Below are 72,089 nucleotides of genomic sequence, written 5' to 3'. Positions count from 1 at the left end.
ATGTCAAGGGCACGAGGGTCCTATCCTATCATGCAGACAAAGGAATAGAACCCAAAAAGAGGATGGCCTTGTTTTCTTCCATGTCTTGGGAGAGACAAGCTAAGAATGCCCCAGCTGAAGGTCACTAGTTATTAATGAAATTAACTCTGCAGAATCAGAATAGAAAATACACAATAATACTGCAAGCAGAAAGAGCAGACAAAAACTGAAGCAATCACAATCTATGCGCTTGTCTTTTCGTGCTTGGTGCTTTTCCCCCTTTTCTTTTCTCACCGCTCAAACTTGCTTGCAACTTGCTTGCATCTACAGCTCCTCCCTGCCAACCCACGAGAGCTCGAGCCTCAAGGCAAGTTCCAAAGGTCTTTCTAGATGAAGTTCTGTCCCACAGGTGTCTCTAGGTCAAGTTATTCTGGAGTAATCAATATAAAGTTTTGAATGAATAGACGGTCGGCACTTGCGTTTAACGATGACAAAAATACCAGCTCAACACATGCATGAATGATGACGAAATCAAGACTGTAAGAAATTATTATTGGGCGTTCAAAGCATCTGCACAGCCCCTGCCATGCATTGAAGTCCTGAGACAAAGAAAAGACTTGATAAATTTGAGGTACGGATATTCTAAAGAAGAAAACAAAATCAAGAAGAGAGAATATCTTAAATTATATGTTCTTTTGTTCAAGACAGTTGAAGGCATAATTTACCATTAAGTGTCATTCTACCTTGGAATTTTTGAAACTATTTTGCCGTTCCATCAAGGATAAATCAACCGGTCAGTCCAATATAATATATCCTAGTCATGGCTAATCTGTGCACAAATAGCTTTAAAATGCATACATTATATTAGTTTGAGATAGTGTGAAACTTATCTACCTTCACATCAACGTAAGCACAAGCGAAAGGGACTACAGACATTTCTAGCATTTCATGTTCCAACTCCGGCTCCAATCCCATTATAGGTAGCTCCACTCAAGTATGTGCCAATTCTACAAAACATAGCACACTAATTGAGATCGTGACAGAGGTTTATCGACGAATTCAATAACCTCGGCATGTGCGTCTGGGATTCAAGACAAATTCGATGCCCAGCATCCCATTTTGACTCCGATACAACCATAGGCAAGCCTACTCAAGCCTCCCGCACCAATATACCTGAGCTCTAATGGTAGCTCGATTATGCCAACGCAGCTATAAAAATGTTTTACACTAGTTTGAGGTTGTTTGAGACTTATGTACAAGTAAAACGTTGTAGATATTGGTGATTGGAACAATAATAGCAATGTGACTCCCAACATATGCCCACTAAGCTTTAGGGTCACTATAAATTTCAAACTATATAAATGGTTTTTTTATCTGGGTGGTACGTGAGATAAGGACAAGTAGAAATATTATTTATTCGTTAAAGAGCGATTAAATCGAGGGAAAAGTTCACATAACTTCTATAAATTTTGGGGTAGTACGCGTTAATCCTGAAAACTAATGTTTTGTTCTAATCGTTGCACTTTCTATCAGTTTCTTTGTCAATATGTGCGGTGCATTTTTTTAAAAATTTTATATACAGAAAATAAAAATGAGGAAATTACGCAAAACCCTTTGAAAGGATATACATTGCCCTTCAACTTTAAAATATTACAAGCACCTCTCGAGCTTCGTGTAATAATTTATGTTCCTTTATAAATATAGTCGGACAAATTGAAAAGGAATAACATAATCACATGAGCGCGCAATGCACATAGAGATTAGTGTAACTTGGCTAAAAGCAACGCTTCAAGAGAAGTGGGCATTTAGATATGCGGATTAATGGTTATACTCATCCCATACACTTTCTCACTATAGTTGCGCTTGTGTTCACCGGAGAATAAATAGCGTAATATCCTAAAAAATGCCTAACTTTAGGTCCACTCTTAATTTTATCATAATTTTTTTCTCATAAAAACTACCAACTTTAGGATTGGACTCAATTATATCCTAATTTTTTTTTTGTCTTATAAAAAATTATCAACTTTTATTTGAGTTCCATATTTGCCCATATCAACCCTTTGTCCGAAATTTTCTTTTGACAACTGAGAGATGGAAAGTTCTCGGGTGCAAGCTATTTGAACTCTCCAACTGCAAAATGAAGAACTCCTGAGCACGAGAATTGAATGCTATCATCGAGCAAGATAGAAGGAAAACTTTCTTAGAAGTAAGAGCAATTAAAAAAAGTCAATCCTAATTTTATTTTTTTATAGATGTTATTTTGGCTAATGTGGAAATTCATCTCAAAAAAATGTCTTCTTATATCTGAAATTTGAGAAAAAAAAAACTAGAGCAATTATGTGGAAATTTCACATTACTAAGGACAACTATGGATGAAATGTTATGGAACTTAAGTAAAAGTAAGAGATTTTTTTTTGCGATTCAAAAATTTTTTAGGGTAGAATTGTAATCTGATCTAAAGTTGATAATTTTTTATGAGATAACAAAAGTTTAGGATATAATTGAAATTGGACCAAAAATAAGGGTTTTTTATGAGACCAAAAACAAGTTAAGGTAGAATTGGAACTCACTATTCAAAATTAATGATTTTTTATGGTATTAGGGCGAGAATAAAGTCCTGCAGAACACGTTTTTCGGGGCAAGGACAGCTTCTTCTTATGTTTTTTTTTATCAGAATAGGACAGCTTTGACGTGTGAGCGCGTCGAAACAAGCGAGCGAACGCAAAAATGTAAATGTCGTCAAAACTGGGGGTCTTAAGGGTCTCGTTTAAGCCCGCCGATCGAGGACGCGGGAGCGATTGCTGATGGAAATCGCTGGACATAAATGTCATTAACTTTGCTGTTCTGGGGCTCTGCGCACGCTAAATTCTGCCAAAAAAGTCACAGCAGCAGACGAGCGGACCGGGAGTGACATGGTGCAGAAAAGGACATTGGCCGAAAGGGAGATGTGACAAGAAGAGAGCAATGGATGGGACTGAATTTCTGAGACTGTGGGACTCACCACGTTCCGCACCGCACGTTTTGGGTGCTTTCAAGCAAAGGTTCCATTTTCTTGAATTTTTTAAAGGAATAATAAGATAAATTATTATCAAAGGATTAATACCATAAAAAACTCTGTAACAAATTTACCATAAATCATTTTTTTGACCACCAAAAACTCCAAACCGGTATACATTTGACAAATTTACCATAAATTAGTACACTTGTGACAAATTTACCATATGTTAATTTTCATTGAATTTTATTATCAAATTATTAAGTTAAATGACACGTGACAGTTGACTCTTATATCAATTTGGAATTTTACGCTTCGTTTGTCATGGTTTACAGTTTTTGTGATTTTTTTGTACTATTAATCCAATTTAGCATATGGTATATTTATGACAAATTTACCAATTTTGAATTTTTTGCGGTCAAATAAATTAGTTTGGAATAAATTTGTCATAAATATACCACTTCAGGGTTTTTTTATGGTCAATCGGGATAAATTTGTCACAAAGTGTACCAATTTGGGGTTTTTATGGTCAAAAAAATAGTTTGGGGTAAATTTGTCGAAATGTATCGGTTTGGGGTTTTCAGATATTAACCTTTATCGAAAACTACCTTCGCGTGTATTATGATCCATAAACTGTTGATTTATTTGATATAATCCTTAAACTTATATTCAACAAGACACACGGATTAACCTCTATAAACGCTTAATAAACTTTTAAGATGTTACCATCCAACACACAATATAACAACATTTACATATTTATATGGACCGATCGTTTCACCGTGTGAAAATAAAACTAATCAAATATAAGGACACCAAACATATAGCAATGGCTTAAAAATTTTATTAGTTATAATGCTAAAATGTACTTAGTTTTGTTAGAGATTCATAAATGCTGAAAATGTATGTAATCGTGTTACGATGACTCTCTTACAACGCTAACTTAAATCTGTTAATTAGTATTTAAATAGTTATAAGACAAATCTGATATGCCAATCTAAACCTATTTTCACTTGATGTTTCGCCAATTAAATGAAATCCATTGATATGGCAAAAAGAGGAAAAAGAAAAACATAAATCTATCGTTTTATTCATATACCTACGCATCATGAATTTCTTAAGCTTCTATTTGTCGACTGGAAATTAGCCAAAATGGGATCATTTCATCCTATCTCGATTTGATGATGTCTCTAATCGGGATATCTCTAGATATAAGATCAAATGTATTTTTGATAAACTTGTTGCACGTAACAGGGTGGATGTGAGCTTAGATAGAATTGCACCTATTAAGATTTTTTTTTGTTTTTTGAAAAATATATATTCTTAAAAAGTTAGTAACATCAAAGAGAGTTCATAGATGGGAGGAGATCGAGCAGCAACAACCACTTGCAATGCCGATTGTTGTGAGCAACGAACCGACCCCCTACCGGGGTGGTCGTCCTTTTTAGGCAATCACACTGCGAAAATATCAAATTCTTAGGTGTTTGTTGTCATTAGATCTCTCCCTCGCCCCCCCTTTCCCCCGCAGATAGATCCTCATCAAATATCTTGATATATCCTAACAGTCTCCCACAACCGTGTTTTCGCAATTGTTGAAATATTGAATAATAATGTTTAATAAATTCTTTTAGGAAAACGATACAAATAATTCATAAAATTTAGCTCGATGTGTAATGTAATCTCTAAACTTTTAATTTGTTTAATATAATGCCTAAATTATTAATAAATAGTCAATGTAGTTATATGGGTATGCAGACTCTGATTGGGTCGGCTGTTTTGAGACTCGGAGGTCAACAATTGGGTTTTGCACTTTTTTGGGATCAAATATTATTTCATGGTCCGTAAAAAGGCAAGCGGCAGTGTCAAGATCATATTTTGCTGATTTCAAACGAATGTATGATGAGCTTAATTCTCTACTGCCCATTACTTCTAATGTCAAGGAAATGCAGGAGCAACGGGAGCAATTGGTTGTTATGGGTTTTTTGGGAGGATTAGGGCAAGAGTATGATGCTGTTCATTCCCAAATACTTGGAGGAGATAAGGTGAGTTCACTCACTGAGACATTTGCTTGTGTTCTAAGGGTCTCACGTGAACCACCTAAGGATGCATTTTCTATAGGTGAGAACTCAGCTTTAGCAGCCCAAGGAAATCGTGGTCGTAGTCGTGGTCGTGGTGGTGGTCAAAGTGGTGGTGCCAACCGTAGTTTTGGTAAAGGCCAACCACGCTCTGCTAGCAATACTTATAGTGACATAAGGGGTAATACCGGTTTGGTTCGAACTTGTCATTACCTTGGTTTACCAGGACATATTCAAAGATTCTATTATAAGCTTCATGGAAGGCCCTCTCAACAGGCTATAGCTAATGTAGCTAATGCAGCAGAATCTAGTACCTCTTCACAATCCGCTACGGGAGGAAAGTTGATCAGAATGTCGAAAGAGGAATTTGCTAGATATAATCAACTCCAGATTTCCCAGTCGGTTTCATAGTCCTCCTCCACAGCTACGTTTGTTCAGATAGGTAATGCAAAAGCATGTATTTCTTCTGCCTCCCGCCCCTAGGTCATTGACTCAGGTGCTACCGATCATATGACTGGAGTCTTAGGTATCTTTTCTAACTTTTATGAGTCTATGTTTAATGTTACATTAGCTAATGGTTCTCTATCCACAGTGAAGGGGATAGGCACAATTCCCCTAACATCCTCTATATCTTTATCTTTAGTCATGTATCTCCCTAGTTTTTCGTTCAACCTTATGTCTGTCAGTCAGCTTACTAAAGCATATAATTGTTCCGTAACTTTCTATCCCGATTTCTGTGTTTTTCAGGACTTGAAGACAAGGAAGACGATTGGTAAAGGACATGTGTCAGGAGGGCTATACTTGTTCCGCAGCTTCCCCACATCAAATACATTGTCGTTTGGGCCACCCATCCTTGGAAAGTTTAAAGAAGTTAGATCCCCAGTTTCAGTCTTTATCTAGTCTTGAGTGTAAGTCATGTCAGTTTTGGAAATTGCACCGTATTAGTTATCGTCCAAGAGTCAATAAACAGGCTCTCAGCCGTTTGTGTTAGTTCAATCTGATATATGGGGTCCTTATCATACTCTTTCTAAGTTGGGTTTCAAGTACTTTGTTACTTTTGTCGATGACTATTCAAGAGCCACTTGGCTATATCTAATGAAAAGTTGTTCTAAGTTATTTTCTATATTTTGTGCATTTGTTAACGAAGTACATACTCAATTTTCAGCTTCTATTCGTATTCTTCGAAGTGATAATGCTAAAGAATATTTTTCTAATCATTTTTCTGAATTCATGGCCCAACGGGGCATCCTTCATTAATCTTCTTGTTCGGATACACCACAGCAAAATGGTGTCGCCGAACGGAAGAACCGCCACTTACTAGAAGTTGCTCGATCATTGATATTTGAAATGAAGGTAGACAAATCTTTTTGGGCTGATGCTATCATAACCGCATGCTATCTTATCAATCGCATGCCGTCCTTTGTTCTTAAGGGTGCGACACCGCACTCTCTTATTTTTCCTTCGAAACCCTTGTTTCATTTACCACCTCGTATATTTGGTTGTGTCTGCTATATTTGTGACCATCGTCCAAGACTTTCCAAACTAGACCCTCGGTCTCTCAAATGTATTTTTGTGGGGTATTCTCGTACACAAAAGGGATATCGTTGTTATTGTCCTTCGTTGCATAAGTATTTCACTACTGCAGATGTTTCCTTTTTTGAGTCGACTACTTATTCTGATGAACCAATGGAGCCTCCTACAGTGGATGATGATTCCTTTACATATGTCATTATGAAACCCACTTCGGATTCTGCTCCAATCCCTCCACCAATTCAGCATGTATACAGTAGATATCATCATCAGCATGTGGAGCCCCCTGCAGATGTACCTTCGCCTATTTCGTCTTCTCCGTCTTCTAAGTCTAAGGTAAGTATATCACATAATGATCTTCATATCCCTATTGCTCATCGCAAAGGGGTTCGTAGTTGTACCCAACACTCTATTGCACAATTTGTCACCTATTCTGGTTTGTCTGTTTCTTTTCGAGCTAGTCTAGACACTATTGATAAACATCCTACTCCTAAAACTGTTGCTAAAGCATTATCCAGTCAAGGCTGGGGGACAGCTATGGAGGAGGAACTAATGGCACTTGATCAAAACAAGACTTGGGATATTGTTTCTCTACCTGAAGGAAAAACTACCATTGGATGTAAATGGCTGTTCACTATTAAGATTAATCTCGATGGCTCTCTTGCTCGCCTCAAGGCCAGATTAGTTGCTAAAGGTTATGCACAAGTTTATGGGGTTGATTATGGTGATACTTTCTCTCCAGTGGCTAAGATGACCTCTGTTCGTCTTTTACTTTCATTAATTGCTTTTGCTTGTTAGCCTCTTTTTCAGCTTGATGTGAAAAATGCCTTTCTTCATGGTGATTTAAATGAAGAAGTGTATATGGAGCAACCACCTGGGTTTGTTGCTCAGGGGGAGTCTGGTCATGTTTGTCGTTTGAAGAAATCTTTATATGGTTTGAAGCAATCTCCTAGAGCTTGGTTCGGGAAGTTTACAGAAGTGGTGCTCCAATTTGGATTGTTCAAATGTAGTGGAGATCATTCTATGTTTTATCGTGTTTCAAGAGCTGGTCGGATATTTCTTGTAGTTTATGTCGATGATATTGTTATAACTTGATATGATTCCACAGGGATTGATGAATTGAAATTGCATTTGCAACAACAATTTCAAACAAAGGATTTGGGACAACATAGATATTTTTTGGGTATCGAAGTGGCACAGGCGAAGAAAGGTATCCACATCTCACAACATAAGTATTTTTTGGATTTGTTTAGAGAGACAGGTATGCTAGGAGCAAAACCCCTAGATACACCCATGGAAGTTGGCTCAAAATTAATGGCAGAGGAAGGTGAACTATTGAATGATCCATAACGGTATCGAAGGCTTGTTGGAAAATTGAATTATTTGACTATCACTCAACCCGATATTTCCTTTTCTGTGAGTGTTGTGAGTCAATTTATGTCTTCTCCTCATACCTCTCATTGGGATGCTGTAGTCAGAATTTTGAGATAAGAAGACTCCAAGTCGTGGTCTTTTCTTTGGTGATCATGGTCATAGAGGAGTGGAAGTATTATCGGATGCGATTGGGCTGGATCTCCTACAGATAGAAGATCTACATCGGGTTACTGCACTTTTGTGGGAGGAAACCTAGTATCTTGGAAGAGTAAGAAGCAAAATGTTGTGGCTAGATCCAGTGCAGAATCAGAATACAGAGCTATGGCTCAAGCTACTTGTGAATTAATTTGGATACGTTAGCTATTAGTTGAACTTGGATTTGAAGATCCTGCACCAATGAAGTTGTGGTGTGATAATCAAGGCAGCAATCCATATTGCTTCAAATCCAGTATTCCATGAGCGTACCAAGCATATTGAAGTTGATTGTCACTTTATCCATGAGAAGCTTCAGGCTGGAGTTATTTCTACTAGTTATGTTAGGACCAGTGAGCAACTAGTTGATATTTTCACCAAGTCATTAGAGAGTAGTAGAGTTGAGTATATTTGTAACAAGCTGGGCATGCTTGATATCTATGCTCCAGCTTGAGGGGGAATGTTACAGTGTGAGGGTTATTATGGTCATTAACGATGATAGGGTTATTATAGTCATTAAGTATTATTTAATAATGAATGTGTGAGACGTGGAAAACCCTAATCAGTTTTCACGTTCTCATCATTTCTGTTTTACACGTTCTCCTTTTCCTTCTTTATCAATTTCCGCATTACTCTCTTTTCGGATAAGTCGTTCGAACTCAAGACCTCATAGCTCTGATACTATGTGAGATTTTGTGGGACCACTGCCAACTGTTCTAAAAGGTTAAGCTGTTAGATGAAGGCGTGGTTTATTATTTAAATATTCTAACAATATCTATATAGATGGATCTTATATATTGTATAATGAGGTACTCCACAAGTGAATATATAGGAATCTAAATTTGCTTAATCACTCACGTTATGATCTTCTACATTCTAGGTCTTCCCCTTTCATCATCTAGCTTATGTTCTTTATTTAGCATTTAGACTTAATGACTCTATAAAATTACGTTGATACTTTCACATAATACGGGTAATGTAGGAGACATCCCCATTTTTCCTCAGGGAATCTTTTGAATTACCACTACTTAACTTTCAATTCACCGCTGACCATCAAATGAAATGTGAATAACTCGTCCTTCTATCTTTGAAACAAGGGGTCTTGTGGTTTTGTCTGTGCTTGAAACAATTTTGTTTTCTCCATATTACTATATCTTTAGAGTCAATAATTTTATATAAGGAAAAACTAAACTCAATCACTTGTCGTCGTTACTCTTCAATGTTGAGGTCTATGCTAGAGAGGTACTCGAATTATTATTAATTTTTCGCATGCCGAAGGGGGTGGTGCATAGGAGAGTAAGAGAGAGAAGTTCAAGGAGAGGGGGTGTGCATAGGATTTGGATGAAGTTTTGAATTGGCTCTATGTAATTTTTCATGTTCACTTTTTAAAGTAACTACATAGAAGTATCTTGTATGCAAAACCACATATGGAGAATTGAGAAGCAAGTTTAATTCAATTAATGGAGCCCTTTTTAGAGCACTAGCTTTCCCCTCCCAAAATGGAATTGGCTTAACATTTGAGGATTTGATTTTTTTTTTTTTTTGGATTAGACATTGTCCTAAGGGTAGATTAACGGGTTATGCTGCCTCGAGCACGGCCCAGCCCGACCTAGGCTTATATTAAGCAGGGCCATCAATGGGTGGGATCAAGCCCATGGACTCCAACTTGTTGGCTTATGCCCAACCATTATCTAGTTGGGCCTAAGTCGCCAAGACCTGAAATTTCAACAGCATTTCAATCGGTGAAAAGGTTGGTCGACAACTCCCAATGGTTGAGTCACTTGATTAGATGACAAATAATCACCTTTGAGGTTGTAACGATCGGTAGGTGAGGCCATAAAAACATTTTTCTTTTGTCTTTATAAATTGGAATAACGATACAAATGGTTCATAAACTTTGATTCAATAGACAATGTGGTTTATTAATAACTCTATAATAGTGGAGTTATTTTTCCTATTTTAGGTAACAAATAATGCAATATTTGTGAGAAAAGATTTGGATTTCCTTCTATTTACTCAAAATTTTCTTTTTAATGCAGCATAATGAGATATGGAGAAAATAAAGAAAAAAATGGCAAAAATAAGGAAAGGAATATGTCACCCATGGAAGTGTTAGAAAGTGGATGCCAAATCAAGAATTTTGCAATGTATTCCCTAAATTTATGCAAAATAAAGCATTGTCTTGTGTTTGGAGCCTTGGATTTATCTTATAAATTGGATAACATTGAAAGCTTAGGAGGATAGTTAGGTTTTTATTTTTAGATCATTTTCTATTGTTCTGAGAGTTTTTTAAGTATTTTGAAAAGAAGACAAAAAATTGTAACATAATTCTTGTTCTTTGATTTAAGATGTTGGATTTAATTTATATTTTCATTTTTCTTCGATTATGTTCTAACTTTCTTTTGTTAGGGCTTCGATGTAGCCTAACCATGATGAATAGAATTTTAGGCTTTTTATGTTTTGCAAGTGATTTTATTCATGTGAGCTATTTTCTTCTTCTATTATGTTCTAATTTTCTTTTATTAGGGCTATGATATAGCCTAACCATGATGAATAGAATTTTAGGCTTTTTATGTTTTGCAAGTGATTTTATTCATGTGAGTTATATATTATCGTGCTTAATTCTTTTAAGTGACCAGCCATTATTTGAATGATATGATATGCATTTTTTAGATTGAGAAGTAATAATGTGTAATTAATTCTTAAATGTGGATAGAGGTATACCGTGTGCAATAATGTGGTTCAAAAGATTCACCATAAACTGGGAATGTTCATAAATTTTAATGCACTTATGTTTATTTAAATTCATATAAAGATATGGTTGATTGATTAACCGAGTAGGTTTGCTATACCTAGAAATAGAATAATAAATAGAGTAGAAAACTCTGCTACCACATGTTTGATATCGTTCTTGTTTGCATAATGACTTGAAATTCATATCTTGTGGTGATGGTGAAATCAGATGCTCTAACATATTTGTTTGATTGATCAACTGCATTTAGTTCCAAAAGTTTACTTCTAAGATTGTCAATTTTAATTTATTCTCGATTTTATTTTGACTTGTTAGATAAATTTTAGAATTAGTCTATTTTTAATATTTAATTGGTTTAGTAATCATCAATCTCTATGGGATGAGATTCTTTCTTATCATTATATTACTCATTCGATACATTCCTTAGCATTTAGAATTTTACGAACATCCATGAACTTTTGATTCGTTGAATGTGCTCTCTTAATTACAGCTCATTGCATAATGTAATTGCAGAACTTTTAATTTATTCAATGTGATCTTTGGACTTTTGGTACATGTTTAATATAGTCCTTAAACCATATGAGAATGTTTTACTATTGCCCTTTCATTAATTCAAGTTCACGGACAATGTCGAATATTTTCATGTAGTCCAGAGACTAAATTGAACATACATTGAAAGTTCTAGGGTCATATTGAACAAATTAAAAATTCAAAGACTACATTGTGCATTGGGTCAAGGTTCAAGAACCATTTGTGTCATCTTTTCTCATAAATTGATCTTATTCCTCCCATTTTTCACTTCCTTCAATTTCATACACATATCACTTTCCAAACGCGCTTGCTTCATCGTTTGTCAATTTTATTTATTACTTTTCTACTTACAATGATTAAATCACATTTTATCATAATGGATAACAACTATGACAATGGTGCGAGTAAATATTTTAAATCACATTTTAGGGTAAATATTTTAATTTTTTGAATTGTCTTTCTCTTTTTCCTTTTCTTTTTTCCTTCTCTTCCTTCCTCCAGCCAGTCGCCAAACCTCAATGACTAGCTAGAGGCAACGGGCTAGCGAGGCTCACCTCGACCTCACTAGCCACCGGTGAGTTCGACCTTGATCTTGCTAGTCATCGCCTTTAGTCGAGTCACTGAGGTTCGATGATCGGCTAGAAAAATGAGGAGGAGAAGGAAAAAAAGAAAAAATAATAAATAATTTTGAAGTATTATTAAAAGTTGTCAACGTCAATGTTGATTGTGCCACGTTAGCCGATAAACGCCCAATCAGCAAAATTTGGCCAAAATTAGCCAGAAATGTTTGAATTGGCATTAAGTAAAAATGTTTAGGACTAAATTGGCTCAAATGCGAAAGATTTAGAACTTTTTTTAACACTTTTCCCTTAATAAGAAGCATGTGGAAATGAAAAAGGAGGGCTAATCGCATTACCTTTGTGCTATGCCCATAATAATTTGGTCCTGACGTTCTTTAGATCTAAACCACAAACAACCGATCTCCTCATAGCATGTCTAAAGTATTTAGGCTTTGATATTCTTTATTTTCAACCCTACAAATGCCAGACCTCTAGTTTAGACACATCACCAATCATGTGTTGAACACTAGAGAGAAATTTGAGATGGTTCACCACTTCAATTGTGCTAATAGTTGTTCTTATGCGTGTCTTGTTTTATTGATGTCAATCATCTCTCTTTTGTCTCTCATTATCAATCTCATATCCAACTTATTTAAATCAGTTCGGCCATTAACTCTGAAACCGTGTAAGAGCGTTAATTTGGCCATTAATTCTATAACTGTTATTGAACATTAATCTAGACATTAATTCTATAACTATTATACAAATTTAATTCAACTGTTAAGTTTGAAACTGCTTCAGAACATTAATTTGGTTGTTGATTCTAAAACCATTTCAAAACATTAAACTGGCCATTGATTTCAAATTTGTTTCATAACATCAATCTACCCTTTGAATTTGAAACTATTTCGGATCATTAGTTAGGTTATTGATTCTTAACTCGTTTAAGATCTTTACTTTGGTTTTCTGATTCCGAGCCCGTTTTAAAACATCAATCTTCAGCTCAACTATATTTGATTGCCGCAATTGCAAACACATTTGTAATATTGTCTCTCTCGTTCAAAGATCTTTTTGAATCTATTATGGTGTGTGACATCCCTAAGTTTATCATTGAGTTGGCGTTAGGATTTGAACTAACACATTAATATAATAAAGAGAATTGATTGTCTCGATCAATCTCCATGTCCTATGATTCATGAGCAACATTTTTCAATATGTCACGGCTATCTAGATAGTGTGAATTTTTAAGAACATAATAAAATTGTTAGTTTCGGCTATGATGTAATTCAATTTTTATTTTTTTTTATCTTACTATATCTCAATTGAACAAAGGCCATGGAATTATTAGTTAAGCCACCAATTCGATCATATGAATAAGCTTGATTGACATGTATTTCAACGATATATAAACTATTCATTTTCGGTTATAGCCTTGGTCGAGGATTTCAATATTATGTCATAATTAGATCGCATTGGTCATCATTATTGTATCTTGTATATAATAAAGAGATAGATTCCATATTGTGCACGTGTGTGCCTTCTTAGATGTAAAAACTATGACCATTAGGTATAGTGACAGTTCGACGATGCGTAAATATTTGCACTTATGAACCATAGCCATCTAACATAAAAGTCAACATCATGCCTCAGGTTTAGGAATTTGACGCAAAACTAAAGCCTGAAGAATCAGTCATTGACCCCGCCAAAAGCTTCGATATTGCTAATTGTTGTCTGCATACTTGTCTAAGACAAGCACCCATATTCTAACTTATGTATCACAATACCTAATGACTTATGACTTATTATCCCCGTGGGTATTTAATACTCAATGGTGAAACTTGAGAACATGCTAATCTTAATGGGACCATCAAAATTCTTTCAATGGTTTATCAATCAAGAACTATTTTAAAAACTTAGTTTAATTGTAAACTTCTCATTTAAATTTTTAACATCTTAAAAATAGGTTTAGACACAACTAATCTTATAGAATTATCCATATAATTAAGATAATGAATCAATACATCTTTGCCATTAAATAAAATATAATTGAAATCCCTAATATGCAATTATTACATGGTTGTCTGGCCATATAGCAAACATTAAATACATAAAATTCACCCCACTAAGTCACTAAGATTGGAGGTTATGTACATGATGCTGGGAAGGCACGCTGAAAAATTCCACCAGGACGTAGAACGAGGTGAAATTCAACATAAAAGATATTGAAGAAAGCACGTGACTAGATAGGTGTGTCAACGCCCTACTTCACCACTCATAGTGGAAGTGCTAAATTTTCTGCTATTGATATAACAAGATTAGAGGATTGATGAAATCCTAAGAGACTTCTTGCATGTATTCAACGATGCAAACTGATGATTTGACTGCCAATGATCGTCTATTAGGCAACCATGCTATTCTAGTTTTATAGATGATGTTGGTCCAATTAACGAATGAGGAGGGTAATCCCTTCCTTAAATGAAGTAGTGGTGGCCATAAAGGCGAAATTCCATAAAAGTTAGAAGGATGCTCGTATGTTTGTTTGGCATCCACTATCGTGGATTTGACATGCAAGTGAGAGGGCTCAAAACTCACATCGTTGAATATTTCAAAAATTCAACTTTCATTTCATATTTCTAAAATTTGTTTCAAGTGGAGTCCGTATCGATGATGAGTTGGCTTTGAAATATATATGCTGCACCTAGCCAATTAGATAAGATGAGCTTTTTACCCATATATGAAAATGATATTCTTATCGTGTAGTGGCCAATAATCTGCATGATCTTTGCTTCATGAAAAAAGCGCACCACGTCTTATCGCTAAGTCTTTGTCTTCATCACTAATGAGTTGGTTTCTCTGACTTCAGAACTTTTATGAATTGACGTCGCAAGACTCTTTCCCTTTTTTTATATAAAGTGTCCAAGGACGTGCAATTCGAATTCAACAAAAGGCTCGTTTGTATACATAACAAGCAATTATATCCTCCATGATGCAGCTGAACTGGACTGAAATATGTACTTTTCAAAGAGCAATTAGACTCGAGAAAATCTATTTTCTTCCCCCCATAAACTTGCAATATATAAATTAGTTGGGTCTGATAATCTTAGAATCATCATCTTGAAAATTATGAAACCTTTCTTATTAATTTTCTTTTGGCCCTTCCCGAATTCGATCCCTAGCTAGGCTCTCGAGGAAGGCAGCTGATAGGCACCTCACCTAACCTCTGTCTGTCTCATCTACACGTCAAATTCAAAGAAACTACAGATTAAAGAGAAATCAATAAGTGGGAGTGGGACCCACTTCGCTTAAAAAATGTAAATCAAATAAACAAATTTAATAATAATTTTTCCTTTATCATCGGCCTCGAGCTACTAAATTTGATTGAATTTCTTTATTACATGCTTAATGTTCAAGGTGCGGTCTACCACTCTAGACCGCATCATTATGAGTTATGTCATGAGTGTCACTTAGTAGGTTTTTTTTTCTTTAATTTTTTTTTCACATCATGGGTCAGACAAGAAGACAACCATGAAAGTGGTATTATCATTGATTACATAAAATTTTGGTCCTATCATGCTTGAAAAGCTGATTAACTATTGGAAATTTGTGTTACGCGATCCTTTTATTATGTTAACTAATTGAGTTTTAATTCGATTTTCAAGAGGCCAAATAGTTAGATGGCCCTCTTTATCTTTACATAGGCCTTACTTTAAAAATTTGCCATATCGTATTAAAAAAAAAGAGACCTAAACCCTAATCCATACCTCCTCTATCTCCACTCCTCGTTCATTTTCTACCATTCCGCTAGGACCATAACGTCGCCATTGTCCTCGTCTCGCCCAGATCGGTGCGCCACTGCCCCTCCCTCCCTCTTGTTAAAGGCCATTTTCAGGTGTGAAACACGACAGGCGATGAAGTTGGGGAGGCATCGATGTCCACGGTGCTCGTCACAGAAAGAGAGACGTGTGTGTTTTTTCTGTGGATTTTCTTTTATGTGGAAAATTATTTTCTTTCAAAATGGTCCTCTATCAACGGGAAAAATATGCACGAAAGTGACTGCACTTTAGCACCTCGTGTCCACTTCCATTACTACGTGATAAGTTTTGCCTGGGGGCCGAGAGTGCATGAGGTGGACATTACAAGCGTGTAATAAATAAGAATGTCTGTACAGAAAAGTGATGGCAATTAGTTAATAGAAGCACGACAGACCATGCATATGTAAACTACTCGAGAAGCTCCAATCATGCGTGGCTGGCAAGTGCAGGAAATAATCATCAAGCTTCGTCGAGAAACTTGTCGACCACTTTTTTTTTTTTTTATTTAAAAAAGCGAATTCCGAGGACCACGGGCACGTAAAACTATTCCAAAGTCTCCATGCATGAGAATTGGAGAAATGATTGTCGAAGAAGTTGACTTGGAACTTGCAAGGAGGGCAAAGAGAGGAAAACATCGTGGGTTCAACCCAAGAAATTGTCTTTGGAGTTAATGGGGGCAAATTTTGGTTTCGCTCTCTGATGCAATGGTACTTTTTTGTTTCCTTATTTGAGAAAGAGACCCCAAAGAAGAAGTCACAAAGTTAAGCTGCTTTAGGTTTATTCTTTAAGCTAATGATACTTTCACAATGATAGTCGAAAATACAAAGAAACATGCAGGCCTTTTTACCCCCACGACTTACCTGGATTTTACAAAATTGCCACTTCCTTTGCAATTTAATGCCCTCATCCGATTTTCTAATTCCCCCACCCAACCGCCCGCGCCACCCCAAACCCTACCCAATCAATCTGACTCTAAGCTCGGCCGCCCACACCCCTTTTACTGCGAGCGCCGTCCGCCACCAACTGCCATGCCGATCTCACCAACTCGTCGTCGGCTGTGCTTGACCTTGAGCTCTAAGCTCACAGCAATGGATGCTTGGGCTTCAAGCTCACAGCTGCCATGATTGCTCAAGCTTGACCTCTAAGCTCACGACCGTCATGGTGTCAAGAGCAAGTAACAAAAATCCGATTCTTACTTCAAATCACGTTGCTTTTTCGACGTGGGGTCTTTCTAACATAAGTCACATATGCATTCCAACACATGAAAGCTTGAATTTCGAGCTTGCCATGGTCACTCGAGCTTGACCTATAAGCGTGTGGTCATAGTGGACGCTTAAGCTTTAAGCTCATGGCCATAGACGACCGAGCTCAAGCTCCAAGCTCCAAGCTCCGATATGCTTGAGCTTCAAGCTCGCGTCCACCATGATCACTTAAGCTTTGTACGATATAGCTTGGAGCTCGTGACCTTGGCTGCTTGAGCTTTTGATTTTGGCATGGTTTATTTTATGGGCTGTAGATCTGGTGGAGTTTGAAGGAGGAGGAATTTTGCAGTCTGAGAGTGCGCGCCACGTCAGCGGATGACGTGGCGTGCATGAACCACTGAATATTTTCTCTTTGGGGAGCAAGAGAGAAAATTTAAAAAAGAAAGAAAAAAATCCACGTCAAATGATATTGAATGACATTAATGTCAACAAATTCCTTTATTAGACTGATTTAAAGATGATTGGTGAAGCTTTTTAAAAAGTCGATTGACGATGCATTTAAACAAAATGACTAGAGGAATAATTTTTATTTTCAAGAAAAAAATTAGAGATCATTAGTGATATTTACCCTAAATTTTAAAATTTTATTTAGGAAAGTAAAAATTTAAGCGGGATCAGTTCACTCTATTGATTGAAACCCTCTTCATCCTTGAATCTGTAACATATATAGAATATGATGACACGTGTCACTAATTGATTATAAATGCTATTGTTCTCTATAATAAAGAATAAGAAAGTGTTGAGATCCCGTTGTGACATAAATTCAGATGCATAGAAGCGGCTGGAAATCTTATGGTGCATTGGGGAGAGCTTTAAAGATTATTTACTCAAGCTGTATTTTTTTTTTTTTTTTTTGGTCGGTCTCAAGCTGTACTTGTTCAAAACACAAAACCATTTGGTTGAGTGGCTTTCGGTGTATTTTTAACGTAAAAGTTACTTCGGTGTATTTTTTACAAAGTAACTTTTACGTTAAAAAAGTGAAAGTGAAAAAAATGGAAGGACTGAATTAGAAAATGGAGTGAAGGCAAACCTGATGGATGGAAATTAATCGTTGAAGAGGATTCAACCACCAAAGAGGCCAAGAGAGTGTCAAACCAGCAATCGAGATCTGGATTTAGAAGGTCAGTTTAAGATAGGGAGAGGATGAACAATGAATGTGAGGGCAAACGTGGAATATTAAAATATTAGTGAGAGCAAAGTTAGAAGAAAAAGAATTCATTAATCCTGAAAAGCAGCATTTTGAAAATGCTAAAGCCAATGCTTGCTGAATTATGCATTGGGTTAAAAGAATTTGAAAATGCTAACTTTGATTTAAAAGTCTTTGGGGATAACCAAATGCACCCTTTATATACTCATATATACTAGGACTCTATGTACCCATGATATACCTTTATGAAGCCACCTCTTTTTTTTTTCTTTTTTTTTAAGTATTAATATTGGATATCTAAACCATTTGATTTGGCAAATTCCTTACTAGTGTACCTAAATCGCCCAATCCATGTGCCCTAAGGGAGGCTCCATTCACTAGGTGGAAACTGTGACCTCAAGGTTTATTTGAATAGAAAACGTTATGATTTAAATACATGATCTATTGCATCCAAATCAATCACTCGATCAATTCCTTATATCAAAAGCTTTCGCCACCGAACGATACTGTGCATCATGATTAATCTCGCCACTCAATTATATGGATGAACATGTCCCTTAAGCATATTGGAGGAAAAGCCAAGAGTGCATGCATGCATGGAGTTTTAAAATAGGTCATTTACCACTCAGACGGAATGATTGGCACAATCTGTCTAACCTTAGGTCTTACGAAAACGATGGAGATCTACAAGTCTCGCAACGACCCTATGCAATAAGCTTCAAGTAGAAGGAAATCTAAAATAAATTGCCCCTGAATCTCAGTAGGGTCATGCTTCGTAGACAGGGAAGATTTTGGCAAAAGCAATTGGTACAAGTCGATATTGATTGATGGTAGCTTCCTAGACTAGAAGAACGTAAGCAAGAGGGAACGTGCGATGATGAGTCGATGACAACTTGAAAGAAGCCTTCCATGATGGAAAATGATTTGTCTTCCTTGATAATAAAAAAAAAAGCGGGTGAAGAGCACAAGACGGTACGGATCTCACAAAAATCCATTGCTCAGGTGGTGCATAAGTCTAGTGGTCGAAGGGAAGTGTAATTTATATAGAGTTCTGATATGACGAGATCAAATACCCACAAATACGGGATGCCGGTTTAAAATCCTCGTTGAAAATTCAGTACAACATTCCGCTGTACACGAGTCGTGAGCTCAATTAAATCTTCGGACTGTGTGGACCGATGCGAACTCCATGTGATGCGATCCAATCGTCGAATGGTTCATAAGCATGCAGGGGTTGCTCTTGGTGTCGGAGCTTTGTTCCAAACTAATGTTGACCAAGGAAGGGGAATTTACCATTAAAAGTAGGGAGAAAAAGCAACATGATTTTACCACCACCCACAGCGGCGAGGCTGGCTTGGGGCTCTCTCCCCCTCACGAAGGGGAGGAGTTCGAATCCCAGAGGCGTTGTTAGGGATTCTTACCTGGAGTACTATGGTGGTGGGTCTTGCGCCTCGCTCCCAGGTTTGCTCGCCAGGTTGTCGGCTTATGGGGTCCCCCTGGGTCACCAAAAAAAATAAAAAAAACAACATGATTTTCGCGCAAAGGCTTTTTTATTAGGCGAAGAAAATTTGTTCGTAACTAAAGGAGTACGCTAGGTACAAGCACCAAATGACATCAAATCTAATACCTAAATTTGGGGAGATTATAAAAAGAGAATCCAAATCCAAACCCGTTAAAATATTTGATTGTATTCACATTCACTTAAAGACATGATCAATGAGTTCGGGGCAAATTATTGGGAAAAATTACAAAAAAAGTCTTTAAATATCGTAATTGTGTTGATTTAGTTTTAAACTTTTCTTTTATGCTACTTCAGTTCTAAATCTTTTGCATTTGTGTCAATTCAATCCATTCAGCCAATTTTGACCGATTAGCGAGATGCTAAAGTGGACAATTTTTTAATAATTTGTTTATTGTTTGAATTTTTTTATTAATTTATCATTTTTCTTTTCTTTTTCCTTTTTCCCCTCTTTTTATGTTCCTTCTTCCTTTGGCCGGCACAGCGGGCCAATGGTGAGACTTGCCTCCGTTGGCCACCGGGGAGAGCGACTTACTAGGCTGGCCATGATGAGGTCAGCCTCACCATTGCTAGGTGAGGCTTGCCCTTGCTGGCCACTGGCATGGCCTTACTTAGTGATAAACTGACAAGGTCAACCCTTACAATGGTTGGACAAGGTCCCACCAAATCTAGGGAGGCTCGGCCTCACCTAGCCTTAGCGAGGTCAACCTCGCTAGATCTAGTGGGGCCTCGCTTAGCGAAGGACTATCGAAGTCGACCCTTGCCATGGTTGGGCAAGGCCGAGTCTTGCTAGTGGTTGACAATGGTGAGCCTTGACATTGGTTGATGAGGCTAACCTTGTTGACCTCGCCTATGGCTGGTGGTGATGAGCTAGAGGAAGAAGGAAGGAGGGAAAAAGAAAATAGAAAGAAAATAAATAAAAAATAAAAAATTTCGAAATAAAAAAATTGCCTATGTCAGCGTTCGTCGGAAAGTTCTCACCAACCGACCAAAATTGGCCGGATTGATTGAATTGGCACAAATACAAATAGTTTAAGATTGTATTGGCAAAAAAAAAAAAAGTTTAGAATTAAATTGACATAATTGTAATAAATTTAGGATTTTTTTTTTTTGTAATCCTCCCAAGTTATTGCATAAGAGGTATTATTTCAATATGGCCTAGTAAAAATTCTCATGTCATACCACCGGCCGTGGTGGCTCTGCTGGATAAGAGCTCCGTTGATTCTTGCCCAAAGGTGAGGGGTTCGAAACCTAGTGGAGGCACTTGGTGTCTTAAGTGTGACGTCGGGACGGTGGCTCCTTTGCTAGCGTCACTCCAAGATGTATCCACTAACTGCTGGCTATATGGAGTTCCTTGGGTATCAAAAAAAAAAAAAAATTATCATGTCATCATTTGAATCACAATAAAGATAGCTATGGGGCTCTCTTCGCTTTCAAGCAATGATGGAAGACAAAAATGAATTTGAAGCAAGTGAAAGGGAATAGGAGATGCAACACTTCACGATTTAACTTGAAAATGCATTTGAAGAGATAGAGAAATTCTCAAGTATCTTAGTATTGAAGCACCCGATTCTCCTCATATACCTTGTTTCAATTGGCTTCATACTTCAATGAGTCACATAGGCATTGCACTAATATACTTGTGACAAATTTACTTGAACCTAATTTTTTGTTTACCAAAAACTCTAAATTGGCACACTTGGGGTAAATTTACCTTGAACTAATTTTTGGGTCATCAAAAATCCTAAACCGATATGGATTTTCATATAGACTTATCATGTCAATTTACTTATTATAAAGTTTTAGATAATCAAGGAAATTGTAAGAAAAATATTTTCTACAACTGATACATTTTCCATGAGCTAAGCACATGTGTTTATACAAGAGATTATAAGCCATTAGAATCAATCAAATTGAATTTACAATGCCTTGATCTTAGCACTTGCTTGTTATGTGAGATTATTTCTTGACTTTTAGAACTTGTGTGATTAGGTTTGGTCTTGATTCCTTGATTTGTGCCATTATCCTTAACGCACCCTAGCAAGATGGCATTTCCATCGAAGATGCCAATCTTAGGTAGTAAATAACTTAACCGAGGTTTGGATGATGGCTTTGTGAGGGCATTTGCAAGTTGATTAGTGGTTGAGATATGGGAGACACAAAGAACTCCATTTGCAACTAGATCACGAACGAAATGGTAATCTATGGCCATGTGCTTCATTCAAGAGTAAAATATCGGATTTGTGCATACATACGTGATGCTGATGTTGTCGTAGTACAGAGTTGGAGTGGTGACCGGTTGGATGCCAAGTTTGGACAATAGGTTTCGAATCCATTGTAGTTCTATTGTGGCAGTGGCAATGGTGCGGTACTCAGCTTTGATCGAAGACTAAGAAATTGTGCACTGTTTTTGCGAGCTTTGTGACACCAATTTAGGTTTGAGATAGATGATGAATGCAGAGGTGGATGATCAATCATCTACATTGCCTACCCAATCAGCATTAGAGAACTTGTGAACAATAGATATCATGGAGCATATTAGATATAACCTATGAAATATGCTTTCTTTTAAGTATCGGAAAAGTTGCTTAGTAACAGCCCAAGGTATGATGGTGGGACGTTGAATGAATTGTGGTAATTCATTGATGGAGAATGCGATGTTGGGTCTTGTGATAGAGAGATGTTAAAGGGCCCTCACTAAGACTTCGATACTCAATTACGTTGATTGTTGTTGTTGGATCATTGGAAGATAGGTTGATTCCCACAGCTAATGGAGTGCCTACCTTGTTGGCTTCATCCATTTTGTATTTTTGTAGAAGCTCACAAATATACTTATGTTGAGAGAGAGTATACCCATTTGATTGGGATCACTTCAATGCTAAGGAAGTAATGAAGTGTTCCTAAATCTTTGATAGAGAAATGTGTAGATAGTGCTACAATGAATTTGGCGATAAAAGAGCTGTCATTCCTGTGATGACAAGATTGTCAATGTAGACAAGGATCAATAAACCCCAAAGATTAAGTTATGTATACTTTATCTATGAGATCACCTTGTAATTGGACCCATGGTGTAAATGGACAAAGATGGATCAAAACGAGAGCTGCAAAAGTCGCAAGTGTGTAGGAATTTATTCAATGCGTTATACCATGCCCTTGATGCTTCATCCAATTCATAAATAGTTTTTCTCAATTTGTATACATGGTTTAGTCGAGTTGGATCAAGAAACCCCAAAGATTAAGTTATGTATACTTTATCTATGAGATCACCTTGTAGGAAAGCATTGTTGACATCAAGTTGCCGAAGTGGCTATCTTTGGTTTAATGCAATAGAAAGCACAATATGAATGGTTTTCGGTTTAACAGCGGAATTAAAGGTATCCTTGTAGTCAATCTTGAGACGTTGGTGGAAACCTTTAGCAACTAGACACGCTTTGTAGTGCTCAATATTGTTGTCAGATTGGCATTTAATCCAGAAGATCCACATACAACCAACAACATTACTCGAATTTGTGTTAGGGGTAGACTCCCATGTTCCATTGTGTAGCAACCCATTAAAATCCTTGAACATGGCATGTTGCCATTTGGTATTCTGAAAGGCTTGAATAATGCATGTTGGTTCAATAGTATCAGTTAGACGGTGTCTAATGGTGTGATGAATTTGTTTGGGTTTGAAGATATTATTCCTGAATCGAATAATCATTGGATGGTTGTGGTTTGTGGTTGGTGGAGGTAGTGCTAAGTTAGTTGTGGTGGTGTATCAAAGGATGAGGGAGGTGGAATCAATGGGATGGGTTTATGGTAGACAGTATTGTGTCATTTTGGTTTGAGTTCATCTCGTTTTTGGTAAAGGGTCAACTATTAGTGGGCTGAGTGGTGGCTAAGGTTGTGATTTGGGTTGAGGATGGTTGTCGGTGGCGTTGGTGCTGCGAACTAGAGAGGCAGTTGTTGCATGGGGAGTAAGCAACGGATCGGCCACAGTTATAGGAGTTTGCGGTTAGATCAACATTAGGACAAGAGACAAGGCAAGACTTGTTTGCTAGTTAGTGACTGAGAGTTGAATCCATATCGGATTCATAGATGGTAATGAGTTTGGAGGTGAGGAGTTTGCTGTGACATATGAAAAAAATGTGTTCATGGAACACAATGTGACAATAAGTGTAAATAAGTTTGGTTTGGGATTCAAAACATTTGTACGCACTTTGATAGAGTGAGTAGCCAAGGAATATACATGGATGGGAATGGTTATCAAGCTTGTTTTGAGCATACGGGCGAAGCCACAAATAGCACAAGCATATGAAAATTTGAAGATTGAGATGGTTCGGCTTTTGATTGAAGAGTTTTTTATATGAAAATTGATACTGAATGATTGGGGTGAGTAGTCGATTAATGAGATATGTAGTGGTTTAAAAGGCATAGGTGGAAAAGATGCGTTATGGGGGTAAAGTTAAGCATGTTTCTACAAAGCAGCTATGTCATCGTTCGGCAGTGCTATTGTGTTGCGTGGTGTGAGGAGGAGTGGTGAAGTGAGAAATACCCCATATGTATTTTGTAAAATGGTCGACAAATGAAACGTAATATTTGAAACCATCAACCAAGGTGCTCGAAGTAGGACCCCAAATGTCGGTGTATAGGAATTCTAGTACATCGGTTTATAGGAGTTCTAGTGAATTTTGACTTGAGAGAGTAGAAACATTGAACGGCACATGATGACTTTTATTACATTGGCACGAATCACAATATAATATGGAAATGGATTTGAACTTAGGATGGGTAATGAAAATATCCTAACTACGTCATTTTGAATGGAGAGAGAAGAATGTCCCAAATGTCGATGCTAGTCATAGTGAGCTGCTTTCTCTCCTATGAATGCCACGGGTTGGTTTTTGTGTGGCGGTAGGGAGAGTGGCATCCAATAGACTCCGTGATTATGGTCATCACGCAACAACGTCGCTCCTATTTGAAGATCCTTAACCAAAAAAAAATGTGACAAAAATTCAATGGACGTAATATCTTGGGCACAAAATTTAGAGACGGAAATTAAATTTTTGAGTAAGGGATGGTGCGCAAAGTGTGTTGGGTAAAACAATAGTATTTTCGAGAGATACAAATTTATTGTCCCAACATGCAAAATACTCAAACCTGTCCGTCGCAAACAACAATCTCATCCGGTCCTTCATACTCCGAGGGGAGAGATAGGTTTGCTAAGTCGTTGGTGACGTGATGGGACACTCTTGAATCAACAAGCCATTGTGGGGTTGAGCGTGTGGCAGTTGTATGATGCACAATAGGTTTAGCATTTGGACGGCCTCGAGTACAGTAGGAAGATGGGACACTCTTGAATCAACAAGCCATTGTGTGTGGCAGTTGTATGATGCACAATAGGTTTAGCATTTGGACGGCCTCGAGTACAGTAGGAAGTCTTGGCTCTGTGGTTGTATTTGTCGCAAAATTGACGAAGAGATTGAGAGTCATGAGACTGAGATGGATTGCCCCGCTAGGTAGGGTTTCTATGGGACTGTTGGCTGCCAGAGTTGTTGCGGGCAATATGAGAAGCACCATGTTCGTTTTAGGCACCATTCCAATGAGCAGTGAACAGACTAGAGCATGATTTGAGAATATATTGAGCTGTGACATGAATGAATTCTGTAGTTTTTTTTTTCATGCTTAAGGTAAGTTTCATAAACGACATGTTTGTTGTGTAATTCCTCAAATGAAAGAGGATTTTCTCTAGCACAAATTGCAGCTGCTAATTCTTAAAATTCAAGAACAATTCCATGTAAGGCATGAACAACAATATCATCATCTTTAAGGGGGTGTATCAATAATAGAGAGTTGGTTGGCATAACCCTTTAATTTTTGAAGATTTTCAAAATTGACCTCGATGGACGTGGGATTATGGACAATCAGCTCGAGTAACATTACTCGAGAACGAGATTTGTTGGCATAAAGGTTGGTAAGCTTTTCAGTGCCTCTTGAGAGGTTTCGCTGAATGCAATCAGTAGCAAAATGAATTAAAACACCGAGCAGAAATGGCAGATAATAATAGATGGTCCTAGCGGATCCACAATGTGTGTGCTGCACTGGCTAATCTGAACGAATCAAGTGACGGACAATGGTGTGTGCCATCAACAAATCGGAGTAAATCATTCCCAATTAAAATGGCATGAAGTTGTGCTTGCCAAGAGCGAAAGTTGTTGGCCATGAGCTTCATAGAAATCTAGACAGTGTTGCCAATGGTGATGAGTCCGGTTGCGTAGGAGTTGGTGTTGTCACTGATTGAACTCATGGTGCTTGCTTCTTTGGCGTGGGAGGAGCTGAGTGGCTCAATAATAGGTGGGATCAAAGGCTCGATTGAGCGAAAAGGCTTTGATACTATATAAAGTTTAAGAGAATCGAGAGAATTAAGAGAAACAGATTTTTGCAACCGTGAACTGAGTACATGTATTTATCCAAGAGGTTGCAAGCCATTAGAATCAATCAAATTGAATTTACAATCCTTTAATCTCTAACACTTGCTTATTATGTGAGATCCTTTCTTGACTTTAGCACTTGTGTGACTTGATTTGATCTTGATTCCTCAATTTATGCTATTACACTTAATACACATTACCCTTGGTCATATACTAAAACTAATAAGGAGTAAATATATCACGAATATATCAATTTAGGGTTTTTGGGAGCCTTCACATGTTTGACCAGTTTGTGATTTTTGATTTTGATGATCCAAAAATTAACTTGTGATTATTTTACCACAAATGTACCAATTCAAAGATTCTCGTGATAATAATCCTTTTCCCGATGACTTCACTGTAATTATAGAACTAGTCACGCCGACGGCTAGATTGAAAGTTCACTGAAGAAGGTTTTGATCGATGAATCGACCTTGAGTTCATGAAATCTTGCATGGACAATGGCAACGTCATTCTCAGCCTCCCACAACCACTCAATTTCACGTGCCAATTCTTCTTCCGTAAAGCCAAAGGAACGTGCAAGTTCCTATCATCCCTACCAAAGAGTCGAGACAACTCCCCATCACACCTCACTTTTTCAGATGGATGAGACACAGTCATCGATTTTGGCATATGGTTCGCAGGTTTTGGGCAGATTCCGAAGTGAAGGACCAGCCTAAAAACTGTAATGGAGATGAAATGTCCTAACCCCATCAATGGATTTCAATTGGAATCTGATATTGGTTTAGAAACTCCATTGAGTTTGCAAAATCTCAGGAAAGGTCATTCACATGCAAAACGAAACCCACCAAATCCTAGCAGAAATTTCCCTCTTTCATCCATCTCCCTTTCATTACTACGGTTCTTTTTACAGACCAAAAAGGTGGGGCCGTAGATACATTATACCGAAATTACTGGTAGAACTTTTTCGATATAAACAATGGGCACGTGAAATCAGATCATAGCTTTACAAGAAAGTGTGAAAAGTGCAAACCTTCACCTCATGCATGTGGACGTGGCTGGCGACATCCGAATCAATGGATATCTCTCCCGTACAATCTTTTTATCCATCCACCCGAAATGGGAAAGCCATCAGCATCTGGGGCCGTCGCAAGTTTCCTTTTCCTTCCCAAACATTGTCATTCAGCATGTGATCCACAGCAATGATGACAACGACAACATGCGGAGTGATTTGCTAAAAGGAGTTCCAACCATTCAACAGCGTTCATTATTGGCTCAAGCTGGTAGCTGAAGCTTGGCATTGTTCTTCCAACTGCGAAAAAGGAGGGAATATCACATCACTTGTACAACTATATTAGAGCAATAATTATCCAGGGGGGTTCCACTTTAACTACCTGATAAAGTAATAGTAGAAGAAATCCGCATAAAGAGCGCTCTGAACAAGCCCTGAGATGCAGGCTGATGAACAAAGAAAGATGATCAATCGTTCCACTTCTGAACAATAACTGCGATTAGTCTCCTGAAAGTTTGACAACAAAAGCTTACCTATCCATCGACTGAAATGTTGCTCAGTGAAATAGCGATATATCCAGTTGAGGATGTAGAAAACTCGATAAGCCCTACAAGGCAGGAACAGAATTTAAGAACATTATATAATGCCGGAATACGGTGACACAAGATGAAGCAAATACAATTCTTTTAGCAAATCAAAGGAACCAAACCAATCCTAGAACCTCCTAATATGCAGCTTATCTCAGGAGACTTTCTATTTCATCCACTTTCTCCTTTGTGCTTGACTAACGAAAGAAATAAATGTGAACCAATGAATGGTTAAATACATCATATACTGGGACCTCCAATATAATATGAAGATAGAACAGGTTCAAATCTCATTGCCAATCAACATGGTTCAGTTTCTTGGATATGGTAACAGGCAAATACTACATTCAATACAAATAGATTGCAACTCAATCTATGGGACCTATTCTACACATTGTGGCATTGTTGCTGTTAGAATAAAATAGGTTACCGCAAGATCTGTTAACATGAAATTGTTGGCTTCAGAAGGCTTTATGCATAAGTAAAAAGGAGAGATGGCTTTCTTCAATACACTTACCATGATTTGGACTGTCTGGCAACTAGTGAGAGATGAAGTTTTTTTTTTTTCCTCTCTTTTTTAGTGATAAACTTTTAGGCACAAAGTACTTACCAAAATAAAAAAAAAAAATAGGCACAAAGCCTAAAGATCATAGTCAATAAAGGGAAGAGAAGAAACTAATGTGAACGTGGTTTGACATCAATGGACAGACACAACATGAGGCTAAGTTAATAGTTGATATTTTATATTTGAGATGGTTGATCCAAGTACTCATCATAAATTCTACTTTAACACAAAAATTTACAAGGAGCTGAATAAATGGAAGACTCCAGATGAAACACCACCAACTTTCATTGGCAGGGAGAGAGAATGCAGGGGCACTGTGACTCTCAACTGGTAAACACAGAACGTTATCTTTGCTAATCTAAAAATTGTTCGTATACAGCTCATCAAGGCCAAAGAAAGAACTATCCCTAGAAATTACTCCCACTAACTTTCAGGTTAAATTTTCTCATCAGCAACTTTCACTTAGCTCATTTAGCTCATCGGTGGAGCGATAAGATTTTCTCTTGTTAATCCAAAGAGTTTCATTCTCAATATATTAATGATTGACAGACTCACTTGAATAAGTTAGTATTTTAGGGGGCAGAAAAAAGGGGTTAAACATCAACAACATAAGCTAGAAACTGAATGTACTCCACGACCACCAGATGTTTGGAAATCTGCTTCAGGTTTTTTAGGTTCCACCAAGGCAACCATTGACACAAGGATAACTTGAGGGAATAGCCCACTTTTACAACTTCTCAAAGTTACTGAATTCTTTGATTTAGGATGATTATAAATTTGAATGTTGACAAAGGATTGCAAATGGAGTTCCACACGATAAAAGGAAGTCAAACTGCATCGCCACAACAGTTTTTTCTGTATCATGTGCAAAGTTTGTTATTCGGTAAAAGGAAAGATCCTTGCATTTTCTTGGCCCAAGAGACTGCCCAAAGTTAATTGTGTCTTTTATCTGTGCTCAAATTTCGAGTTCAAATCATTACATCTTGTATTTGCTTGGCCATCTAGAGGAAGATGAAGTTGTATGCTTCGATAAGTTTCCAGAACACATGGGACAGGGAAACATACGCCTAATGGGAATTAGTCAGTGAATGCTTGGAGAAACTCCAAACACCCTGTTGTCAGCAAAAAAAGGGAAAAATGAAATGAGAAGCACTGCTTTAACAGCAAGACCATACATGTGATGATAAAAGATTTATTATGTTTGAGATGATATGTATTCCATGATCGAAAGGGTTTGGACAGATGAGGCTTGACCAAGTTATCAAAACACAAAGAAAGGACTCGATAACGTCACAAGATGGGCTTAGTTAAACCTTAAAAAGATAAAGATAGGCTCAGATTAGAAGAAAATTAACACACCAAATACAAGTAACAAGGGAAAATGTAGAAGTATGTTATCCAAAAAGAATAGGGGAAACATAATAATAGGGACCACAGTACAAGGTTGTTCCGGGGATTAGACTTTTTCTCACCGAATATTCTAAGTGGATGACTATGAATAGGTAATTAGAGTGCCACCAGTGCAGAGGAACATCAGCAGAACATAATGAAAGAGAAGCAAGAGAAACTCCACTTTTAACTGAAAGTATGTAAGATATTAAGAGATATACACACCCAAGAAAGAAGACATATTGCCCTGTTAGATTGTCAACATTCCCACTTCGTTGTAGTAAAACTAACTGGGAAGAATTGCAACAGCCTCCAAATATATTGAAAACGCCCAGAAGATCTGCAGTAAAATTAATAAATGATCTCAGGTAGCAACTTAACGGTTCAAATAGGCTAGAACACCACAATCTCATAAAAGATCAGAAAAAGTCAAGGAATGTAATGCACTTAAAGTAGGATTTCAAGAAACACAAAACTATTGTCTAGAAAGCATTTTGATCCTTCTCCCTATTTCTTTTTCTGAATTCTATTCCAAAGGAAAAGATTCACGGATTCACTCACAGCGCATATTCCTATTTCTTGTTCCCTTTTGTTTTCCAAAGGAAAAGAATCATGCATAAACTCACAGATCACCAAACGAATGAATAAAACATAACCGCATCACTTCTTCTAGGCTTCCAAACGTTGAAATCAACCATGAGGGGACAACAACCACTAAGCCCTTATGAAAAATGCTGTAACAGAGAAGTTGAAGGCTACTGCTTGAAGCTACATCAGAAGGCTACAACTTGTCCCTCAAAGGACCATGAAGAATCACAAGACCATCTGAGAACATCTGTTTCTCCCAGCATAAACCAAGAGGTGGTCCGGGAGAATCTTGAAACCAATCCATCAATTACAAGTTTTCTTTGCATAGGCCATTCCTCGCCCTCACATTGATATTGGTGGCTATAACAGCACAACAAGCCCCTAAAATGGTGGCACTAGGTATACACTTACACTGGAGGAGTCATCTTTTCCCTCAGAATGAAGCAATTATCCTGAGTCCCAACAGCAGAAACAACTAGCATAGACAGCCTTTTCTACATTTCTAATACTCTGTTTGGGGAGGAGAAGAAAAATTATGTTGAACATAACTGTAAACAGAGTTACAGAGTGGGTGCTGGAAGCAGTAGTACTAATATAAGCAAACTTTTTCTTTTTTTATTGCATCTTTGACGCTGAACTAGACAGTTTTGCACATCGTCACATAACCAGCAATCGTAATATCGCCTCCACTATTAACGAAATTTGTTTTCCTCTGAGGACACTTTTTCAACAGTCTCCTAATTTAGAGATAACCATGAGAATTGCTGGAGAAAGTGACAAGGACAATATATTATGCACCAGATATCACAAACCATGATAAGGGACATTGGTTCTATTTTACGGCACTCTAGTAGTTTGGAACATGAAAATTGACATTCCCATCATCCAATTTGGGACTTTCCATTGCTTTTCATTGAAAATATTGGAAATTTACTTCTAAGACAAGCAATGTCATGAAAAGACGGTTAGAGATTTTAGTATGTTAAGCAGTCTTTTAGATGTGCATAAAACATATTAGAGCGTATATTGTCCAAAACACAGCTAAAAATGCAATTTTTAATTCAACAACACAACAAGATGTTGCCTACCCACTCCATAACACATTTCATTGCACAGAAGAAGCCCGCATCATAAAAAATAAACCTCAGCACGATCAAAAGGCCATTAATTCCACAAATGGCTATATTTATTCTACAGAAATTAAGGCTGCCAATCAATTATATTCATAAACCCCTCCTGCAGCTACTAAGAGTGCATTTGGATTGACAAAAACAAAAGCACCGTTTTGGTTTCCAGGCAAATTTTTTCTCTGTCGCCCAAATGAGAAATAGAAAATTTAAATTTTCAGGAAAAACTAGTAATTCCAAATAACTTTTACTGTCGACATTTGTGAGATTTCACAGGTTTCAGGGGTTCTATGCTAAATAAGAAATAAACTCCAACACTGACAAAAGCTAGAGCAAATAATTGACTCCAAACAAACACTATGTTCATGAGCAGATGCCGAAGTAGATAAGTTCAATTAAAAAACAAATGACTAGAGGTACAGCCTGTAAAATGTCTACTATCCAAGCAACGAATAAGCAAATTAATAAGGGTTTGCAGTGACGCATGGAGCGACGAGAAAACAGTGAGAAAAATGGAAACCCAGCCAAACCTAGGAACGTCACTGGTAAATATCACAGTGAACTCAGTATCCAACCTAAAATTCCTCCCAAGGATATAAGCAAAGACAAGGAAGCACATTAAGGTAATCTAAAAACGTAATTGTTAATGCGGAGTAAAAAGGGACCCGAAATGAATTCGACGTCACTAACAAACTGCAATGGATCGCGTGTCAAAACGGCCAGGTCCAACATTGTCAATGAACAGTAGATATGGAAAAAGCTCATGCAAGTCTCAAAAAGAGCCCAGCGAACTTTCTACATAAGTGATTCCAACCCCAATTAAACCTCAGTCTCCAGTCATCAGATTAATCCGAAACACGCAAGAGTCGAACAACAGAATTTACCTCCTGAAAAGTGAACTTCTCATGAACGAGAAGTGCCAGCACGAACACGGCCAACGCCAGAAAATAGTGGCGAAAGGTGTCGAGGTCCTTGTTATAGCTACGGCGCACGACGGGATGCATCCGCATGCACCACACGATCGCGAGCGAGCTCCCGATGAACACCAGCTTCATCAGGGTATTATACACCGAGATGAAGTCCGAGAACAGATCCAGGTACCGCGCCAGAAACACCGCCGCGTAGAGCTCCTGGGTCTTTAGGGACACCCCTGGTCAAGCGGGCCGCGACAAGATCTCAGCTTTCGCGGATTCAACAAAATTCAAAGAGAACCCACATAACAAATCGACCCGAAACCCAACACAGGCACAACCCTCAATGCAGGGAATTTAGCAATGCTGTCTACCCAACTGCCCTAGAGAGAAGTAGATTTAAGGAATTCTGTCGAATCTCGCAACTACTAGAATCGCCACTTAAACCCAGCAAACCCAACGAGTTCGGGCCTAATCAGACCCAGAGGGCGCCCGGAACGGCTCGAGCTTCCGCCCCTCCATCGACGGCTCCGACAGCACGCGACGGCGACGGCGAGACGGGAGCGAGCGGAGAGAGAGAGAGAGAGAGGAGGGGGGGGGTTTACCGGAGCACGATTTGGTGGCGTAGATCTTGAGGAGGAGGACGAGGATACTGATGAGGTGGGTCATGTCGCCGGCGAATCTGAAGACGTTCATGGCTGCCGGCGCCGACGAGGAACTCTGCCTGAGCGAGAGAGAGAGAGAGAGATTGCAGAGGCGAGAAGCTCTTCGACAGGTTTTGGCGTGGTTGCTGCTTGTGGCGTGGAAGCGAAGGTGAGGAGACGGAAATCGAGGGAGAGAGAGGGGGAGGAGGGAGATGACGTGGCGGATGGGAAGGGCTTTTGGGGCCCACCCGCGGTTCCGTCGTGGCGATGGGCCGATGGCGAGGGGGGAGCGATGTTCGCCTGTGGATCGGCCCGTGGGGTCGATCTCTGCACCCTCGCCGCCGACGGCCATCTTGCGGGCCGTTTGATGTCTAAGCACCGCAGAGCCGGTCGGTTGATTTGTAAATAGACGGCTATAAAGTACCTTGATTAAACTGTGTCAAAAACCGAATAAAAAACTGAACCAAACTGAATCGAATTAAATTTTTTTTTTTGTCGATCCTCTTTCTATTCCTACTCTACACTCACTTTCTCATTTTTGTTTCTTTCTTCTGCGTATGAGAGTTGAAACCCACTCCCGAAATTATGCGTCCCCACTCCATCCTCCGAGAATGTGGGGATTTGAACCCCTCACCTCCCTCTAAGGAGTTCAATTTTTTCAGTTCAATTCTTATTCTGGTTCAGTTGTCATTAAAAATCGAAACTTTTTAACCGATTCAGTTTTTATCGGTTCGGTTAACCAAACCAAACCGATAAATAATTACTCTCAAGAACCAAACCCCGTTTCTCCCCTCTCGTCTTCTGCTCTCCTCATGCACAACAGAGTTATGCTGACGACGAAGCTTCTGCAACCGACGCTATGGATTGCCCGTGCCACCGGCAAATCTATCTCCCATCCTTCTCGAGCTCTCCGCCTTTGTTTGGATACTCCTTCTCTCTCATTGTCGTCTTAGCCCATGTGCCCCTCCCATTTGGGCTTTCCTTGTTGATTCTTTGCAATGAAAGTCCTCCATCACTCACGGTCAAAAGTCACGCATCTAAAAAATACTGTCTTACTTAGTAAGGTTGTGCAAAACGGATCACCCAAATCGAACACGCCTAGACCGGACTGGACCAGCTAGTTTGGTCTGGTTTCTGGGAATGTCGGTCTGGTTTCCAATTCCTAAAAGTGGAGCTGGTGTCCAGACGGTTTGGACTGGATGGCACCCTAAAAATACTTTTTATTGTATTATATATTTAAAAAGAAAAGTAAAATGTAAACTAAACACTATATTGGTCAAATTCCAAGCAATGGGAAAAAAAAGTGATTGGTTTTTTTCAGATTGAATCGGAACCCAGTTCCCGATCCTAGGACTAACTAGTCTAGTCCACGGTTCCGAATTTTTGGGAGCCAACTATCCCTGTTACTCAGTTAGATATAGAGGCAACACAATGCTTGCGGATCCGACGTTCAATTCAAGCATGAAACGCATCGCACGGGACTCTTTCTTCGTGTTCGAGGTCACCCTCCGGAAAGGGCAAATTTCGGGGTCTCTCATGTCTCCGTTGTGGGGATCGACTTGCTGACAGATGAACCCAGGAAGGAGCAAACCGAAATCCTTAATTCATTAATATTTGGAGATTGCTTATGTTCCTGTTTCAAGGCTTGCATGGAGAGAAGCATCTTGATGAAGAATGGCTAGGAAAGAACCAGTGTGTTTCACATTCATTTATTTTTCTCTGAATCTTAATACAATTTCACTCGCGAAACTTTCGAAAACTCAAGTCTAAATCTCATCCAAGTCCATATAAGACTTATTAGTTGATGATATTTATATGCATATTTTGTGAAAAAAAAAAAAACTTAAAGTTGCTGTTAAGTTCAGTCTTATTTCGAATTTGTATGCATGAAATTATCTCACAAAAGTTGCTCATGTTACTCTATATCATTTTCCCATGAAAACATTTCACGGGAAAATTTCTAATAGCCCCTTGAGGTGAGGTTGTTTTAAGAAAAGCTCTCCCTAAAGTGAATCTGTCAGAAAACGATAGGAAAAGAGAGTGTTTTCTTGGAGAAATTGTAATCTGTATATTTTCTGTATGTTCATGTACATGAGCACTGCTCTTTATATGTTACAAGAGAAAAACAGGAAATAGAATATACACGATTGTACTACGATTACATTCCCTCTTTACCAAGCTAATCACAGATTAACAAAATTTATTAATTGGCAACTTAATCGATATGGAATCGATATTTGCTATTCATATTTCCAACAAATCTCATCTCAAATAAATTTTTAGAACGGAGCAAGTCTCAAATCACCCTAGAATCACTGGCTGCTCAAATTTTTGTTGGCCGGCAGTCACGCGCAACATTGTGCAGCAATGGTAGGTCTTTTTTATTTGTCCTGAACCTTCTTGTTTAACTCAATTCCACATGCAATTCGTCGAAATTACCCAAAACCCTAAATACCCCAAAAGCCCCGCCTGCAATTCCTTCTTCGGTTGAATCCGAAACCTCGATGGAAAAGTTCCTCGTCCCAGTGAAACCTTTAGTCCGTGCTTTAAAGCCTGTTATAAGGTATTGATTTGTGCTTCCTCAAATCATTAATTTCTCGAGATCATGCAATAATTCATGCAACTTTCAAAACATGTTTTACTTCATCGAATCTCATCTAAAAAAAAAAATCTCTACGTCTCTATTCGTTTCATGGAAATAACTTGGAGGTAACTTTTTTTCGAATTTTCTAACATTCTTGCCATGGAAAATGAACTAGGAAAATATTTTCCGCTATTAAAAAAAATACTTTTAAAAGTGGGGAAAATGTTTTCCATATTTTAGAAAGCGAAAAATATTTTCCATAACTTCTTTCAACTTACTTTCTTTCGCCAAACACATTTTTCATTTTATTTTTATGTTTTATTTTCTTTCGGATTAATATCTTGAAAAATCTCAAATTGGTCTACTTATGAAAAATTTACCATAAAGTAATTTTTTGATTATGAAAAGCTCCAAATAGATACACTTGTAATAAGTTTACCTCAAGTGATTATAAAAAATCTCAAACTGGTACATTTGTGACAAATATTAGATTAAATACCCAAAAAACTATAAAAATGGTACAACTGTGACAAATAGATATTAAAATCCTAAGCTAGTACATTAGTCCACCGTTATGTATTATTCAACTCAGTATTTTGATAATAAAATTTAATGAAAATTAACAAAGGGTAAATTTGTCATAAGTGTATCAATTTGGAATAAATTTGTCAAAAGTGTATCAATTTGAATTTTTGGCGGTTAAAAAATCAATTTAAGGTAAATTTGTCTCAAGTGTACTAGTTTAAAGTTTTTCAAGGTATTAACCATTTTCTATTTCTTTCAAAATCAATTTTTAAATTTTTTCTCGTTTCTTTTATTTCTTTTCTTTCTTCTTTTCCTTGACCTTGGCCCATTTGCTGGCCATGGCAACGGCTAGTGACTAGCCACAAGCTAACTCGAGCATTGTCAATGGCTGATTGTCGGTCATTGCGTGGCGGTAACTAGCCAAGGCCAAGGAAGAAGAAGAAAATGAAAGAAAGAAAAGAAAAAGAAAAAGGAAAGGACAACATTAAAATTTAAAAATTGATTTTAAAAAATAAAATAATAGAAAAAATATTGAAAATGAGTGCACGCAGGAAAAGATTTTCCTTACCAATGGTGGAAAAATATTATATAGTTCATTTTCAAATTTCAATTGAACATTGGAAAATATGAGTACTTTTCTAGAAAATGACTTCATTAAAAATAATTTTTGGAAACATCACATTTCCTGTGAAATGAACGGAATCTAAATATGAGATCCTGCAAAAAGGTTTTGTGAGGCATGAAATTTTCAATCTTGGATATTGTACTAATATTTTGAACCCAAGTAAGTAGGGAAAATCGTAAACGATTGAAACTCTTTAGAGTAAACTTGACCAAGAAAAAAAAAATCAACGAGCAATTCTAGAACCAAGCAGCAGAAAGTAAAAAATTCAGCACTCGATTATTTAATTTTGTCAAATTCGATCTTTTCAAAGGACAGCTTACTATATGGAGAATTAAGATATATGGAAAATAAAATGACTTCACCGGGTAATGACTAGAAGAACAATAGGTTCCTCTTTGACGACAATTGATTAAGATGGTAGAACTAAAGTACAAAATTCTAACAAGATTAGACGCCAACATGACATAGTTGATTTTGACATGAAAGAAAACTTGTAATAGTGATATGATAACACTTTTTGTCCATATGATTTCACACCCAAAAAAGAATAAAAATCAATACAAGGGCCGCCAAATTTGATGGAACTTGACATCTTTCTTGATTGGCTTGAAACTATCATTAGCAAATGAAGGATTGAGTAACATATCTAGTTCTTTTAAGTTTCAGCGATAGAGCGATTTGGTCCTCTAACTTTGATTTGTTTTTCTTCAATAGTGGAATTTATTCATTTAGTGCTATCGAACCTCTTGGTCAACCACTCTAACTAGGCCGGCAGATTAATTAATGACACGGCAATGCTTATGTGATGGAAAATGACGGGTCATGTCAATTTGGCTCCAAATGGGCAGAAAACAATCGAGAAGAATAGGGTAAAAAAAAGAAAAAAGAAAAGAAAAGAGATGCTAATTTGACAGTATTAGTTACAGCAGGTAAACAAAGCACTCGATTGCTTAAATAAAGAAGGCTGGAGGATGTGATTCCATGAAACACAACTTTGAGGACCAGGTTGCGCAAATTCAAAACTTAGAGATTTCAATTGGACAAAATGAAACTTAGAAAATCAAATTGCACAATCACTAGAACTAGAGAGTTAAATTTGTACTTAACTACATGTTTTATGAGGCAAGCAATGCACCACCGCCGACTTATATACGAGATAGACGCATTTAGATCTAATATGTTACATGTTTTATATACGTTGTACAAATGGACTACCAACATGTATAATTATCCAATTCTTGATTATATAAAGATAATTTAAAATGGGAAAACGGCTAAAACTATGCTTAGTCTGCTGTATATATTTCGAGTAGACTGCACACTGCGGACTCGCTGTCAAGAGTACACCAGATTCAACTAGTTGCCCACCATAGTCATGTCTACAGGCACACAATACTTAAAGTGGTGCTGAGATATAGATGTTGTTCGCAGCATCATCCATCTTCGCCGACTCGGCGAGTTCATCGGCACATCCAGTAGCATCCCGGAGAACATGTCTCGGTTCGCATCGCTCGAATCTCCCATCCTCGGAGGTCCTGAATTCATTAGGAACACAAAGGATGAAAGCGAGCCATCAGGCATGTATGTTATTCAAGTACTTAAGTAAGCAGAAGCGAATCCGTCTTAACTAAAAGAGTTTGAACATTAGATTCAAGATCAATTGTAAAAACCACCTGAAAGAGCGTAAGTTTCTGCAACAATGACAGGAGCTTTGCCTATGTTTCTAGCGAAGTCCTGCACCCATTTTACCTGACATTTCAAGAAAGCAAGGACAGAAAGTGATCGTCCCCAAAAAAACAGAAGGAGTGAAGGAAATATGAGGGCTCGCAATATCTGTAAAAAGGGTGAAAATACAGGGGATAAATAGAAGGGGTAATCAGTTCCAAGCGCGAAGGTTTCGGATCAAGAATCTGAAAGTGAGAACCAAATTGGTTCTCTTAGTACCAGCCTAGAACTGAACATGGTTTGACTTGGAAAATGGGCCTAACTTTAAGTAACATAAGTACTATTTTAGTATATGTTTGCACTAATTTGGTTCTCTTAGTACCAGCCTAGAACTGAACATGGTTTGACTTGGAAAATGGGCCTAACTTTAAGTAACATAAGTACTATTTTAGTATATGTTTGCACTAAAAAATGACCAACTTTTGGTTATTATCGACATGTGATAGACTTTGTTGAGAGAACATAATTTGGTCATTTATGAAGAAAATTATCGACAACTTGATGAGTAGATAGCTTGAAGGAATCAATAAAAAGTGAAGTCGACAATTTAGAATGCAATTGTGAACATAACGGAGTAAAGCAACAATTAAGATAGCGGATTTGAAGAAATTGTTAACATATTAGAGTTGAATAAACCGTCAATGTAGTGGAGTCAATGTAATCGTTGACGTGGTTGTTTGTAACCACTATTGATAACTTTCATTGCCACATCATCCACTTAGAAGGGCCTTCCAAAAATCAAATAAATTTGCTTTCTTTAAGTTATCTTTATTTTCTTGCACCGTACTTTTATCTTTTAGACTCACATCATTGATTAAATTCGGCGTGTATCTTTATCTTAAGTGACATATCATTAATTAAATTCCAACATAATTTGTTTATGTTCAAGTTTGTAGAGTTTGTATTTTTTAGATCTTATTAACAATTAAATTCCGATATAGTTTGTGTTTGCATGGTTCTATCAATTCTACTTGATGTGAAGTTGTTCATTTTCCTACTTATAATGATATTCCCTATTCGAAGTCACTATAATCAAAGAATAACTTTCACCGAAAGGTGTGAGAAATTCTAGCGAAACGACAAAAGATATTTTATGAAAAGTGCATGGCATAACAGTAAATGCATTGCCGAACTCTCTAACCTTTATGGTTCCATATCTAAAAACTCACTTGTTTTCTAAGCAAAGAACCAAAGAAAAAGGACCTAAAAGCCGGTTTTATCTGAGAACTTGCGCGATTCGCAGTACAACATAAAATCAGCTTCCCGATTTCATACCCAACCGATCGGTCCCAATCCAAACCGGTCTGGAACCGACTGGGTTTCTTGGATCGAATCGGCCCATTTTCTCTTTCTGGTAAGAAAAGAAAAATAAATAAATAAATAAATAAATAGAAAGAAGAAAAATGGAAAATTAGACCATAGGAAGACGACAAAATGACCTCTTGCTTACGTGGACACAGAAAACCCACTGACCGGGCCCCACCTCCCCACCTCACTCTCTCTCTCTCTCTCTTCCCTGCCTTCGTGACTTTCGCTCCTCTTCTTCTCCTCCCCTTTATGTACTTCAGCTGTTCGGCATAAAATCCCCTCCGAAACCCGCGTCGATTCCACCGCCCCGATCGCCGCCACCGCACCCGCCTCCTCTCCGCCGCGCCGCCTCCGCCGACCGCCGCCTCCACCTCCGCCGCCGCCTCCGCCGCCGCCGATTCGATGCGATGGGCTGCGCCGGATCTCGGCCCAAGGGAGACGGTACGGCGCCCCGATCGCTCTCCGCGGCTCTGGATTTTCCGTGTCGCCGGTTCCTGTTCGGGTTCCGTCGATCTTTTTGTTCTTCGAGTGCTGGCGTATTTGAATTCGGTCTGCTGCTGGAGCGTTGACTGTGTGACCTAGAACGCCGATATCGGCGATGATCGAGTTTCTTTTCTTGTGCCTTAGCGAGCTCGGTGACTCGATTGTTTGCCTGCTGATTTTTCCGCGCCGTCGGTTTCTTGATTTCTAGCCGTGTCGTTGCCTGTTCAGGGCATGTGGTTCGTTAATTCGGTGATTGTGGATTACACACTTGCTGCTGTGAATCGGATAGGCTGTATTCTTTCAGGATGTGTGATGCATTGGTCGGCTAGGGTGTTTGTTTTTTTTCGGGAGTTGAAGAATTAATGAAATCATTTGAATCTGTATGCGAAACGTTGGAACAATTAACGTGAACTATGCATTTTGACCAAACTGTGATTTTGATGGAGTCAGTGAATAGTTCAACTTTTTACTCTGTTGGTATGACAACTTGATCTGCTGAGCATTTGAGAAAGAACGGAATTTGTTTCTAATGGAGCCATCAAGAAAGTGTAGTTTGCATATGGCTGCATGTGATTCTTTTCATGTAAAGCTTGGAAGGGTTTGAGCCTACTAGTGGGTGCTCCCCTTGATATTCTCCTTGCTTCAATTAATGGCAGTGGGCAGCTATTCTTCTTCACTTGAGCAATGTTGGAAGTTTACATCGATCAATCTTTACTCTCTGACATTCTTTGTTTATATAGATTGTTGAAATTGGTTGCCTAAGTGCTTCAGATAATTCTCTTCTCATGACAGTCTTGCATTGGATGGGGAAATTGATGTCTAAGAAATTTATAGGCATTAACACTATGTGAAGTCCTTGAAATTATCTGTCCGACAAGTAAAGTCCTTGAAATTATTTTTCCAATAATTGGTATCAGAAACACTGTTTAGCATTGCGTTTTAGATATTGCTCTGCCTACTGCTAACACATTTAGTGCACTTGTTGCATCATTTAAAAGGGAAGCTGAACAATTTAATCGCATAATAACTTATTGCTTGTATGGTTGCTGACAGACTCTTCTAAGAAAATTAGGAAGCCAAAACCTTGGAAGCATCCTGAAGCAATTACAAGGACACAACTGATGAAGATGCGTGAGGAGTTTTGGGACACTGCACCTCATTATGGTGGGAGACAAGGTATTTCTAAATTGTTAGGATAAGATGGTGTTAACATAATGCACGGTCACCACCCTTCACCTTCACCTTCACCCACTCACCCAGTGCTGTGGGAGAGGGGAAAACTATGCTTTGCACAATGAGTAGATCATACCTACATGAGTCATAAGTGCTATTTTTGCTTGAACGCGTTTGAGCAATTTCCTTTTGAATTCTTAAGTTTCTTGCATAAATGTGCTGTGTAGCATATTTATCATGCTGTTGTTGAGTACAAAACTATAGATAATGCACATTGCACGAGAAATATGTTTTCCATGGGAAAGCAGGACATGGCTTATCTTCTTATTTTGGGGGAACTCATTGGATATTTGTGGTCTTCTTGTGACTAGATATATTTTTATTTGCCATACACAAGGATTGCAGTTGCCTTTATTGCTATAGAGGGAGGGATGAAATTTGAGTAACCATGACCTCTATACATGCATCTATTCCTTAGAAAGTGGTCACTATACTTTGACACTGGGTGTTGGTATTGGTGATGTTGTTTTCTTTAACTCAGCAATGCAATAAGTTACCTTGGTTGCTGTATGGGAAGCTTGCTAGCTGCAAATTCTCTTCTATTTATTTTTATGGAAAAAATGTTGTTGAATGTAAAGTTTCCTATGTTTTACTGCTCATTCATCAAGTATTAAAATGACTTGAAATATGAACAGCAATTGGATAAAGCACATTCCTTTAAAGGTAGCAGATGCCTTTTTGTACCTTGTGAGTTGTACAATACTTATCACTTAAAAGTGGACTGCATGAATTATTTAGAAGAAGGGATCCCTTTTCGAAGAAATGTGCTTACCTATTCGGTGTTCATATTGAAACTTGTGGAGGCTAGAACTATGATGAATGATAATGTTCATGGGCCTACTTATTCATTCATTTTTAAACTTTTAGTGAGGTTATACTTTTACACTTCTGGCTTGAGTAGTCTATCCTCTAACTTGAAGGCTGACACTGTTTTGCTTTGCCTTTGTTAAGCTGCAGTCTTTCTCCTACTTACCATCATCTTTGATTATCCTAAGGTTGCGTTTGGTTGTCCGGGTTTTTAATTAGGAGAGGACTGGATAGGATAAGATATGAAATCTAGGGATTTTGCTTGGTGATTACAGTAATAAAATCGGATATATTCATATCATATCATGTACATTGTTTAGTATAAATGGTATATTAATATAAATGAATAAAAAATTTTACAAATAGAAATTGATAATAATCTCTTATGACGTTCTTGCTTACTTTACTTTTATTTGCTTTTTTATTTTATTTTTCTCTTTTTTGGATTAATTTCTTTTTTATTTCTTTCTACCCGTTCCACTATTCTTTAATAAAATTCTATTAAAAAGTAAACTGTATTAATATACCTAAAATACTAAAATACTAGAATATGTAAATTTATATTATAATATAATATCAGGACGAGGCAGTCCATCACATGAAATAAACTTTCTTTGCTGTTGAAATGATTGTGTGGGTTGACAAGTCTTGAGGGTATGCTTGTTACTTCAAGTTGCTTGGACCCATACGTCTGATGCTTTAAGTGTGATCCTATTTAGAAGATGTGGCACATATCAAATATCAAAAGGCCACCCATAAAATGAAAGGTTTTTTTGTAAGTCAAAAAAATAACTTGCTATTAATATTGTCTACTAACATTAATAAGTGATACCCAGTTAATATGATTTTCTGGAGATTTCTTTACAATTGGTGAAAGTGCCTAAAAACTACCAAGCGTGTTATCCTTGAAAATAGGCACAGGCTACTTCAGCTCTCACTGCAGCCAACACTAATTTGCTTTGAGTCACAATGCTTTGCATTCGTGACAACGTGGTAGTAGTTTTGTTATTGACTGACCAGATGTATTGCGGCATGAGTTTGGGCCAGTCTGGTAATGTGATGAGAAATGCACGTTCCATAAGACTTGTGGGATTTTTAAAGCATTGCACATCAATATTCCTTGTCTACAATTAAGAAACCTTCATAGCAACCACTGTGGAGTATGACATGCATGATTGACAGAGGGAGTGGGGAGGGAGTGAGGGAGGGAGGTTTCTAGGTAGGCACATAATTTGAGCATATTTTTTGAGATATATTCAAGCCTCATCTTCTGTGCATTTTCAGTGGTGAAACTTTTAGAGAGACTGAAGATGGTGAAGGAGCTGACCTGAATTGGCATGTCAATATCTTGATGACGTAGTTATGTTATCTGTTGTATATTACCTGACTTCCCCTTAATCTCTATAATTATTAAATCTCTCTGTCTCACTACCTCTCATTTCATATCACTGTTGTAGACTGGTTAAGCAATTTAATTCTGCTTTCAGAGATATGGGATGCTCTGCATGCAGCAGCAGAAGCAGATCTAACGCTTGCCCAAGCAATTGTGGATAGTGCTGGCGTGATTGTTCAGAGAGCTGACTTGACAATATGCTATGATGAAAGAGGTGCTATGTTCATCTATTCACTCAGTCCCCCACCCGCTTCTCGCCCACCACCACCTAGAAATCTTTTCCATCTGTACCGTCCTGTCCAGCATCTAATTCATGCGATGTTGATTGTTGCAGGTGCAAAGTACGAATTGCCGAAGTACGTTTTGAGTGAGCCGACCAATTTGATTGATGAAAATTGACAATGGAGGTGGGGCAGATTTTGCTCAGCTTCGTGTGTAAATCCTGTGAATTGATATTGATAGTTTGGTAAAACAAATTGCATCAAAGTGGAGGTCATTCAGGCATTTTAAATACAAATGTTACGAAACTTCTGCCTCACGAGATGTATAACTACCACAATTTCATATGGTTTGTTTCATTAGTACCTGAACCTTCTAAAGAAACACGAAAAGTAATCAATTCAGGTGATTGTTACAGTGGAAAATCATGACATCCTTGAGTGCTAGACCATTGTTTTCTCCAACTTTTTTACTGTTTCTCAGGCACATCGACCTTGTAATATTATCTGTCTGTTATGTGGAGTTGTTGATGGCCCCTAAAATTCCAATGCTCCAGATTCATCTCGTACCTCATTACAGTTTCAGATGTGTTTTGAAATTAGAAAACCAATAACTGAATAGACTAGGGACAATGTAGATTTTCCAATGCACAATGGGGAAAATGTGTTAAATTGTGCACAAATCCGTGTGAAGTTGAACTTAGCGTTACTTGTACATTCATTCAGAGCTTTTAATACCAAATCTGCCCAGTTTGTTTCTCTCGATTAAAATCACACGTAGAGTGGAGATACCTATTTGTAGCAAGAGCACGTAGTTGCACATTCGCAGTACTAGTTCCTCTTACTGATTGATCATGATGTTTTGATTACGGTCATGGAATACGATTGTATGACATTCTTTTGATGGCCTACAAAGCGAACATTTGAACCCTCAAATCTCAAGTCGAAAATCCTCATCACGCTACTAGCCGTGAGTCGCATCCTCCTATCGTTCATGCGTATCTACCCCCAATTTAGGTCAAAGTTGTCCACCAACCAACGACAAAAATTCCCCTTCGATTGATAAAAAAAAGGTTCCCTTAACGATTTGGAGATCCACTAGACATGGGTATACAATTTCTTGTATTGTTTGTTTTTGGTAGTCATTTAATTGGGCAGTTAACGTCCATCAACTATATCTTACCATGAATGGACTCCCCACGTTTTAGGGAATGGTCAATATACATAAATGACATTAAAGGTCTGTCTTCTCATATTCTGATAAACATGCGATAAAGAAAGAAGTTGTGAATTTGATGGGACTGACTGAAGTGATATTGACCTTGTTTTTGCTGACATAAATCAAAAGTCAATTGGTTCTAAGTGAGAATCGACTCCTGAAGTCTTGCATCTATCAGATATATTCAATGTATAAATTCAGCATGAAAAAGGTATTAAATATAATATTCACCATTTACATGAGCCACTAAGATCGATATCAAGCAAAGAGTGCGGGCATATGTCATAAGAGGTAGAAATAATTTTGTTGGTATTTCCTTCTCTCCGCTCAACTGCAAGAAATCTTATTAATTGGATTTTAAATTTTAGCCTTTAAAAGAATTTGGACAATTTTATGGATTCGAAATAAATTTTAAAAGAAAAAACTCTACAGATGCGCAAAAAAAGTACATGCCTTTCTAGGTGGTGAAAACATGGTTGGAAACACTAAAAAATTTTATAATAATGACAAAAACATAAGACACAGTCTAAGATAAACTGGAGAACTAAAATGTCACTAAATAATTGATTGGCCGCCACTTAGTCAACCTAATATGGTGGAGAGTCAAGGACAACACATCCAATTATGACGGACACTCAAAAAGTCAAAATCAAGAAGTCAATATACATGAATAATTCCACAAGGATCACAAATTATGGTGTCCAATTCGAAAGGTGCTCCTCGATCAATCTTCGAACCAATCTTGTCAATTAAAAGTCTATTGTTCCGTCATTAATATATAGTGAGGAATTAATCCTATTGGCGCTAGATTCCCAGTCTCACGCTCCTCTTTCTCTTTGCTTCTTTTTTCCTGGACTTCACATTCCTCGTACGTGCTGACTCTGCCTTCAAACGGATTTTCTTCTAAATTCGGGCAGCCGCTAATTTTTAAAAAGCACTCCTCGGGTAATTTCGAATTAAATACATTAAGGAAACTTTTCAAGGATCTACAATCGGTAAATTTCAAATATTTGAGAGTCTCTAATTCATTTAACTGCTAGAAGTTCTTCACATCCCCAAATCGACAAGGACTTCAGCCTTTTCAAAGCCGAGAGATCATCTAGACTTTCAATCTTAGGACAATAATTTATTGCCAATTGGTCCAACGACTCCACTGATGGTTTGTTTAATTGGTACCTGAACCTTCTAAAGATACACGAAAATTAATCAATTCAGGTGATTGTTACAGTGGAAAATCATGACATCCTTGAGTGCTAGACCATTGTTTTCTCCAACTTTTTACTGTTTCTCCGGCATATTGACCTTGTAATATTATCTTTCTGTTATATGGAGTTGTTGATGGCCCCTACATTTCCAATTCTCCGGATTCATCTTGTAACTGATTACAGTTTGAGATGTGTTTCGAAATTTGAAAACCGATTCCTCAATAGACTAGGGACAGTATGGATTGTGTCCAATGCACAATGGGGAAAATGCGTTGAATTGTGCATAATGCTGTGTGAAGTTTGAATTTAGCATTATTTGTAGAGTCATTCAGAGCCTTTAAAACCAGATCTGCCCAATTTGTTTCTCTTGATTTAATCAACACGTAGAGAGGAGATATCAATTGGGCAAACCAATCTGCTTAAGGAATATAAACAGATTGCGGATGGCTAACAACATAGAAGGCCTCTTAAAATTATCTATAGCAAGAGCTCGTAGTACAGTTCTTCTAAACGATTATTTATGATGTTGTGATTATGGTTACGGAACACGATTGTATGACATTCTCCTACCGTTCGTTCTTATGTTGCACAAATTTGGGTCGAAGTTGTTCACCAACCAACGACATAATTCCCTTCAACTGATAAAGAAAATGTCTCGTATTGCTTTGGAGATCCTTTAGACGTGGTTACCCAATTTCCTGTATTGCTTGCTTTTGGTAATCATCTAATCGTGCAGTTAATCTCATCAACCACGTCTTGCCATAATGAACTTTCTACGTTTTAGGGAATGATGAACATATAATTGATATTATGAAGAATGCACCATTATTAAAGGTACGCCTTACTGTATTCTGACAAAAATGCAACAAAGAAGTTATGAAATTAATACGGCTGATAGAAGTGATATTGACCTAGTTTTTGCTGACATATCGCAAGTTTAAATATTTTTCTACAGAGAAAGTGAAGATATAAATTAAAACTCAATTGGTTCTAAATGAGAATCTACTCCTAAATTTTTTATCTATTGAGAATATTCAATTGTAAATTCAATGTGAAAAATATATTCAATGTAATATTCACCAATCTTACATTAGCCACTAAGATCAAATTAAGAGGTACCATAATGTCGTTGATATTTCCTTCTCTTTTCTGAACTTTAAAATATCTTATTAATTGCATAACTTTAGCCTTAAAAAAAAAATCTGGACAATTAAATGGATTAAAAAAATTCTTCCAATGTGAAAAAAAGTACATGCCTTTCCAGGCTTTGACGACATTCTCAGAAACACAACAAAAAATTTCATAATAACGACAAAAACATGACGACAATTTAAGATAAACTACATAACAAAAATGTCACTAAATTCTTGAAATCTTTGTTTTTCAATAGTGAGGAACTAACCCAAGGCACTAAAAAATCCCAGTCTTACACTCCTCTCTTTCTTTTCCTTCTTTTGCCCCCGACTTTCTGTTCCTTGTACGTGCTGAACGTGCTAAAAAACATTCTCCTTTTGGCCCCGACTTTCTGTTCATTGTCCGTGCTGAACATGCCGAAAAACAATTCTGCTTCTAAATCTGGGCAGCCGCCAATATATAGTACGCACTTGTCTGGTACTTTCGAATTGAATAAGTTGGAGAAACTTTTCAATGATCTGCAACCGCTAAAAATCAACATTGCGAGAGTCTCTAGTTCATCCAGGCCCTCAACTGCCTGAAGCTCTACACAACATCGAATTATCAAGGTCTTCAGCTTTTTCAAATCCGATAGATCATCTAGACTTCCGATCTTAGGACACCGCAATATTTCCAATTTCTCCAACGAATCCAATGAACCAAGACCTTGGATGGCAGTAAGATTTGGACACATCTTCAACGTCAACAGCTTCAAACTCTTCAAACTCGAAAGACTAGCAAATCTCTCAAGGAGGCCTAAGTGACTCACTTCAAATTCAACCAACCGTTCAAGCCCATCGAATTGAACTTCCTTCCAATGACACTTACCAATGTACAAACGTGTCAATTTTCTCAAGTTGCAACAAAATGACAAACTAATTGTGTGATTTTGCAATGACAATGTTGAAACACATGGTGGAAGGACCTCGAGTGATAGTTGGCATTGACCATCTTGGAAGAAGAAAGGACCACAGTTCTCTGCATGACCATCATAGCTCAAATCCTCCAATTTAGTTAGGTTTGAGAGATTCGGGAACTGTCGCAATGAATGTGATCCTAAGCTTAGGCTTATCAAATTTGTGGGAAGCTCTGGTAATACTTTGAGTTCGCTACACCACCCTAAACTCAATTTCTCTAGGCGAGGAAGTAGTTTGATCTTCCGTGGAATATTTTCAATAGGAGTGTATTGCAAGTCCAACACTCTCAAAAGCGATAATTGCCAAATGTCCTCGGGAATTTCCCACTTTAGATCCCAGCAACTGTTGGCATGCAGCTCTTCCAACTCTTTTAGCGCAACAATGCTCCGTGGTAGCTCTTTTATTGGAGAATACGAAATCCTGATGATTTTTAATCTACTTAGGTCTCCAATAGATTTAGGTAACTGCAGACATTTTGTGCTTGAAACGTCCAACTCAAGTAGAGATTCCAAGTTACCAATCGAGAACGGAAGTTCCCTTATGTTAGTATGCGATAGAAAGAGAGACTTAAGTTCTCGTAACTTCCCAATAGAATTGGGAAGTTCATCGATTTTTGTAAGCTCCGGTTTAAGAACCGACAAGCGATATTGGTTACCAATGGAGTTGGGTAATCTTGTGATGGTCGTATTCGAGAGATCTAACTCTACTAGCGATGTCACTCTCGCAAATGATTGGGGTAGCTTCCTCAACTTTTCGCAACTACCTAAATACAAGTACTCGAGCTTCTGCAACCCTCCGATCCCTTTGGGCAGCTCCCTAAGATTTTTGCACCCATGCGCATCGAAGTAAATCAAGCACTTAAGCTTTTTGAGGGAACCATCAACTTCAGTTAGTTTTTCACAATCCTCAAGGTTCAATCTCTCTAAACTCAAATAATCAGAGAAGTTTGGAGTCTTGGTCATGTTGCTACAATGTGAGATATCCAAAACTTTAAGCTTTTTAGCAACTTTATTCTGATAGCAAAATGAGAGTAAAGGGAAAATTCCATACGAATTTAGAGTTAATAAATGGTTGTGCTAGAACCTAGATGTAATTGGGTTGACTCATTTTCCTCATTTAACTCACATAGATCCGTTTAGTACTAACACCTAGCCAACCTAATCCACATATATCCACCTATATATCAATTCAGTGCAATTTTATTTTAATGGCCTTGATTACGAGATCAGCTTAGTTTTACTTGTGGAATGGCCTTGATTAAATTTATTCATGAGCGATTTTATTTACAGCATGTTATTGCCTATATAGTTATGGGTTAGTCAATTTTAGTTAAAAACATAAAAATTGCGTGAGACAATTCAATGGAGATAAACTAATATAGAGGCGATGGTACCTTGAATTGACTCCATCCAGCCCATTCCTCTGTGATTGAACCAAACATCAGTTGAAGAACTACAAGATTGCTTGGATGGAAATTGATGGCCAAGAACTCTTGAGAGACATTGCTGCAGGTCATGTATCTTAACTCTGAAAACTGATTCTCAAAGTCTCCATTGAAATTCCCCCCCACTAACATGAGGAACCTTATGTTTGGAAGCCTTGAAAACTCTTTGCTCGTATAAACTCGTGTTGGTTCACATAAGCAGATTGCTTCAATGTGCTTCTTTCTCTGCCATTCAATGGTAAAGTAGCATCAGTGTAAATGAAAAATGTCTTCATTCTCTCCCCCTCTTTTAAGAAAGGGCTCCTAATTAATAAATGAACTATTGAGAAAAAGATAGAATTAGATGGTCGGACATATGCTTTTACCTCTTTTGTTCCAATGATATTATTGGCCGTCTTAGAAACCCATAACCTGCTTTGCTTTCTTGGATCGGTGAGTCTCGTATCTCCACGAACAATTTTCCTTCCGAGATCTCTCAGTTGGTCGTGCATCCAAAATTTGTTGTGATCAGTTACCTTTATTAAGGACATACAAACAAGGACTTGAATTGAATGATCCGGCCTAAACCCACAATCCTTCCACATGTAGAGTGCATTCGTCTTGTTCTCGTCCACAAAGAGACATGCGATGTCGAGAAAAATCTGTTGTTGCTCATGATTCAAGGCATCGTAGCTGATCTTCAGCTTGTCCTGGACCTTCTCAGGAGGTATTTCTCTCAAATTGTCTAGCACATCGTACCATGAGGCTTTGTTTTGACGATAAACCAATGAGCCTATGACTTCAAGAGCCAAAGGAAGTCCTCCAGTCATAGAAATTATTTGTCTCGAAAGATTGACATAATCATCTGGAGGAGGATTCCTTCTAAAAGCATGTCGACTGAAAAGCTCTAGTGATTGAACATTATCCAATGGCTTCACTTCATACTCCAAAGTTTTGTTGGATATTATGATGCTTTTGTTCCTACTTGTCATAATAACTCTGCTTCCTAAGCCGAACATAATGTGGTTGATGGCTAGTTTCTGGAGTTGCTCCTCATCATCCACATCGTCAAGAACGAGCAAGACTTTCTTGTTAGAAAGTCGTTGCAAAATCACTTTGATCCCATCATCGACATCGTTGATTTGGTCTTGAAAGCCCAAACCTAATGTGTTAGACAATAATTGTTTTTGCAAATTTATGATGCCAAAGCTGGTCGACGATTCCCGGACATTTCCTAGGAAGCAGCATTGATTGAAAAGGGAATTTAGTTTGTTGAACATCATCTTAGCAAGAGTTGTTTTACCGATTCCGCCCATTCCATGGATTAGCACAAAGCGCAAGCCCCCGGAGTCCATGTCCAACAACTTCAGAATGGCTTCCACTGGATCATCCATTCCAACTAAATGCTCGGTAACGTATTTGTCTTTTGTCTTCAGCTTCATCAGAATCTCTTGTAGCACCGATTGAATGAATTTCCAATGCCTGCCACATGAGTGAGTTAACTAAGTTGATATTGTAAAAGATGACCTCAGGACACTCAACATGTTGTTGCAATCAACATGGCTAGTGCCACTTATTTAATCAGCTAGTGCAACCAACGGGAAGACATTTTTATGTGTGTTTAGAACACAATTTCCCAGTGATTTAAACGAATAATCACATACATAAAATTATGACCTTTTTTTATTTATTTGCTTCCGAAATGGTAACACTTTGACATAGATGGATAGGACACTTGCTCTAGTTCCATGTAAAAATCTATCGATAAGGAGAGAGAAGGTAACTTTTAAGGATGTGATCCACAATTTACAAATGCAAAGATGTATAAAATTAGATCTATCGATGAAAGAATGCCTTCTTGTCTATCATTCAAAGAATAGAATATTAGATGTATGCATTTTCCCATGTTAAAGGAAGCAAGGGCTAATTGATTCCTAATCCCTTTTTAAGGCCGTCTTGGTAGCTAGGATAAGAGCTAAGAAGAAATGTATTGAAAGTTTTCACACTTAAGATAGTTAGAAGCAAAGTACATGAAAAAGCTAACCCACCAAATTGGAGAGCTAAAGTTTCGACCAAAAATAAAAATAAAAATTGGAGTGCTAAAGTAAGGGAAGAATTAAAAAAACAAAAACATAAAAATACATCCTTGAATTTATTAACACATCTCCCACCTTTAAACTTACCCCCCCAAAAAAAAAAAAAAAAAAGAGCAAAAGAACTTTAACTGAATGCTTACCCGGTTTTTGCTTTATTTGGCTTCGGTGAATGACATAATTGATTCGGTTGTCGAAAATAAATTTGAAAACATACATGGTATGCATTCAATTTCAAACAACTTAAACGAGAATTCATCCAAGTTTGGGCATATATTAATGAAAGTCCAAAGCAAAAGTTAATGGAGTGCTTCAGGATCCGTGCATACCCTTGCTTTTTCAACTCCCATCCTTTGATTTGGGCTACACTTTTGAGGGCATCCTCCCACTTTTGCCTCGTCTGGCGACCGAACTTCTCTTCATGCTCCTCCAAAGCGCTGACGTACTGTTGAGACTTAAGCTTAACATCGCGAGGCTTAACGTCGTAGAAAATTGGCATAATCTCCTTCTCGGATGGTTTGGATTTCTTGCAATCCACCATGTGTGCGAGCTCGCGAAGGCACCACGCGCTCGAAGCATAACCTTTAGAGAAGATAGGTATGTAGATCTTCGACTTTTGGATGGCCGCTGGTAGCTCATCAGCTATTTCTTTACCGACGTGGAGCTCTTCCTCGTCGAGGAAAACACGGATGTTTGCTTCTCGCATTTGGTGATAAAGACAATCTGTGAAGCCTTGGCGAGTGTCCGGCCCCCTGAAACTCAGGAAGACGTCATAGTCAATCGCCGACGGCTCACCACCGCTCGTTCCTGCCTCCGACCGGTTTCCCATGTCCATTTTCACAAGTATTTTCTTCTGAGGGTTTCCTCTCTCGTAGCACCTGAACAAGAAAGGCTCGTTCACTTTACCACCACCGAAGTTCGTTTATATTACGCTTCGGACCTCTCTTCCTAGAACTTTCCCCACTGCTTTTCACATAAGAAAAGCAAACCAATTTGAGTCTTCGTCAACTCTAAAATGGCGTAACCATTACGCGTAGCTTTTTGGCCCCCGGTGGTCTCTGCCTCTTGTAGACTTGACTTTGGTGAACGCCCGACAAGTAAGGGCTGCGACCGCCGACTGCAACGCCAAGATGGAGAACCGCAATGCCGCGATGGAACGGAGGCGAGGCTACGACGGCAGAGGGGGAACGGAGGCGAGGCAGCGGCGAGAGAGGTAGAGACCGAGCAAGGGAGAGGAGAAGGCGATTGCTAGGGGATTGCGTTTTCAATTTTAGGGAGAAGAGCAAGGAGAGAGACGACAGCTTATGGGGAAGAAACGAAAGCCTCGTGCAGCGTGACTTCAATATTGGGAAGTGACAGGCGCACGCGGTGGGTGGGATGGGATGGGGAAAGAAAACAGATGGTGAAATAAATGGATAGGACCCATTAGCCACCCAAAAAATATTGAATATTAAATAACTTTATTAATATATAATAAGACTAAAAAATAAATAAATAGGCAGATCAAAAAATTATTTTGAAAAATAAGAGCACCAGATGTTAAATAATGAAAAATTTTGATCATTGTAAAAAAATATAAATTTATTTTGACTCTAATATTTCGTTACTTATTTATTTCATTGATAACTTTTGTTAAAGTCAAAAAATGTCTTTCCAATTTTCTATGAATAAATTGATTAATGTTATTAGTATAGATTTATTATAGGATCTGTTTTATTATTTATTTATTTATGAATTTGAATTAATTATATAAATATTCATTTAATATACAACATGTCGCCATAATATGTTGGAATTATCTTTTTCTCGAAAAATGATGTGTCGGCGTGTCGTTCGTATTGTATGTTCATGGCGTGTCTTTTCCTGGAATAATTTTTAGTCTATAAATATGTTTCCAATAGAAATGAAAAGCAAAAAAGTTCCACTTTTCTATTATTATAACAAAAAGTAGAATAAAATCTCTTCTCATTGCTCGTCATCGCTACTAGTTGGCCGCCCACCTGTCGCTTGCCACCTCCTGCTGCTTGCTCGATGTTGTCCCTCGCTGGCCGCCTCTTGCTGCCCACTACCTTCAGCCACCCGGAAAAAAGAAATCTTGTGTTATTACCAAATGAATTTTTATTTCAAGAATAAAAATTTTATATTATTATCAAACACATAAAAAGGTCTATTTCTAGCTAAAAATCGATTTTTAGAATAGAAATTGCACACAGCATGAGTCCATAAGCAACCAACAAAAAAATGAAGGGATCACGACGCAAATCAGGTACTCACAGAGGTAGATTTTCCAAAAGAGTCACTTACACAACAAAAACAAAAAAAATCATTAAAAAATTTAATTAAAAAGTTAAATGAATGAAAATTAGGAAAAAATAAAAGAAAAAAGGGCATTGGCAGGCAAAAGTAGCCTGGCATGGTTAAAACTTAAAAGCACAACAACAGAGAGAAGAAAAAGGTGGGCGCGCGAGAAAGGACATACTGGCAAAAGCAGTGGAAATGGTGAGCGAGCGCAAAGATTGAATTGCAATTTTCTTTTGGTCTTACCGAATTATGGTGAGCGCTTGCTTGGCAAATTCCGATGGACGTGCCAGGGCCATTCTGGCATATTCATTCAGCGATAAAAAGTTTAATCCCCGGATTTTATTTTCTTTTTCTTTTTGTGAGGCAGAGGGAGGATAGGAAGGAGGGAGGGAAGAGTCCCTCATCCCGCTGTAAATATTGCTTTGGTCTTCGTTTTCGTTTTCCTACGTCGTTTTTGTTTTTGTTTTTTTTTCCCTTTTTTGCCCTTTTTCTGGAGGACAGACGAATCAATTTATTTATTTTTAAATTAATCTTCTTTTCGGACAACTTTTTTTCCCCCTCGTGGCCGGCCCCCACGCACAAAGCTCTGACAGTTAAGCAAGGACAAGCGTCGGTCGAGTTCATCACGGGGAGGACTCTTTTTTTCTTTCTTTTTCTCTTTGGGAGGGTCCGGTCCCGCGTCGCGGGGCGGAAGGAGAGGGGCCCAGTCCGTGATTGTCGGCAGCTGGCCGGAAATTTCGATTCATTTCCACTATATTTGTATTATTATCCAAGGATTGTGTTCCATTTAGATTACATTACGCTAAATTTTCGTAATTACAAGAACGATTTTTAGGAAAGCAACTTATTTTGGCAAGTTGCGTCTATTTATATATATATATCCCTTGACAAATTAGTACATCTCAAAAGTCTTGCTCAGACTTCCCATTCGCTACTCACAGGGTCTTATCTTGAAGCTCGACATCAAGGCCTTATGTCATTTTATTAGACGCGGCTCAGGTTTTATTTTACTCGTACTTTATTTATTTTAATTGCTTTGATTATTGATTTTTTTTTTTGCCTGAGGGTTTCCCTTTGTCGGAGCACCTAATCAATGAAAGGCTCGTTCACTTTGCATTTGCATAAAAAGTAGATTGACCAGACGCTACTGAATTTCGTTTATATTATGCTTGAGAGCTCTATTTCTAGACCTGAATTTTAATTTAGAGTAAATAAGACATGGATGTATTTATTTTCTTTAACTCTAGGGCTTCTTAGATCCCACTTTTAGAAAGGTGATTCTTTTTGTAAAATAAATTTATGAGTAGATTTCCACTCGAACAATAAATTTCCTGATTTATTAGCTAATTCGTTTCCTAGATATATTTGGAGTGACTTTTTTTTTTATATATTTTTTTTGTGGTACTCGCACTTGGGCTTTCTTTAGTATTAAGCAATCAAAACTTTCTCATAAAAATGTTGACATGTACATTCACCTAAATTTTTTCATAATTCTCTAAAATTTAAATTACAATATTACTAATTTGATGGGAAAGCAAAAAGTCAGTTCTTACTTTTTATAAGCCCAAACAAATAGACCCTTATCTCTAGGTTGTTTTATGGATTCAACTCTTTGAATTCAGATGTGAAAATTAAGTTTTTTTTTTCCCCTTTTGCGCTTAGTGATTGGTTCCAGGCCTTTTATTAAGCATTCCAAGTTTTGCAACTATACTTACAACACCAAAAAAAAAATCTTCGTAAAAACAGCTAGAAATTGACTAGAATTCGCAATTCCAGTACAAGTTAGTCCTTCAATTTTCTAAAAAAAAGGAGCATGAAAATGCCCATTATCAACCTTGAAATGCGCAAGGCAGAAACAGATCCACCAAATTGCACACTAGATGAGTCCACTTGCAGGCAACAAACAAAGGAAAAAGAAGGAATCTCCGAGCCAATCAAGTACTCACAAAGGAAAGAGAAAATCTCCACTAGTTCCTTCCTATTCTAGTTTCAACCACCAGTTCTCAGGTAGAACCGTAAGTTTAGCACGATACAATGGGAACCAAAATAATTATTATGGTTGAAAGGGCACTGACTTTCGCCCCTAGTTTTAATTGTACTTATTTGACAGTGGAGCAAGTAACTCGTGTTTTTTCTTTCAAAAGTCAAAAGATTCCACCAGGAATTATGCTTAGCCGCCCATCTCTCCTTCTCTCTGGCTTGAATGTCGGATTAACAAGCTTTCCTTTTTTTTTTTATGTCGTTGCTTTTGTATTAGTATTAAAAGTTTATATTTCTAGATATCTCAACATTTAAATTCATGGATACTTTTGCTTTTTAAATGATCGCAATATTCTCCATTTACGAAAAGTTAAAGAAAGCTCTTGTAGAAGAACTCAATATCAAATCTAAGAAGCCGCGTTGACATGTTTTCTATTAGCAAAAGCAAAATTTCAAAGTCTGCTTGATCAATCTATCTAAACGAAACAAAACTATGTATCTCAATGGTAAGTTTATTTAACTCCTTGCACATTGTTTTGTAATAAATTGTTTTTATGAAATAAAACAGTTAAAAAAATTTAATTTTCTTTTTTGACTAATTTTTTAAATTTTACTATCATAGTCCATCACTTTGGGTCCATTTATTTCGTGAAAATTTTTATTTTGGAAAGCATTATCTATAATTTTTGTCATGTTTCGTTTAGGAAAATGAGTCAATAGAAGCGATTCTCATGATTAGTAAAAACTTATACTCAAATTTAGTAAATGTATTCTTTAAAATGTTAGAAATTTTATTTTTTTGAAATATGACAACTCCGGCACTTGGAGTATCCCGATTATTCATTTGAGATACTTTCCGTTGTACTGTTAAAAATGAATTGCAACTATCTTGCCTCTACTGATGCTCGGTCTAAGAGAAAAGGAATTGGCTGGCAAAAACAGCCTGGCATGGACGCATAAAAGCACAATAACAGAGAAGAAAAAGGGGGCACGCGTCAAAAGGACAAACCAGCGAAAGCAGCGGGAAAAAGGGAAAACTGAGAAGAAAAAGAAAAAAAAGGGAAGACAAGATAAAAAAGAGAAAAGTTCAGAAAATTTACAAATTATAAAAATTATCACATTACATGATCGTACCGCATAAGATGGCTGAGTATGTCTAGAACTAGACTTTAAAAGATTTATGATTAAAGTGATAACTCATAAAAAATTTTAAGATTAAATTGATACCATCAAAATTGATAAATTGTCAAAAAGTTTAAGATTAAATTGATATAATTAAAATATTTAGAATTAAATTAGTCGCCGGGCTATACATTTAAAAAATTTTGGACAATTTTTCCACGTAGCTCACCATATTTGACACCAAAATCTTTCATAACAGTCGCTTTGTTACTTACATTAAAAAAATCAAAAAAGAATTAAATGAATAAAAATGACAAAAACAGAAAAAAGGGAATTGGCGGATCAAAACAGCCTGGCATGAGGGGCATAAAAGCGGAGCAACAGAGAGGAAATGGCAGAACGCTCGGTGTGTAAAAAGATGCCGAGTGATGCTCGTGCTCGGCGGGGCATGGATATTTGGTTTTGGTTTCCCGTTTTCATGTTTAATTAAGTTAACTTAGTACTTGGTTTTCTATTCAATGCATTTTTTTTATATATAAATGTCTGGAGAAAAATAAATAATTAAAAAAATAAAAAGAAAGAACGAGGGAGACCAAAACAGCCTGCCATGCAACCCATAAAAGCACGGAATAGAGAAAATGATTGATACCAAAAAAAAAAAAAAACCCCAAAATAATACACTTGTGATAAAATTACCTCAAAATTTCAAAGTCAGCTTAACCAATACACCAAAATGAATCCAAACTATGTATCTCAATGGTAAGTTGAATTGATTTCCTATACATTGTTTTGTAATTAATTGTTATCGACCAAATAAAATAGTTAAACAAATTTTAATCTTCCTTTTGACATTAACTTTTGAACTATTATTACCATAATACATTTCTTAGGACCCGTTTGTTATGCAAAAAAAATTTCTATCAGAAAATATTCTCATGGTCAATGGAAAAGTCATACTCAAATTTAATATAATGAATTCTTTAAAACATTAGAAAATATTTTTTTGATATATGACAAGACTCCGGCACTTGGATTATCCTGATTACTCATTTGAGGTACTTTTGAATATACTGTGAAAAATGAATTTGCAATTTTCTTTCACCTACCAATGCTCGGTCTAGGAGAGGGTGGCTATCTTTGCATAGCATTTCTTATTCTTTCTGGAATAGCAAGACAATTAAAAATGACTTTGATTTACCTCAAAACAAAATGCTGACAATATGGCGTGCTCTATGCGGGCACCATGATTTATCCAAGGTGTCATTGCATTAATAATAATAATAATAATAATAATAATAATAATAATAATAATAATAATAATAATAATAAAGGCAGGGATATTTATGCTCCCACGTGATAGTTGATTGAGGGAAGGTCCAGATATCTGGTTGGCTGTTTTCATGTTTAAGGCTCCATTTATTTTGGAGAACTAGATAATTTGAGAAATATTTTTTAATTTTAATTTTTATTGTCTATATAAATGAATATACGAAAAATATTTTCGGCCTTCATGAAAATATTTAATGATAAATCGTTAGCGATGATAATAACATTTTTTATTGGTTAATTGTTTCAAACGATACAAGCAATCATTTTTCTAAAATGCTTTCTCATCATTAATTTTCCATGATAAAAATGAAGCCCTAAGTTAACTTAGTACATGGTTTTCTAGTAAATGCATTTTTTATATCATTTCTCAAGATCTAATGTCTGCACAAATGTAGATGCATAGTTTAGGACATTAAGATCGCAATTTTTTTTAAAAAATGTTTATTGCTATCTTGCATGAATGAAATGTAATAAAAAGTATGAAAAAAATTACATCTTGCATGTTAGTAATTTGGCTTGTTTCTTCTTAAAAAATATCATAAAAAATATGTTTAGGAGTCCTTTGGGGAAATTTAGATTTGTTTGCATTATATTTGTATTATTCTTCGAGCATTGTGTTCCATTTAAATTACATTATGCCAATTTTTCATTTTAAGGAGCTAAGCAAGTTACATCTGCATATTTATATATCCTTAATAAAAAAGGGTCATTTTAGAAAACTTACACGGACTTTCCATTTACCACTCCCAGGGTCATGTCCCGATGCTTATTAACGAGGCTTATTTTATTTTATCGGATGCGGCTCGGATTTTATTTTACTCGCACTTTAGTTATTTTCGCATGAGGGTTTCTCTGTCGGAGCATAAAAAGTAGGCTGAGTATCCACCACTGAATTTCATATGTATTACGCTTGACTTAAGAGTTAAGATATCTATTCCTAGAACATTCCCTAGTCGAATGGTCTTTGGATAGCACTAACCAAAACCGAATTTTATAGTCGTCTACGTCAACCCTAAAACAACTTTTTTACATTTTTTTTTTTTTGGTCGAACCTTATGGTAGACTTGACTTTGACAAACTCACAATATGCAAGTCCTTCTAAATGGATATCAAATATTCAGAAAACTACGGTATTAGTCCTTGGTATTCCCAATATTTCATTTTCATTCCCCCGCTAAGTTTTTTTGTTTTTTTTTTTATGGGCACAAACCAATCGAGATTATAGTTTTGTTTTACTTCCTTAACTCTAGGTTTTTTCAGATACTGATTTTAAATATAGGTGATAGTTTTGAAATAGATTTATGATTAGATTTCTTTTACTCAAACAGTAAATTTCACGTTTATTAGCTAATCGTTTCCTAGATCAAACAGACCTTATCTTTTACTTTGTTGTATTTTTTACTGTCGCCCTTTGACTTTCTTTAATCTTGAGTAATTAATTTTCTGAACCCCCCAAAGAAAAGGTAATTATTGCATTCATCTAAAAATATTGGCACGTACGTTCGCCTACATATTTTTCATACTTTGGTGGAAAGCAAAAATGAAGTTCTTACTTTTTATAAGTTCTTACTTTTATAAGGCCAAACAAAAAGGCCTTGATCTCTTGGTTGTTTCTTGATCTTCATTTAGGATTCTTATGGTTTGATTTGGAAGAAAGGTTGCCACTATGAATTCGATGCAAAAATTAGGATTCTTTTTTTCGTTTCACACTTTTGCATGTGAAGCTATATATCATATGGGCCTAATAATTCAACTCTCTTCGTTTTCATGGTATTAGTTTGAAAATGGAGCAAGGAACTCGTTTTCGCTTCATCAAGTATTGCCAAAATGTCCCCCTACTTTTGGTCTGAATTTTTTAAAGAATTAGCTTTTCATGGACATTTTCTGCTAAGAGTCGGCAAACGACACAATTTCCGAGCAACTTCCGTCTTTCACAATTCAAAGATGGCAGCTGAGTGAGCGATTTGAAATGTCCAATTGTCCTTTTTGTTCATAGCTTTTCCAATCTTTTACCTAACGCGCATTTGAATTGATACACATTGTGAATCTTCTTGGCACAACCCAATTTCCAATTTTAGTGTCCCCATTATAAGCGCATGAGTTACAAAAAAGGAAGGAAAAAAAAGTTGTCCGAAAAGAAGATTAATTTAAAAATAAATAAATTGATTCGTCTGTCATCCAGAGAAGGGCAAAAAAGGAAAAGAAGAAGAAGATGAAAACAAAAGCGACCTACGAAAACGAAAACGAAATAAACCAAACCCATCCCTATGACCAAATCAAGATTCGCAGCGGGATGAGGGACTCTTCCCTCCCTCCTTCCTATCCTCCCTCTGCCTCACAAAAAGAAAAAGAAAATAAAATCCGGGGATTAAACTTTTTTATCGCTGAATGAATATGCCAGAATGGCCCTGGCACGTCCATCGGAATTTGCCAAGCAAGCGCTCACCATAATTCGGTAAGACCAAAAGAAAATTGCAATTCAATCTTTGCGCTCGCTCACCATTTCCACTGCTTTTGCCAGTATGTCCTTTCTCGCGCGCCCACCTTTTTCTTCTCTCTGTTGTTGTGCTTTTAAGTTTTAACCATGCCAGGCTACTTTTGCCTGCCAATGCCCTTTTTCTTTTATTTTTTCCTAATTTTTATTCATTTAACTTTTTTATTAAATTTTTTAATACTTTTTTTTGTTTTTTTTTTTTTTTTGTAAGTGACTCTTTTGGAAAATCTACCTCTGTGAGTACCTGATTTGCGTCGTGATCCCTTCATTTTTTTTGTTGGTTGCTTATGGACTCATGCTGTGTGCAATTTCTATTCTAAAAATTGATTTTTAGCTAGAAATGGACCTTTTATGTGTTTGATAATAATATAAAATTTTTATTCTTGAAATGAAAATTCGTTTGGTAATAACACAAGATTTCTTCTTTCCGGGTGGCAAGGTAGTGGGCAGCAAGAGGCGGCCAGCGAGGGACAACAGCGAGGAGCAGCAGGAGGTGGCAAGCGACGGGTGGGCGGCCAACTAGTAGCGAGGACGAGTAATGAGAAGAGATTTTATTCCTACTTTTTGTTCTAATAATAGAAAAGTAGAAAATTTTTGCTTTTCATTTCTATTGGAAACATATTTATAGACTAAAAATTATTCCAGAAGTAGAAAAATGAAATTGTCTTATTAGACGGATTTACTCTTAAAGTTATTCTCTCGAAAACAGAAAAATAGACAAAAAAAAAAATAGAATGATTCATGCGTGCACTCGGTGGATCTATTTCTGTTTTATGCATTTCAATGTTGATAATGGGCATTGCTTTGTTCTTTCCATGGAGAAATCTTCCGCATGTCAACGTTTTCGTGTGTAAGTTTCAATTGCTTAAGTTTAAAGAAAATCAAGATTCGAGCACTACTAGAAAAAAAAAAAGACAAAAGAAAGTCTCTCCAAACAAATCTAGGAAACAAATTTACTAATAGAAGGGGAGAATTTCCTTTTCAAGTAAAAGAAATCTAATAAAAAACTATGTCAAAAAAATCACTTAATTGGAAAAGGATACTAGACTCAATGAAAGGCTCGTTCCCTTTGCATTTGCATAAATTTTTCTTTTTAAAAAAAGCCACTGCTGACTTGCGTTTACATTATGAAGACCTCCATTCCTGGTACTTTCGTTTGCTTTATCTTTAAGCGTCCAAGATGAAATTAAAAAAAAAACAAAAAAAAAGATATTTCGAGTCTACGTCAACTCTAGAAAAGCGGAATCAGTCCCCCACAGCTTTTTCCTCCGGTGTGCTCCGCTCCCCTAGAGTGACTTTCGTCGAACTCGCAATAAAACAAGCTTCGTTCTCACTGGAGAAAAAAATAAAAATGTTGAGGATCAGTTGATATTTCCGAAAATATTCGAGTCTGCGTCAACTCTAAAACTATGCTTTGTCTTTTTATGGGTCACGGACAAATCAAGATTGCAGTTTTTTTATTTATTTATTTACGTAGTAACTCTAGGATTTTTATCAAAATTTTTAACAGATTTATGATTGGATTTCTTTAACTTGAATCTTTAATTTTCCCTACTTTACTTGCTAATTTATTTCCTAGATTTGTTTTGAGTGACTTTTTATTTTGTCTGTGTTTTTTTAATAATGTTACGGCACTCGCAACTTGACTGTCTTTAAACTTATGCAATTAAAAATTTTATGTGAAAATGTTGACATGTACATTCACCTACAGATTTTCATAATTCTCTAAAATTTGAAGAATATTACAAAATTAGGTGGGAAAGCAAAAAAATTGTTTTTATTCTTTGAATTCCGATGTGAAAATTCAGACTTTTTTTAAAAAAATTTTATTTTGTGCTTTTCACCTAGTGATTGGTTTTAGGATAAATAAGCCCTCATCTTGGAACTCGAAATCTCCTTAGTCACGGCCAAAACTAACCTGGCTCCAAGTTGGTTTTAGGGTTGAGCCGGCTGAGTCTTTTTTTTTTTTTCCCTCCAATTTTTTAAACTTAAGTGAAGTTCAATTTTGTGTAATTATCAAATGAAGAAAATTGTTTTATCGTCATCAAACACATTTTTAGTCAAAAATTGATTTTTGGAGCATAAATTGCACCCAACATGAGTCCATAAGCGAGCAACAAACAAAAAGAAAAAAAGGAATCATGATGCGAATCAAGTACTCATAGAGGTAGATTTTCCAAAAGTGTCACTTACTTTAAAAAAAATCATTAAAATTTTTAATAAATAAAAAATAAATGAATAAAAATTTTAAAAAATAAAGAAAAAGGGCATTGGTAGGAAAAAGTAGCCTGGCATGGTTAAAAGCACAACAACGGAGAGAAGAAAAAGGACATTGGCACGCGTGAGAAAGGACATACTGGCAAAAGCAGTGGAAATGGTGAGCGAGTGTAAGATTGAATTGCAATTTTCTTTCGTCTACCGAATATTGTGAGCGCTTCTTTGGCAAATTCCGATCCACGTGCCAGAGCCATTATGGTATATTCATTCAACGATGAAAAGAACGGATCCCCGGCTTGGTTTTTCTTCTCTTTTTGTGGGGGAGAGGGAGGATAGGAAGAAGGGAGGGAAGAGTCCCTCATCCCGCTGCGAATCTTGATTTGGTCATAGGGATGGGTTTGGTTTGTTTCGTTTTCGTTTTCCTACGTTGTTTTTGTTTTGTTTTTTTTTTTTTTTCCCTTTTTTGCCCTTTTTTGGAGGACAGACGAATAATTTTTTTTTTTTTAAATTAATCTTCTTTTCGAACAACTTTTTTTCTCTTCATGAGAAAATATTGGCTGGGTTTAACCCTCCACGTAGGCGGTGGGTTAAACCATTCAGCGGTCGATGCGTGGCGCCACGTAGGCGAGGGCGTCAGACGTTCAAAATTCGCGCGGGCCGCGTGTGGGGCCCACCACTCTGACGCTCCCTGCTCTGCGACGCCTGAGTCCCCTGTCGAATCGTCCTCTCTCTCCTCTCTCTCTCTCTCTCTCCCTACTCCGTTCCGTTCCCTTGCGGAGGAGAACAAAAACGTCGCACAGCTGCTTCTCTTCCCCCTCCTCTGCTCTCTCTCTCCACTGAATTTGGCTTGTTTCTTCTTAAAAAATATCATAAAAAATATGTTTAGGAGTCCCTTTGGGGAAATTTAGATTTATTTGCATTATATTTGTATTATTCTTCGAGTATTGTGTTCCATTTAAATTACATTATGCCAATTTTTCATTTTAAGGAGCTTAGCAAGTTACATCCGCATATTTATATATCCTTGAAAAAAAAAGGGTCATTTTAGAAAACTTGCATGGACTTTCCATTTACCACTCCCAGGGTCATGTCCCGATACTTATTAACGAGGCCTATTTTATTTTATCGGATGCGGCTCAGATTTTATTTTACTTGCACTATAGTTATTTTCGCCTGAGGGTTTCTCTGTCGGAGCATAAAAAGTAGGCTAAGTACCCACCACTGAATTTCGTATGTATTACGATTGACTTAAGACATCTATTCCTAGAACATTCCCTAGTCGAATGGTCTTTGGATAGCACTAACCAAAACCGAATTTTCTAGTCGAGTCTACGTCAACCCTAAAACAACTGTTTATATACATATATTTTTGGTCGAACCTTATGGTAGACTTGACTTTTGACAAACTCACAATATGCAAATCCTTCTAAAGGATATCAAATATTCAGAAACTACGGTATTAGTCCTTGGTATTCCCAATATGTCATTTTCGGTCCCCGGCTATGCTCTTTTTTTTTTTTTTTTAATGGGCACAAACAAATCGAGTTTATAGTTTTGTTTTACTTCCTTAACTGTAGGTTTTTTTCAGATACTGATTTCAAATATAGGTGACATTTTTTAAATAGATTTATGATTAGATTTCTTTTACTCAAACAGTAAATTTTCAAGTTTATTAGCTAATCGTTTCCTAGATCAAACAGACTTTATCTTTTACTTTGTTGTATTTTTACTGTCGCCCTTTGACTTTCTTTAATCTTGAGTAATTATTTTTCTGACCCCCAAAAAAAAAAAAAAAAAGGTAATTATTGCATTCATCTAAAATTATTGGCACTTACGTTCGCCTACATATTTTTCATAACTTTCTAAAATTTAATTAGTACTTCAAGCTTTGGTGGGAAAGCAAAAAAGTTCTTACTTTTTATAAGGAACTCGTTTTCGCTTCATGAAGTATTGCCAAAATGTCCCCCTACTTTTGGTCTGAATTTTTTTAAAGAGTTAGCTTTTCATGGACATTTTCTGCTAAGAGTCGGCAAACGACCTATTTAGACAATTTCTGAGCGACTTCCGTCTTTCACAATTCAAAGATGGCAGCTAAGTTAGCGATTTGAAATGTCCAATTGTCCTTTTTGTTCATAGCTTTTCCAATCTTTTATCTAACGCGCATTTGAATTGATACACATTGTGAATCTTCTTGGAACAACCCGATTTCCAATTTTAGCGTCCCCATTATAAGCGCATGAGTTACAAAAAAGGAAGGAAAACAAATTATTCTTTTAGAGGGGCCTTTCAGAATTAGAAATTAATATATTAGAAGTTCTAAAACTTATCATAAAAATGCGATTGAATCCTAAAACTTTCAAGAAATGTAATTAAGTCCTAAAACTTATCATGAAAGTGCGATTGAGTTCTAAAATTTTCAAAAAATACAATTGAGTCTTAAATCTTTTAAAAAATACAACGGAGTCCTAAAATTTGTCACAAGTGAAATTGAGTTCTATAACTAAAAAGTGTTATCAATGGAAAGACTTGATTTGACCAATTTGATAAATTTTAGGATTTGATTGTATTTTTTGAAAGTTTTAAGACTTCATTGCACTTATATAAGATTTAATTGTATTTTTTTGAAAGTTTTAAGATTTCTAACGTACTTATGCCTTGGAATTACAATCGTGAAAGGGTTTGGAGTGGGTGTACCATTTCTTTGGAGATATAGATAGAACGGACATTTGTGCGTTCTATAAGAACTAAAGAGAAATTGCTATACGAGGTGTTTTAGAATGATATGTCTGATTAAATGCATAACCCAACTCTGTTTGATGAACTTAACCGTCTCTCAAACACATTTCATCCGAATTTCCCAACTCATTTTCCAAGCGAATTCATGTCCAAAGCAGATTTCACGCATCAAATCTTAGGTAGAGCACACCCATTTGTGTTAATTATTAGCGAGGGAGCGATGAAGCAAACTCCCTTTGTTGTTGAGATGATTGTGCGGGATGACAAGTCTTGAGGGAAACTTCTTGTCGCTTCAAGTTGCTCAGACCCATGCTTAAACTTTAACTTCATGAGATGTGTGTTGATCTCTCGAATATGGCAGTTCTTTCTTCTTTGTCACAGCTTTAGCACGTGACCCTCAACAAGAAAAATCATCAAATAGCGACAAGCAAATATTTCCCGACCTTAGGCGGCAACTTTTTCCAAATTCCGAACTAAGCAAGATCAAGCAAAATGGCTGGTGTACTCAAATTTTAGTTTAACCAAATCACAAGAACACTTCACTACAAGGGCTCTGGAATCAGGGATTACATCGTCCCTACTCAATTTTCTACTATATTTGCTGATGTTCATCTATGGTTTCCATGGTCTCCATGGAATCAAGGTGACTTCCCTAGGAAGTTTTGCTCCTCTCGAGCTCATCCCGTCCACCAAAACACTCAGCATGCAAATCCACAGTTAATGATAGACCAAAATCCTATTCAATCTCCTTATCCAGCTTCTTCTGCCTAAGCGCACCAGACTTATGATTCTTGAGTAAAGCCGAGGAAGACACCAACAGATGATTATTATCATGTGTCAATTGAAGCAACCTTTGAGGCATGTCATTAAACAGTCACCGTGCATTATCCATTTGGCCGCAATGGATCAATAGCTAAGAAAAACTTCCTGACACCTCGAAGCAGATATAACAGAGACAATGTCAGAATGAGTGATTTCGACTTCGTTTAGGAAGATCCTAGTAGTACCGGTCGCACGTGGAACGATCATGGATCAGTTCCTGCTGTTGAGCTTGAGACTGCGGCAGGGATGAAGCGACAGGAGCTTCGTGTATGGAGGTTGTGGTTGCGGAGAAGAAGATGGCTCCATAGAAAGGAAGATGGCGAAGCAACTGAGAGAGAGTTTGGCGGGCCGAGCCAGACTTGAGCTACAGTGATCGGGCTTTATGGATGGGCTGGATTAGTGACCCGATGGGCTGGGTGCTTTATTTATTATCTTTTATTATATCTTTATTTAAATTTTAACAAAACTCTAATATTTAATTTACCGGTAAAAATTCAGATGCCAACAGTTTACTTTTTTTTTTTTTTTTAAATTCCAGCAAATTTGCTCTTCAGGGGTCATAAATTACTGCATTTGTATCATTCTCGTACCCTTTAATTTGCTAGTAATCATTCAATTTAAAAGAAATTACTAGTAATGACACTTTAGATACCTTTACTTTGAAAAACCAATTATTTTCCTGTCGAAAGGCAACGGCAAATCAACATTCACAAAAATCCAACAATTTCCGTCTCTATACTAATTTTTCACCTTTTCTGTGAAAGACATATAAAATTGGGTGAGGTCTATATAGGCCGAGATTGAAAGAGGAACCGCGTGGCTAGACTTGCCTATGTGCACTTCGAGCTCAGGAGGGTCTAGCGGGCTGTGATATTTAAGGATTGCAATTATCTTTTATGGCTAGCGATGGAGCGATGAGATTTGAGTAATTATGTTCACTTCACCATTGACACTAGAAGTGGGTGATTAGTAATGTTGCTTTCTTTTAACTCAGGAATGCAATGGGTTACCTATCTATTTACTGCTCGTTTGTCAAGTACTGAAATGACTTTTATTTAGGAAAAGCAATCGGATGAAGCTCATCCAATAAAATGTCTCGGATACATCAAGTTGCTTGGACCCCATGCTTTTGTCCATGGCCTTACCCGTAACCCTAGCATTACCTTACCCGTAATCCTAGCATTAAGCTAGAAGATGCGGCACATATTGAATATCAAAAGGGCACCCCAGAAAATGACAAGTTTCTAGTAAGTCAGAAAAATAACTCGCTACTAATACTGTCGGCTAACATTAAATAATGATAGCCTGCTGATATGATTATATTGAGATCGATTTCAATTTGTGGAAGTGCGCGAAAACTAACAAGCATGTTGTGCATGAAAATAGGCTCAGGCCACTTCCACTCTCCCTGTACCCAGAGCTAATTCGCCATGAGTCACGATTCTTTACACTCCTGACAACGTTTGTAGCTTTGTTATTGACTCACAAGATGTATTGCAGCATGAGTTTGTGCTAGTTTTGTAAAGTGGTAACGAAAAAGTGAAGAATTTGATAGACGGTGAAAACCTTGTTAGAAAAACAATTCTGCGGATACAAAAAGACGAAAAGAAGTGTACATTGTTGAAAGCACTTCAGAAGGTTTCATAATAGCGACAAAAACATGTGAAGCAATCTAAGATAAACTACATAGCGAAAATGTCAGCAGATACCGTGATTGATTGACCGGACTTGGTCGAATTAATGCAGGGAATGTAAACTGCATGGAAGGACGACACACTGAATTATGACGAACCCTCGTTACCCAAAAGCCAGTACACATGAATAATTACAACCGGATCATATATTATGGTGTCTAACTTGAAAGCCACCTCCTGGGCAATAGCCAGTGAAAATAACAAGGGTTGAATATTGGGGAAGCTGAAAATTCTTGAAATTGAATGGCCGCCTCATCATAGTAACAGGCGAGACTTGAATTTCAAATGTTTCCATTGCTTGTACATGCTGACTGTCTCTTCCAACCAATCATCTCTTAAATTCGGGCAATCGGAAATAGTTAGTGAGCACTCGTCTGATAATTTCCAATTGAGTACATTTGGGAAACTTCTTAGTGATATACAACCTACAAATTCCAAATATTTGAGAGTTTCTAATTCATCCAGGCCCTTAAGTGCCAGAAGCTCTTCGCATCCTCGAATTACCAAGGACTCCAGCTTTTTCAAATCCGATAGATCATCTAGACTTTCAATCTTAGGACACTTGTCTATTTCCAAATGTTTCAAGGACTCCACTGAACCAAGACCTTGGATCATAGTGAGATTTGGGCAATCGCTCAGCCTCAATAGCTTCAACCTCTTCAAACTCAAAAGACCCGCAAATCCCTCAAGGTGTTTTAATCCTTCCACTTCAAATTCTATCAACTGTTCAAGCCCATCGAGTTGAACTTCCTTCCAGAAACAGTGACTAATGTACAAATGTGTCAATTTTCTCAAGTTGCAATGAAATGATGAGCTAGCTATTGATTCATGATATTGGGCAAACAATGTTGACAGAGACGGTGGAAGGGATTGTCGGCATGGACCATCTAGGGAGTAGAGACAACGCCAGTTCTCATCATGACCACCATATCTAAGATTCACCAATCCAGTGAGGTTTGAGAGATCCGGGATCCATCGCAACGAACTTGATCCGAGGCTTAGGCTTATCAAACTTGTGGGAAGCTCAGGCAATAGTTCGAGTTTGTTGCAATCACATAATCCCAATTTCTCTAGACAAGGAAGTAGTTTGATTGTCACCGGAACATTTCTAACAAGGGATAATTCCAAGTGCAGAACTCTCAAAAGTGATAATTTCCAAATGTCCTCGGGAATTTCCCACTCCAAACACGGGCAATTCCCAGCATGTAGCTCTTCCAACTCTTTTAGTTGAACAATGCTCTGTGGTAGCTCCCTCATCAAAGAATACGAAATGTTGATGACTTTTAATCTACTTAGGTTCCCAATAGATTCGGGTAACTGTAAACATTGTGTTTCCGAGACATCCAACTCAAGTAATGATTCCAAGTTCCCAATCGACACTGGGAGTTCCCTTATTTTAGTATATGATAGAACAAGAAACTTAAGTTTTTGTAGATTCCCGATAGAACTAGGAAGTTCATTGATTTACGTATATTGTAGTTTAAGAACTAACAAGCACTCTTGGTTGCCAATGGCATCGGGTAATCTTGTGATAGTCGTATTCGAGAGATCCAACTCTACTAGTGATGAGACTCTCGCAAATGATTCAGGTAGCTTACTCAACTTTTTGCAATTGCCTAAATACAAGTATTTAAGCTTCTCCAACAGTCCGATTCCTTCGGGCAACTCCCCAAGACTTGTACACCCATTCGCATTGAAGTAAATCAGGCATTTAAGCTTTCCAAGGGAACCATCAACCTCAATAAGTCCTTGGCAATTTTCAAGGTTCAATCTTTCTAAACTCAAATAATCGGAGAAGTTTGGAGTCCTGGTCATCTTTGTCGCAATGTGTGAGATCCGAACTTTAAGCTTCTTGGCAACTGTTACGATATCTAAAAGAGATAAAGGGAAAATTATGTGCAAATTTAGAGGCAACAAATGATTGTGCTAGAACCTAGATGTAATTGGGTTGACTATTTTCTCATTTAACCCACGCACATCCACCTACAAATCAATTCAACACAATCTAATTTAATGGCCTTGATCATGAGACCAGCTTTGTCGACTTAGTTTTACTTGTAGAATAGCCTTGATGAATCCATTTATGAGCCGTTTTTTTTACATGTTATTGTCTACATTGTTATGGTACAGCAATTTTAGTCAAAAACATAAAAACAACATGAGACAATTCAATGGAGATAAAGATAAACAAATACAACGATGGAATACCTTGATTTGACTCCATCCAGCCCACTCTTCTGTGATGAAACTATAAGAAAGCTTGAGAACTACAAGATTGCTTGGATGGAAATTGATGGCGGAGAGCTCTTGAGGACACCCATGCCAGGTCATGTATCTTAACTCTGAAAGTTGATTCTCAAAGTTTCCATCTAATTGTCCCCAAACTAATTTGAGGAACCTTATGTTTGGAAGCCTTGAAAACTCATCGCTCGTATAGCTTCCTAGTGCATTTCCATTTAAGCAGACTGCTTCAATGGCCTCCTTTCTCTGCCATTCAATGGTAAAGTAGCATAAGTGCAAACGAAATGTCTTCATTCTATCTCTACTATTATAAAATGGCTCTTAATTAATAAATGAACTATTGAGAAAAGCAAAGATTACGATGGTTGAACATATGTTTCACCTCTTCTATTCTTATTATATTAAAGGCAGACAAAGGATCCCACATCCTGCTCTGTTTTCTTGGATCGATTAGCCTTGTATATCCATAGACGATTTTCCTCCCAAGATCTCTTAGTTGATCATGCATCCAAAATTTGTTATCGTCGGTTATCTTTATCAAGGACATGCGAACAAGGACTTGAATTGAATAATCTGGAAAAAACCTACAATCTTTCCACATGTAGAATGCATTCGTTTGGTCTTTGTCCACAAAGAGACATGCGATGTCGAGGAAGATCTGTTTTTGCTCATGACTCGGGCATCATAGCTGATCTTCAGCCTGTCCAAGACCTTCTCATGAGGTATTTTCCTTAGATTGTCCAACACATCTATCCATGAGGCTTTGTTTTGGCAATGAAGTAATGAGCCAACGACTTCAAGAGCCAGTGGAAGTCCTCCGGTTGTAGAAACTACTTGTCTCGAAAGATTGACATAATCATTCGAAGGAAAATTTCTTCCGAAAGCATGTCTACTGAAAAGCTCAAGCGACTCACCAGAATCTAACGACTTCACTTCGTACTCGAATGTTTGGTTGGCTTTTAAGACGCTTCTTTTCCTTGTTGTAATAATAATTTTACTCCCTGAGTTGAGTGAAACATGCTTGATGGCTAGTTTCTTGAGTTGTTCCTCATCATCCACGTCATCTAGAACGATGAAAACTTTCTTGTTAGAAAGTCGCTGCGCAATCACCTTGATCCCATCATCAACATCGTTGATTATGTTGGGAAAGCCCGAACCAAACATGTCAGATAATAATTGTTTTTGTAAAGTTATGAGGCCAAAGCTGAGCGATGATGATTCCCGGATATTTCCCAAAAAACAACAATGACTGAAGAGGGGA

The 72,089-nt window shown here is 37.2% G+C and overlaps 4 protein-coding genes across 4 annotated transcripts in view; 1 reads left to right on the top strand and 3 right to left on the bottom strand.

The window, feature by feature from the left end:
• Positions 1-26,990: 26,990 nt before the first annotated feature.
• LOC104445032 (ER lumen protein-retaining receptor A) lies at positions 26,991-33,129 on the bottom strand. Its single transcript, XM_010058827.3, is given in 7 exon segments — positions 26,991-27,450; positions 27,533-27,596; positions 27,684-27,757; positions 29,917-29,983; positions 29,986-30,031; positions 32,291-32,556; positions 32,923-33,129. Coding segments are annotated over 7 exon segments (645 nt in total). The 5' UTR covers positions 33,014-33,129; the 3' UTR covers positions 26,991-27,413.
• Positions 33,130-39,977: 6,848 nt separating this feature from the next.
• On the top strand, positions 39,978-44,314 carry LOC104445033 (ubiquitin domain-containing protein 1). The gene is made up of 4 exons (XM_010058829.3): positions 39,978-40,169; positions 41,265-41,387; positions 43,739-43,858; positions 43,979-44,314. Exons 1-4 carry the CDS (start codon positions 40,136-40,138, stop codon positions 44,041-44,043), a joined length of 342 nt encoding a protein of 113 aa, XP_010057131.1. The 5' UTR covers positions 39,978-40,135; the 3' UTR covers positions 44,044-44,314.
• Positions 44,315-47,611: 3,297 nt separating this feature from the next.
• LOC104428532 (disease resistance protein RPV1-like) lies at positions 47,612-53,239 on the bottom strand. Its single transcript, XM_039314075.1, has 4 exons — positions 52,222-53,239; positions 50,186-51,281; positions 49,770-50,045; positions 47,612-49,383 (listed from the first exon to the last, which is right to left on the bottom strand). Exons 1-4 carry the CDS (start codon positions 52,725-52,727, stop codon positions 47,713-47,715), a joined length of 3,549 nt encoding a protein of 1,182 aa, XP_039170009.1. The 5' UTR covers positions 52,728-53,239; the 3' UTR covers positions 47,612-47,712.
• Positions 53,240-71,365: 18,126 nt separating this feature from the next.
• The window catches only part of LOC108956582 (disease resistance protein RUN1-like), a 2,010-nt gene continuing 1,286 nt past the window's right edge, over positions 71,366-72,089 (bottom strand). Inside the window, exon 2 of the mRNA XM_018866245.2 lies at positions 71,366-72,089. This exon is cut by the window's right edge and continues 219 nt beyond it. Coding sequence (XP_018721790.2) covers positions 71,366-72,089 — 724 coding nt within the window.

The sequence above is a fragment of the Eucalyptus grandis genome, chromosome 5 (genome assembly GCF_016545825.1).
Source record: "Eucalyptus grandis isolate ANBG69807.140 chromosome 5, ASM1654582v1, whole genome shotgun sequence".
Lineage (NCBI taxonomy): Eukaryota > Viridiplantae > Streptophyta > Magnoliopsida > Myrtales > Myrtaceae > Eucalyptus > Eucalyptus grandis.
The sequence above is the reverse complement of the archived record's forward strand: the minus strand, read 5'-3'. Positions and strand labels throughout refer to the sequence as shown.

Excerpts from the sequence above, each read along its gene's own strand:
- LOC104428532 (XM_039314075.1), bottom strand. The coding sequence starts at position 52,727 with ATGGACATGGGAAACCGGTCGGAGGCAGGAACGAGCGGTGGTGAGCCG. Across the intron at positions 50,046-50,185 it reads ATATCATTGGAACAAAAGAG|AGAAAGAAGCACATTGAAGC; the intron begins GTAAAAGCATAT and ends ATTGAATGGCAG. Across the intron at positions 49,384-49,769 it reads CTGGATGGAGTCAATTCAAG|GTTGCTAAAAAGCTTAAAGT; the intron begins GTACCATCGCCT and ends TATCAGAATAAA.
- LOC104445033 (XM_010058829.3), top strand. The coding sequence starts at position 40,136 with ATGGGCTGCGCCGGATCTCGGCCCAAGGGAGACG. Across the intron at positions 40,170-41,264 it reads ATCTCGGCCCAAGGGAGACG|ACTCTTCTAAGAAAATTAGG; the intron begins GTACGGCGCCCC and ends GGTTGCTGACAG. Across the intron at positions 41,388-43,738 it reads TCATTATGGTGGGAGACAAG|AGATATGGGATGCTCTGCAT; the intron begins GTATTTCTAAAT and ends TTCTGCTTTCAG.